Below are 60948 nucleotides of genomic sequence, written 5' to 3' on the forward strand. Positions count from 1 at the left end.
ATTTTTTAAGTAAGTGTTAGAATATTTAATAGATGAAAGAGAGCGTGAGATAAATAATTATAATTATTAGTTATAAGTCTTATTTTTATATTAATTTTAATTAGCCCATGCGGGAGCACGGGTTGATAGGAAACAAGAATCGGTCAAAGACTAGACCAACCTGTTTTGAACTCAACCACTTTCTTCTCAGGATTGAAAAGGACCTCATGAATTATATTAAATGGAGCGAATAATGCAGAAGGATGTGGCATGAATAGGACCCATAACCAAAGTTTGATGTTAAGCGACGGATGTGGGCATTTGTGGAATAGGCTTATCATGGTCATGGATAAGGGATGCGGAGGCACGTGTTGGCCTGTTGGATAGTGATTTTTGCGGCTTCATGGCAAGTGGTTCCTGTGCAGAAGCTATGGAACGACCTATAACATTATTGAAAATTCTACGCGATATAGTTCGGGTTAGCAGATATTACTGTTAATAATCATGCCCTTCGTTTTTGAATATACGAGATAGAATGTTTAGTACTCCCTCCGTTCTAAGATTATTTTGGTATTTCTAGATGTATAAGTTTTGTTATGTATCTAGTGTATATCTAGATGCATAGTGAAAAATATTTATCTAGAAATATTAAAATGATCTATAATTTGAAAAAAAGAGTATGTTATTGGGCAACTATGATTTTAAAAAAGTATATATTGTTAAATCCGTAAAGTACTAGATCAATAAAGAGCGGCATTTAGCTTATACAGCAGAAGATTGGCATGTTAATTTAAATTTGAGGTTCAAAAACTCAACGAAATTGTTGAACTTTTGGTGTCGATCATCAGATTAATCTATCTCGATCAAAAACTCTAAAGTCTTAGTGTAAACTATGTACTTAACCAGAAACACGAGTGGATACATTTTATATCCAGCAGCTTGATGGTTGGACCGGACTCTTTTTTTGTCATTTTCTTAAATTTTTTAATAAGATGTGATATAAGGGAGCTAGAGGTGGTAAACGGTTTGAAATTTTAGCCTAGATAATTTAAGAGCCAGTCCTAAAAAATCGGACTATAATATGTTAAAAATATATAAAGACTAAGTTGGATTGTGAAAAAAGCACTAGGATTATAATCTATTACCATCCCTAAAGTAAGCACTGCCTCTGATATATACTCGGTTCATAAAAAAATATAAAGAGCACCCCTAATAAATGATTCAATCGCGTTAGGAAATTACGATACTCTTGCAAGATGCAAGCTTTTCATCGATGTTCATATCCGTGACTGTTGACTGTCACCAAACATAGAGGCAAAGAGTGACCAGCGCAGCCATTGGCCACAACCACCACGGTGGTCATCGGTCAACAGACGACGGCTTTCTCCGGCCCGACCCGGCCCATCTTCAGCGGATCCACCCACCCACACTCCCCCGCTGGTCAAAAGCCCCCGCAGGCCATCGCCAGTTAGCCGCCACAAGGGTAAACCCCTCCTCCCCTCCCCGTCCTGCTTGCTACCCGCGCGGCCGCCACCCCCAGCCCGCCGCGTCCTCGAGCGCCCCTCCTCCGGCTCCCCGGCTCCCCTCCCTCCCCTCCCCTGCAATGGCGTCGGCGGGAGGGCCCTCCGGGATCGTAGGTAAGCCGCGGCTCTTATCCCCGCCCTCTCCGGTTTGCTGTAACATATCCCCGGCTTTTCGTCGCCGTCGCCTCGTTAGCGACCGAACTCCAATCGGGAGCTGATGCGGCGGACGCTCCAATCCCGTCGAGCTGGCCACGGGCTCGTTGTATTCCTTGCGCCGTGCTGATTTATTTGTTATGAGCGCAGTAGCAGCCTGTTCTCTCAAGCCCCAAATCTTCTCTTTCCAAAGGGTTCAGCTGAACTCCCAGTCCACAAGTCCGTACCCGTCTGCCTGCCGCGCTAGACGTTTATAGGCTTCGTTATGTATTTGCGCGGCTGCTCTAATGAAGATCTTGCTGCCCTGCAGGGATTAGTGTCCGTCCGAACTCCAGTGCGGCCTGCCTCGTTCAGAAGGTAAACGGTGCTCTTCCCTCCCCCTCTGTTTTTTTTTGCTTGTTAGAAGGAATAAGCAATCATGACTGTTTAACCCTTGATTTGGATGCTAGGGTGGAGCCCTGTCAAATTCCCTCCCTGCTGCAACCGCGGTTCAGGTTCGCCAGCGCCACAGCAAGGCCCGCAATGGCCAAGGTACTTCATGCTATATGCCAAGTCTTCTTGGAATTATGTCGATGAGGGTGGGGTTTGGTATCGTCCGTCTTTTCTTTGCGTTTACTTCTGGGAATCAGCATTCCATGTACCTGCAATGTAGCACATGCTATTGGCACCATCTGTTTTGTGCTAGATTTCCTACCAAATATTCTGAATTTGATCAATCATCAAATATCTGACATGTGCAAGTCATATCTTAGTTTGTTGAATATTCTACTGCTCCAGTCCACCTGCTTTAGGACTCCTATTGCACGGTGGGATTAACCACCTTAGGTAAAATGATCTTAACTGCATAAACACTATTGTTCAATCCAGTTTTCTTCACAATTCGGTGATTGATGATATGTTATGGTAAAAAGGTACTATGTTGCACGGTTGAAAAAAGTTTTCGTAAGTATGGACCTGTGGGCTTGGAGTAAGTCATGGACTTAGCTGTACAACTCACGAGCTTCTTACTGCTTGCAATAGGAAACTTGATGACTTAGTCTATTTCTTTTTCTTTAAAAGCTACATAGATAGCATAGTAGCCATTACTTTTATTACAATGATAACTCCTTTATATTTGTGAAAATATGCAGCTATCAGGTGTGCAATGGCAACTGGAAAAGAGCAGGGTGCAGGCATCCATGCTAGTAGTGGTGATCAAAACAAAGGTGGATTGCGTGGAAAATTAAATAAAGTTGTTTTAGCGTATAGTGGTGGCTTGGATACATCTGTTATTGTACCATGGCTCAGGTATAAATACTCCTTGCTTTATTATGCATTTTGTCAATCTTAAAGTCTAATATTGATCTCACTCGTGCCTACTATGCTTTTCTGGTTTATTAATTGAAGGGAGAACTATGGTTGTGAAGTCGTTTGTTTCACTGCTGATGTTGGCCAGGTATGTACTGATACATAACGACCTGACTAGCGCTCAAGCATACATAGTGAATTGGCTACACTGTCCTTTTTGAAATTGTGATCTGATTCCAACATCTCTCTGTTTCTTTCCCTCCCATGTTGATTTGTTATTGGTACTCCCTCTTTCTGGATAGTTTCCTATCTCAAAGTAATATGATGTTGATTTTTTTATCAATTATATCTTGTAAATAAAACAAAGGCAAAAGTCTACTTTTGAATGCAGATGTATCAGTTAGTAGTTTACAGTACTGCTGGTTGCAAAGGTCATGGGTTAAAAATTAATGATATTTTCACCTGTTGCTTTGAAATGTATATTCTCATGTTCCTTTTAGATTCTATTCTTATAGTGATATGTTTCATTTAGCTGTCAGTAAGTAAATGAGGTTGTGCCATACTTTGGATTTTCGACCCACTTATTTATCATTCTCTATCTGTTCAACTCATATACTAAACCATCCTTAGGGTGCCATTGAATTGGAAGGATTGGAGAAAAAGGCAAAAGCTAGTGGAGCATGCCAGCTTGTTGTAAAGGACTTGAGAGAAGAATTTGTTAGTGAATATATATACCCCTGCCTGCGAGCTGGTGCAGTTTATGAAAGAAAGTATCTGCTTGGGACTTCAATGGCTAGGCCTGTTATTGCTAAGGTAAAATTGATATGATAATCTCATCTTGTTTATGTACAATCACCAATATTCTAAACTATGGTGTTCAACTGTATTTCACATGCACTTCATTTTTTTTCCTTGTATGGTTCTGTTTTTGGTTAGGGTGTGCTATCTTTTATGTGAGATAACATTTGATCTGTAAGTTATTGAATGAATTAAATATCATCGATATACTTGCAGTTATAAATTGAGCATCGCTATATCCTTGAGGATCTTTAGGGTGTTGGCTGTATTTGTAGTATCAGTATGCTCTTAATCTTCAGAAGCACCTAGTGTTATGGCCTAATAGTCTTATACTGAGCAATTATATTTCCACCATAGGCAATGGTCGATGTTGCCAAGGAAGTTGGTGCAGATGCAGTTGCTCATGGATGCACCGGGAAAGGCAATGATCAGGTAGATATGCTTTTAGTGTGAATATTAATATGGCGAGTCATCTACATCTTCTGATGCTTACCTTTCCTGCAGGTTCGCTTTGAGCTTACGTTTTATGCTTTAAATCCTGAACTCAAAGTGGTGGCACCTTGGAGGGAGTGGGACATCACAGGGCGTGAAGATGCAATTGAGTATGCAAAGAAACACAATGTACCAGTTCCAGTTTCAAAGAAATCAATATACAGCCGAGATCGAAACTTGTGGCACCTTAGCCATGAGGTATTATCCATTTTCTTGTTTATAGTTTCTTTTTTTCTCAAAGCACTTTGCAACTCTTCCTTTTGTTGGTACATGTACACCGGAATTTTATAAGATGTATATGTTCCAAACTTTTAAATCAATATGTTCAAATCATATTAACTCATCCACTAATCTTCTGCATCTTTGTCTTGTTGATGCCTTGAACCAAAAATTACGATTCTTATCTTTGATGTTAGATGAAGTGAATTGTTCTCTATACATCACAGGGTGACATCTTGGAGGACCCAGCAAATGAGCCAAAGGAAGATATGTATATGATGTCTGTTGCTCCAGAGAATGCACCTTCGGAACCTGAGTGAGTGATAAATTGTTTATATTATTTTTGGGAGGAAAATCGTTTACCTTTTCACTGCTCTGGTTCTGAAGTACATAAGTATCCTTTAAGGTCCTTTACCTCCTTTGTTGCAGCATGTAGCTAAGTTTACATATTCCCAAGTGACAATTGCCCCATCTTTTATATAGCGGCTTAGGATATTTTTACATTGTGGCACCTGGTCCTCCATATGACCATCCAAGTAGGGTTGGTCTCGGATCTGGATAGGATTAGTCTGACTAGGAATTTACCTCTGACGAATTTTGGAATATTTAGCAATGTGAAATCATAAGTTATTAGGCGAAGCACAATTTATAATGTCATTCACTTTGGTAGCTTCATGTTGATGTTACAATGTGAAACTGAAATAATCATTTTTATATAAGAGAGAAGTGAAGGTGAGCCTCAACTACATTGCCTGGGTTTTGTGGTTTAGGAACCTAGGCACAAGCTCACAGTGGTTCTGCAATGTAGATGCAGCATAGTTTCGTGTAGTTATCATGCCAGACTGTAGATACATGTACTGTGATAAGGCTTTTTATCATACATGAAAAGTAAATCCTTGTTTAGTGGGTATGCACAGAAACAAAACCAGTTGTGCCATTGCTGCCTTTGTTGTTTTACATTTATTGTAACTGGTTTTGCCATTTTCCATCTTCCTGTAGGTATTTTGTTAATCCTTTTTTTCCTTTTCTGAGACAGGTTTTCATTAGCATACCGGATGCATAGACTAATATCTAAGCTTCATGCGTGCAGGTATCTGGAGATTGGCATCGTTGCAGGTGTTCCTGTTTCCATCAACGGACGGGACCTCTCGCCAGCATCCCTCCTTGCAGAGCTCAATGAAATTGGTGGGAAGCATGGGATCGGGCGCATTGACATGGTAGAGAACCGCCTTGTAGGCATGAAGTCCCGTGGTGTCTACGAAACCCCTGGTGGCACCATCATGGCAGCCGCGGTGCGTGAGCTGGAGGCCCTGACTCTGGACAGGGAGACCATGCAGTGGAAGGATATGGTGGCCCTCAAGTATGCCGAGCTGGTATATGCAGGCCGCTGGTTTGACCCTCTCCGGCAGTCCTTTGACGCCTTCATGGAGAAGATCACCGCGACGACCACTGGTTCAGTGACCCTGAAGCTGTACAAGGGGTCGGTGAATGTTGCATCCCGGAAGAGCCCCTACAGCCTCTACAGGGAGGACATCTCGTCGTTTGAGAACGGGGAGATCTACAACCAGGCTGATGCTGAGGGGTTCATCCGACTCTATGGTCTCCCAACACGGGTCCGGGCGATGCTGGAGAAGGGCATCTAAGTTCCTCTGTTTGTTTTAGAAATAAAAGCCATCATTCAGAAACTGTCAAATAGTTTCCAGTGATTGCAGACAGATTTGTACCCATCGTTTAAGTTTGTCCCAGTGAACTCTGAATGCATTCGGGTGACAGAATGGACATGAATCATATTAGTGATCTGCTGGCTGCCGATGTAGGACACAAGTTACAGACGTGAAATAAAAGGTGAACAAAATTTACATTGGAGCCTCTCAACATGACCCCAGTTATATGCATCACAACCGCAATTGATTTGAGTTGCACTGCCTCTAATTGAACTTACCCATGTGTAGTGAAAATTTGAAGGCCAATTTGAGATGAGCACCAGTCGAATTATTATTTTCCTTAAGGAGAGCGTGTAGCTAGTTGTAAGGTCATTTAAGGTTCAGATGATGAAATGGCATGATCATTGACTGTTTAGGAACTGCGCTTCGAATTTTAGTTGTTGAACATTTACGTTGGCGGCCTTAAACAACCTCTCTATTTAGGTAAAGACTATGCTATAACCGGCTGTAATTTTGTTGGTTGGAACGGCCAGCCCCATCCAGCGTACATTTAGAATCTCACAATCGTGACATACACCAATTTTTTTGCGGATCCCACAACAACTAACTTCATAGTAATTTATATGCTATATGAACACTCACGTGAGCCTGTCTTACTGCTCTCCAGTTCGTACATTTAAAAGAGCAATGCCAATATTTAAAAAGTCGTAGTTGTTGAACCATACATTAAAATTAAAATCTAATCGTATAATTATGTTTCTTTCGGCGAGAACTTTAGAATGAGATCTCACTTATATATATTTCGATAATATTTTTTTAAGTAGACACAAGTTGCTAGCAGACAAAAATGCCAAACAAAACAAGTTAAAATGTACAATTAGTTTTGCCAAAGTGATCTATCGTCGAATATGCATAAAACATCCACCTACCGCAAATACAGTAGTCCTGCCTTCTTCTCTGATCACACTGTCCAATCTATTTTCGCAATATGAACATCAATGTCTACTTAATTCAAATAAGGTGAGTGAAGCAAATTTTTTTAAAGTTGTGAGCAACTGTTTTAAAAGTCATAAGCAAATTAGAATATAATAAAAAGTATTTTCTTAGCAAAAAATATCACTAAAACATATTGATATGGGATCTAGTTTTGAAGCTCTTGTTGACACAAACGCTATGGCACAATCAGATTTTGATTTGGATGCTCGATTGTGAGACTATGGCTTTTTAAATTTTAAAATCGCATGCATGCGTTGATATCATCCTCCGTTCGTTTCTTCCTCTCCAAATGTTTAGCATTATTGCCCTTCATACTCTACAGTTGCAACTGGTCCTGCCTGCTCTTAAGAAACACACTGAGGCTATAAAATTTTGCGACAAAGACTTTATTTTCTAGACAAAAAAACTGCAAAGAGTATTGAACTAAGAAACGAACTATTAGGGAACCTGGAAATAACTCCAAATGTTGTGCATGCATTTGAACAATTGAACCCTTATATTTAGGCCATTCATTTGCTATTGATGTGTGTATATATGCCTTATATTGATTGTTACGCTATTGTGAATGCACCTGATTATCCAGCGCTATGAACATGCTATGTTATCTTAATACTAAAATTTGGAATGATTACATCAGAAACATGGTTTATGGTATATGTGTTTTAACCTTGCATGCTTTGACTTAGTACCCTGATATCCTCATATTTATCTTTACCTAGCTAGTACAGTTTTCCTGGATGAACAAGAACATGTACCAGATATTAAGTAGAAAGTTGCTTATTTACATCCTGAAAATAGCTACTAGGATGCTTCTTAGAATACCTTTGGATAATCATCCACTAAATTCTGTACCCTACTATTTGTTTACATGCGGTAAATTCATATATATGCACATGATATCAAATGTTCATATGCACAATATAATACACTGTCATTCTCATCGAATAAAGGAATATAAAATGACACGACTCACATTAGCTATATTTTAGATGCAATAATGAGATAAACTGTCTAAAGAGATAAGAGTAGTAAGATAAAATGGAGTCTACATATAATGCCAACGAAATCCCATCTCCGCCATGCTTCTTCGCTTCTTCTTCCCGCCAGCTGCTTCTTTATTGCCCTTGATTTATTGGCCTCCACTACACATCTAACCCTCTTTGGAGTTACCTTTATTTAGTACCAATGCTCGACGTCGATGTCACATAAAACTGTAGGACTAAACACTAGCTCCTCTCCTCTTTACCTCTACACAAATTGTAGGATCCACCCTCACATCGTTCTTTGCTCTGACCCCCGTACGTACCCCTCGCTTTAGCTCATGCCCCTTGTGCATACCGAGACCTCAAGCCCCCTACAATTGCTGTAGATGGATGAAGTTGAGAAAGAAGAAAAAAGGAGCTAGAGGGAGAAGAAGAGAAAGAAAGAAAGATAGGTAGATGAGTCCTCGAGAGGTAGCATAGCCGGGTGTTAATGAGTGGTGCCAGCGAGTAAAGGTTCACATTTTATGAATTTCTACACTGATATTTAGCAATTGGTTTGTTTTTTAAATAATTTATCTTCTGCTTCGAACCATTCTTTTTTTTTTCTGTTTTAGCATCGGCAGACAATTTTACGCGGAAAGGAGCGCCGACGGCGGGGGCGTCCGCGTTACGACCGCGGCAAACCAAAAATTTGAAGCAAGCGAACCCCTCGTTTTCCTCCTCCCTTCCGCTTTTGTCACCTCTCACGCCCCTCACATTTCCCCCGCGGAACCCTAGCACACACCGAACCCTCCCCCACCCCCGAACCCCCGATTCCCCACCCGCCGCAGCCGCCATGCCCGACCTCCCCTGCGACGGAGATGGCGTCTGCATGGTCTGCCGCGCCGCCGCCCCGCCCGAGGTCGATCTCCTCCGATGCTCCACCTGCGCGACGCCATGGCACTCCCCCTGCCTCTCCGAGGTCCCCGCGCTCTCGGACGCCGTGACCTGGAGCTGCCCCGACTGCTCCGGCTCCGCAGCCGCAGCCCCTGCCGCCGCCCCCGCGGCAGGAGGCGAGCTCGTCGCCGCCATCCGCGCCATCGAGGCCGACGCCACTCTCTCCGACCAAGAGAAGGCGCGGCGCCGCCAGGAGCTCCTCGCCGGATCTGCTGCAGCCGAGGACGAGGAAGACGGCGACGGCAAGGTTGACGACGTCCTCGACATAGTCGGCAGGAGCTTCAGTTGCTCCTTCTGCATGAAGCTCCCCGATCGCCCCGTGACTGTGAGTATACGTAGCTCCCTCCCTCCCTGCGCTACCATTCTCGAATCTGGTGCTCACCTGAACTGTTCTTCCAGTCCGAACCGATCCGTTTGCTTCTCCATCCGCAGATCAGTGCACGTTCCGCCTCTTTTCAATTACCGGAACGTGTTGCCAATCGATTGTCCGTTTCTCCTACGTTTTGCGCTAATATCTCGCTCTCTGCTTCAGTTTTACCTGTCGAGGTCATTAGCTTCATTTCATGCTCGTTCTGTGAATCTGTATATACGCATCCCTGTTCATTCGCGGTTTTCGGCGGTTTTTCTTACAGAACTCAAACCAAACCGTGCTGTTTTGGTGGTTTAGACGGTTTTGGTCTAGGCGAGTTGCATGCGCGGTTTGAACCCGTCAGCCTCCTTCCTCAACAGTTGGATCCCCTCCTCTCTGATTCCACCGTTTGGATGATCTGTAGTTCTGCACGCGTCCGCTCCCATGCACGCCATCACGCCCACCGTTTGGATCCATCATATCAGGGCGAATGGATGGTACTTTTACCACCCGCTGGGATTGGGGAAAACACATGAACGCCGAGGGCAACCTGGCCGCTGCCGCAGCATGGCACGGCCGACCATGGCCTAATAAGAGAGCCTTCCCCATCCTCACAGGGCGCTGATCTGGTGCTAGCTAGAAGCCAGAACGCTGTGATTTTACTCTCAGCTTGTATTAATTGCTCCACGTTGCTGTTGATTGGATGCTGTGCATGTATAATTCCTTGCCCTAGAGAAGCCAGCTGAGATACTCCCACCAGTGCAGTTATTCTCGCTTCAATGAAGCGGCGCGTATCTCCATTTCATTTTCTCATACCACCATGCATCTTTTATATGTTGGCTGGGGTCAATCTTGTTTTCCCTCCGATGCTCTAGAATTTGTATTTACAACAAAATAAGAAGCTACTTTGTGTTGAACTGTTTACATTTTGTAGTGCATGTAATTCGTTAATGAGCACAGTAGCCAGTTTTGTTAACATCATTGGTTTGATAATCTGTCGCTCTGATGCTACTATCAGCTTGCATTGTATTGCTCCACCTCCATGTTGCTTGATTGGATGTTGCGCATATATATATTCCTTGCCTATAGAAGCCAGCTGAGATACTGCCCCCAGTGGTTTTAATCTTGCTTCAATGAAGTGCCACGTATCTCCATTTCATTTTCTCATACAACCATGCATCTTTTATATGCTGGCTTGGGTGAGTCTTGTTCTCCCTCCGATATAATGCTTTAGATTTTGTATTACATCAGAGAATAAGAGCTACTTTGTGGTTGAACTGTTTACCTTCTGTGTAGTGCATGTAATTCGTTAATGAGCACACAGCGGTTTCTATTGCACATGAAGTCTCTATGAACAGAGCAGTTCTGGTATTTACTAATGTCATCCTTTGCCTCTTTTTAATTTTTTGATATCATAGGTAAATTAGGTAGTCTGGTGCGATGCCTTGGCCCACCGCCCATCTTATAAATGAGATCTAGCACGACATCAATCTAATAAATCTGCTTTCTATTCTTTTCATATCTCGCGTTACAGTTACATAATTATGCTTTTGAGTGCTTAATGACAGTGATCTAGCAGTTCGGCGACATATTGCTCAATTTGACCTTATAGGCTTGCCTATTTTGTTCCGTTCACTACGTACTGTGAGCAAGTGTGAACATTTTTAAATGGTTCGCTGTGAGTTGGGTCGAGCTTGATAAAATTCAGTTGCTAGATACTTCCGTATTTAGGGCCTGTTTAGTTCCATCCGCAAAAACGCAAAAAAGCTGTAAACGCAAAGATGCTAAAGGAATCTTACTAATTTGAAGTATTAAATGAAGTCTATTTACAAAACTTTTTGCATGGATGGGTTGTAAATCGCGAGACGAATCTAATGAGCCTACTTAATCCATGTTTTGCAACAGTGATGCTACAGTAACCATCCGCTAATTATTGCTTAATCATGGATTAATTAGCATCATTAGATTCGTCTCGTGATTTACAACCCATCCATGCAAAAATTTTTGCAAATAGACTTCATTTAGTACTTCAAATTAGCAAGATTCCTTTGCTACAGTGAAATTTTGCAAAAACGCAAAATGAACTAAACAGGCCCTTAAGTGTAGATGATCAATCAATGCTATAATGGCGTAAATAGGCCAGCTCTCCCCATACGTTTGTTTCATATTTCCATGTGACCATGTATTTTTTGTATTCTGGCTAGGTCCATCTTGTTCTATCATTGATTGATCATAGATATGAAAGTTGGCAGACAAATGTTGTCAAACAATAGCTATCCAAAATATGGAGGTCCGGCCTATATATTTATGCAATTAGCATTTTCTGCTTGTAACATGTAAACTTAGTTACGCAGGAACTTTATTTGGTTCTGTTCTGCTGGTTTGATGCTATTCCATGTGTTCTAAAATTGTTGCCACGCTTTTATGCTTTGATATTTATTTGACTCTTTGTTCATCTGGTTGTATATTCTTACTTTTGGTAGCTATAGTATCCCCGCTAACATTTATTTTTGTCCCATCTCTAACCAATACGTAATTCTTTCTTCTACAGACACCATGTGGCCATAACTTCTGCTTGAAATGCTTCCAGAAGTGGATACATAGTGGAAAGAAGACGTGTGGCAAGTGTCGTGCACAGATCCCGTCAAAAATGGCAGAGCAACCACGAATTAATTCCGCTTTAGTTGAAGCTATTCGCATGGCAAAAATTTCAAAGAAAGCTAGTCCTGATAGCTCAACAGTTCAATATCAATATATACGAAACGATGACAGGCCTGATAAGGCATATAGAACTGAGAGGGCTAAACGGGCTGGAAAAGCAAATGCTTCAAGTGGCCAGATCTTTGTGACAATTGCACCAGATCACTTTGGCCCCATTCTTGCAGAAAATGATCCCAAAAGGAACATTGGTGTTCGAGTTGGGGAAACATGGCCAGACCGACTTGAATGCAGGCAATGGGGTGCTCATTTTCCTCACATTGCTGGTATTGCTGGCCAGTCCACGCATGGTGCTCAGTCAGTAGCACTGTCAGGAGGCTACGAAGACGACGAAGACCACGGGGAGTGGTTCCTTTATACTGGAAGGTATGATAATTTGACCACTTGTTATACTTCTATTATTTTTCCTGACTTATCATATGAAATGTCTGTAAAATGAAATATATTAATGCAGTGGTGGGAGAGATCTAAGCGGGAACAAGAGAACAAACAAGGAACAATCTTTTGATCAAAAGTTCGAGAAGATGAATGCGGCTTTGCTAATCAGTTGCATGAAGGGTTACCCAGTCCGGGTTGTGCGGTATGCTTTTTATTTTTTCCATGCTTATACCTGAAACTGCAACGTTGTCCACCAAGTAGATGACGCTTAAGATCTACTGCTGCTGTATTTATTTACATATCATTGCTATTTCTTGACATGGGGATATATATGCTTTTCTCGGTATCATGAATTGTTCCCATATTGAGATCATTTTATATTACATCTGTTTATCTATACTAATATTCTCTTATATATAAACTTTGTCTTTCTACATTCTCTTAACAGGTCTCACAAAGAGAAGCGCTCTTCCTATGCTCCTGATTCTGGTGTGAGGTATGATGGAATTTATAGAATTGAGAAATGCTGGAGGAAGATTGGTATTCAGGTAATTTTATGCTCCTGTATACAGAATCCAGAAGAACTTCCCATACTTTTGCATTTTGCAGTTGCTTATAAGCTGACAAGCTAAACAAATTTGTGGAGAAGTTATTAAATTCACTCCGTCCTTTTGCCATAGGGTAAGTTCAAAGTCTGCAGGTATCTCTTTGTACGCTGTGAAAACGAACCAGCTCCTTGGACCAGGTTTGACAAAATACATACGTTTAATTTTATCTTGTGATTAATCTGTCTGTACACGATTTTATTTTAGACAAAAAATGGCACCATTCCACCTGACACCATCGCTATGGTTTTCAGTGATGATCATGGTGACCGTCCAAGACCATTGCCCAAGATCGCGGAGCTACAAGATGCAACTGATATAACTGAGAGAAAAGGACGTCCTTCATGGGACTATGATGTATGCGCATCTGTTTCTTCTGCTTTCAGTAGTACTGAACCATAGTTTGATGGGTTATTATTTATTGTTATAGGAGAAAGAAGGTTGGAAATGGATGGTTCCTCCTCCAATTAGCAGGAAGCCTGTTCTCACTGGGGTTTCTGAGACTGACAAGCAGGTCCGGAGAAGAGCAAGGCGTACTCAGATGTCTGTGGCTGAAAGACTGCTGAAAGGTTATCTTTCCTTCTGTTATGTTTATTTACGCATGCCTTTAGTTTGTGGTATTGAGTTTGTAGCTTGCTTGAATTCAAGGTACCGCGAGAGTTCTCTCAGAACTGTTTTCTGTTGACTTGTCCTGCAGAGTTTGCCTGTTCTATCTGCCAGGAAGTGATTAAAGAACCACTCACTACTCCCTGTGCCCACAACTTTTGCAAGACTTGTTTGCTTGGGACATATGATTCCCAGTCCTCTATGAGAGAGAGAAGCCGTGGCGGTCGGACTCTAAGGGCTCAAAAGATTGTGAAGAAGTGTCCTTCCTGCCCAACTGACATCTGTGACTTCCTAGTGAATCCACAGGTGGAATTAATTGAAATATAAGTTTGTCCAAGCGTGCTAGAGCTGGCAGAGTTTCTAACACGTTTGGTGATTTTTTTTCTTTCAGATCAACCGAGAGATGATGGCTCTGATCGAGTCTTTGCAACAGAAGGCTGTTGAAGAAGGCGCTGATGACGCTAACGAATGTGGTGATGGTGACTCGGAGGACAACGATGGTGAGCTGGCAAAGGAGGAGGACGATATCAGCTTGAACGAGGATGAGCAAGCTAGTGCTGAGGAAAAGAAGATGGAGTGCCAAATCGGAAACTCAGATGTCAACGCTGACGGTTCTGTCAAAACCGTGGCTGAAATCAAGGAGGGGGATCAGCAGCCTATGGAGCATAAAGGAGACCCTGAGGAAGGAAAAGATGCTACGATGAACAGGACGAGTGCGGCTCAAGTGGTGGACGGGTTAGTCGAAGAAGGCGCTGTGGAAGAGATGAGGAAGAGCTCCAAGGAGGTTGACAACAACGAAAGCCAGCAGCCTCAGAAGCGCAAGGGAGACGACGCTGACATTGGCGCAGATGGCACTAAAAGGATAAAGACCAGTGCTTCCATGGACGAGACTGCTGTGAGCGGCGGTACAGTCCAGCATATCAGGAAGAGTGGTGAGGAGTGAGGACGATGTGTAAGACTGGCGGCGGTAGTCCTGTCGCAAGCAAGGGCCAGAAGCTGATGATAGCCGTGACAGAAGGACCCAAAACCGTGCGCAAGTTGATGGTGGTTACTGAAGGTGTGGTACAAAGAAGCAAGCGCAAGTCGCATCTTGTTGAAGGCTTCTCTTTTTAATTATTAGCGGAATTGCTAGGTATTTGGGCATGGAAGTTGTATGTTGGTTGGTTGCGTACTCTTGCAGGAACTGGATTGCGAATACCTGTGTGATGGTTTATCGAAGATGTTTAGAGTATGGTTAAGTTACCGGAGCTACATCGCGGAGCTCGAGACAAGAACATATGTAGTGTCGTGATCTCAATGTTTCGCCGGCCGTTGCACACTATTGATCTATTGCCGAACAATTTGAGCCATTTTGAAGTGTTGAGATTTTGGTCCTGGGTGAAAATCAAGTCGATCTCAAAAAAAATCTAGAAAAGTATTAACTCCCTTTTCCGGATATTACATATCAGTAAGAACAAAAAATAGCTTCAAGTTTTCCCTCTCACACTGTTGTCAATTGAAATCGATATTGGAATCTCCAAATACTTTAGCTAGGTACATGTAGGCCATCGAGATCAGAACTACTATAGTAATATCGTTCCAATCAGCAACAACTAGCGGGATGGTCCGCGCAAATAGCGCGGGTGGTTAGATTTTTTATATTATTATATTCATTTTTACTTTAAAATAAATTATTGCAAATAGTTTTATTAAGTCATATCATTTATTTCTTTTGTTCTAGTGGCACAGATCAAAATATCATCTATGGATTTTCATCGTCATATTTTTCAGAACATATATATATAAAGGAAAAGGAAAAGCTTGTGCATAATATATTTAAATATTTTACATATTTAATAGGATTATATTTGATTTTTTTACCAGCAATGTAAATTTTTCACGGTGATAAAGTATTTTTTGTATCACCAGAAGTAAGGTATCACCAGAAGTAGTATTTATAATTTAATTTAAGTTTGCATTAGAATCTTAATGAGCAGTGAATGTATCCTATTTATTTTTCATCATATCCAAATCTTTTTTCTTTTCTGTATTCTCTAATCTAAACCTACCATGCCCCTATTACATATATGCTCCCATATTTTCTTATGTTTCTGTACCTTGTTTATGCACAACTCGTCTGTCCGGTTAAACAAATTTACTATTAGGATAGACTCTATAGCCTTCTCCTTTGTGCTCATCCTTTCTATCTTAATAACGTATACTCTCCATAAGTAACGTGTGTATATAATATATATATATATATATATATATATATATATATATATATATATATATATATATATGTGTGTGTGTGTGTGTGTGTGTGTGTGTGTATTCTGCTACCCTGCAGATTGTGTTTGGGATTGCTATGGAGGGACGTGCAAAACAAATACACCTGATCATTTTGTGGGCAAAGCCAGGCTTAGGTTGGGTCAATAAAAAGTTTGATTTATTTTAGACCTAAAATCAACTCTATCGGGCTTACAAATTTGGACCCAAAACTTGAGGAGAGCTCGGGTTCAGACCAAACCACCCACTATTCTTCAATGAGAAAGTAAATTAATGAATTGTTTTAGGCTGTGATACTATTATACCTCTAATCTACATATACTCGTTATTACTGCACTTTCCAAGTGAAGCAACCGTGCAAATAGCATGGCTATATTTATTCAATTATGTTTTTGAATTCTTTATTCAAGATAAATTTAGCTTTTTACTAATAAAGGTTTGATATTTATTTATATGTTGTTGATATAGACTAGTGTTTAGTTACTTTATATTCCAATGTGTATAAAAACAAACCGCTAACTTTCCTTAGTTCTATTGTTTTCCTAACCCACTGTGGATATACAATTATGGTTAATTTTATATATTTTTTATCCATTTAGTATTCATATACTTTTATAAAAAATCTCTTAATTATCAATTATTTGGAAAATAATAGGGGATATACCCTCGGGACCTACTCCAATCTCTTTATAGTTGGTCATCTTCTTCCTTCTAGAAAAAATAATATATTTATGTATTTCTCTATCTTCTAATCTCTTTCAATCTCATTGCCATTACAAATGCCTAGTGTGTCCACCCAAAATTGCGCAGCCTTTCTACCTTCCATCACGTGCTTCACATATACCTGCCCATTTCTCACACCTGCTCAACAAATCTTCCTTCGTACCGCCGTTAGGACGACAATCCATGGCATAGTGGAAATCATCGACTCCTTTCACTTTTCATACCCTGTTGGATTCTATGGGGCATTTATACATTGCACTCTTGAGGTAATAATAGTTGTAGGCGTGTTGTCTTTGAACACTTTGTTTGCAACTCCGGCGATACAATGTTGCAATGCAACCACTGGTGATTTTTATTTTTCACACTGATCGCTTCTCCTAGGAGCATCATTCAAACACATGAAGTATTCTTGTTGTCTTAGTTTTGTGTTCCAAAGATATCTGCAGCTTACGAAAGGTGACATCCTAGTCAATCGTCTGCACTTGACAAATAGGTGCTTTCAGCTGCACTATCTTTCCAGCATTGGAGCACCACTGGCTTGACATCGTGCTAATATCATGCCCAACCTATTTATTTTACCCTTTTCTAGAAAGCATGTATGCCACGTGCGGCTTTGCATCATGCCCACCATTGTGTAGATCTTGGGTCGTTGTTCCTTATTGATTGAGGTCTCACACTGCTCCTCATCTATTTATTCCAGGTCCTTGCCACGTTGTCTTCAAACATCGGTCTTTTGCTCTTCCGTTTCCTCATCATTATATTAAGCCCTCATCTCTAATATTTTCCTTCCGCTAAAGGTTATGTTTGTATTTGATATGAGGCTAAGATTTATTTTAAATTAGAGTTATACTCTTATACTTTACTCAGTATCAAATAATCCGAGTCGTTATAATATGGTCCCACTGGATCAATCGTGGAGATTTCTGTATTTATTTTTTACGGACTAACATGGTAATTTATATGCTCTATAAGCGAATATCATGACTTTGTATCACGCTTACGTATTAAAATGATTAATACATGCGGGATCTTTTTCAAAAAAATATTGGATGTTGATTTTCTAATAATTTAGCCTACACACAAATCTATGTAACAACATTGATCGCTCAGTTTCCTTTCATATTTTTAAATTCAAACATTTGACTGCATAGCTTACGAAGTTTTTAGTGTTGAACTGTTGATGTGATTAATAGTTTAATACGGTATTCTAACGTGGGTCTATAATAAATCAACAATCTTTCTTTTTTTTTCCTACAAAACAACATGGCTATTTCTAATCCTCGAGAATGAACGCCCTCAACATGGTGGAGAGCATTGCTATAACCACCTACAAAGCAAAAGGGCTTCAGAAGAAGTAGTGTATGTGAAAATTAATACTTCAAATTAAAAATGTCACCACGTTCATTCTAATGTGCCAGAAATTCTCATGTTACTTGGTGAAAGAAAAGAAAATTTTACACCATTTATTGTCATGGGACCAATGATAACCCTATTTGATTGGGTGAGGTGAAAATAATAAACATCTTGCAGCCATGGATATACTGCAACTTATCTGCACGAAAGTAAATGATGGTGCATAGCAAAGTGTGCATGGACATGTGTTACTATGGGAGATTGTGCCTGGCAAGCTTTTGAGTACACGTGAACATGCTTGCCAAATTAATTTAACATGATATATGGTAATTAATAGCTGAATATGGATGGCATGTACCAGTGATTGGCCCCAATCTGTATTGAAATCACTTTTAGCTTTCTTTTTTTGATATAGATATATTTAGTAGTCGTATGCGATATAGATTTTTTGATTAGTATAGACCGTTAGATCTTCATAAAATTCAACGGTCGAAATCCTTCTCTTTTCTCGATTAATGTGGGAATTTCTAGACTCTCTCGGTGAACGTGGAGATTTTTTTTACACTCCCATATTAATATAATAGATAGATTGCAATCCGGTCATTCACTAACGTAGGACAAATCGATTGATTCCGATTGATAACTAATTTAAGCTAGCAGGTTCAATAGCATGAGATGGCCTGTAGCATTGTAGCAAGATGTGATAACAACAGCATCACGACAATAAAATAGCACGCGTAGGAACAAACCAGCCAACCACTATAGTAGCAAAAAGGTGGAAACACACACACCAGGATGATGATCACATCATAGGTACCTAGATCTTGAGCAGGCGATGATGATTCGATGGATTAATCGATCGTGGTTTCTCAAAAAAAAAATAGAGAGAGACATGGCGCTAGATGAATAAAAAATTCAATAGTTTTGTCAAGAATGGGATTCGAACCCATGCCCTTTCGGACCAGTACCTGAAACTGGCGCCTTAGACCAACTCGGCCATCTTGACGAACCTATTAATCAATATTCGCAAAGATACAAGAGAATAATCAAGCTTATGCCTCTGCGGCGATCCTTTACTTAAAGCGGTGGAGACCATGCAATCTTTGTGTTTTTGAGAGTAGTCAAAATATTTTATAGTGTCGTCACATTGTACACACATCGGTAAAAATGTGAACAATCCGACTTGCTTCGCTCTGTTGTGCGATGGCTTTGGCCTCTGGCAGTCAAGTTCATGGCGACTATGAAAGACAAGACAGGGTTAATTGCTCCCTACTGAGTTCCACGAGGTACGGTAGTGATAACGTGGATCAAAATAGGGTTTGCTCATTTATTAGCAAAGGAAGCTTGTATGGAAATGCTCAGTACAAATGTGAACCTTTACATGCACGCATGCACACCCAAGAACATATACATACAACCTACCGCTATGAACGTCTCTGTAAGACGGGAGCTGGTAGATTTTAGGATGACTTACTATTGTTAATGGGCACGTCATCTTCCTATGAAGAATTGTGATGTTCAACAATTGTAGGCGGTTGTCTCCCACTCTTGATCTAATGGAATCATGCTCATATTTCAAGAAAAGAATGTGCAAAAAAAAACTACCAAAATGCCAAACCAAGTCTGATGTCAACAATGCAAAACCTGTACCGCATTGAATCAAGCTGAAAAATAAATTTGGTTTTTAACCATGTCAGGTTAAAATTTGGTAAAGAAAAAAAATTATGGAAAAAAGAGGGCTACTAGGGGGATATATAGGGCCCTAATCACTTACTTAGGAACCCACCAACCCTATCCTGGGAGGGCGGGGGGGGGCCACCCACCACGCAAGGCATCGTTGCTTTTGTTATCAAGGCCAAAGCACCGGCATAACAAGCCTTACACAAGTACCATGAATATGGACATGGAAATACCCTACAACTCAACCCAAAGGGGAGCTTGGTATGGTTTAGGGTTACAGCCACACTGACCGTGCGGTATGTTACATGGTGCCCCTCCCTTAGGTCATCACTTCACCCTCTGTCGGTGCCCCAACCTGTCCCCTCCTGCATATAAACTAGTGATACTAACCGGAGCATAGCGATGTGGGATTAAAGATTCTCACTGTGCCCCACCCACACCCACTCACTGTAGGGGAGAGTGGATGGAAATGGGCTGCATTGCCAGCGCGTTGGACAGGCTGCATTTAGTATTTGGGCCAGGGCTCCAGTTTACTACCCAATTTACAGGTACCAAGTACACCTGCACCCTTTGATGGATACAATAAAAGGTTCAGATCACATTTATTTTTTTCCTCTGAACAACCCAACAAATTCACACTGGAACACAGATAGAACAGTTATGCATTTAGACACACCGAATTTATTAGAGCTCAACCTTTGCGGTTTCTCCTCACTTCGTCTTGCGTGTGACAAAACATACATAGAATGAAATATCGCGCATTAACAAGAACCAAAGAGGAAATGGGAACTTATATATGTACAAAAGAGAAGCATAGAGGTGCTAGCCCTACTGGTCATCCAGCTTCCAAACCTCATGGAGGAGCCTGTACCTCGCGGTGCTCGAGTTGCTGATTCGCTTCAGCTTTGCAAGTGGGTTTGACGATGTGTTGGAGATGAAGGTCAGTGGGGAGCTCAGCTCATCGAGCTCGTCGTCGCTTGTGTTGGATTTGCGAAGGATGGCGGAACCGCTCTTCCTGGGATCGCCGATGACGCTTAGTATTGCTCCAGATGCAGGGGGGCTGTACAAGATCGGTGATGCGCCACATGGGATCGAGTGTATGCCCTTGTTGCCTTCCAGGTGGTCCTAGCAGCAGGGAAGATTGATGAACATGTCTGATGGTCAGATATTTTCCATAAACTGAAATCAGAATTTGGCTCAGACTGCATATTGTTACACAGACACCTATACTTCACTAATAAACCTATACTTCACTAAACAATTCTAAAAAACATGGATTATTATGAGTACACATTTACAAATATTAAGTTTACAATGATATCCGCATTCACTCCCCAAATTTAGCATCACATAACACCTAGTTTGGTTCCATTGCGGAAATAGAAGTAATAAAAAACAACTCTTTTGTGTTTCAATTATACTGACAATCTGACATATTGAAAGTGTAAGTGTATTAGGAAAACATAATAAGTACATATACAGTTTAAAAATTTCAAAGTAATCACTGTGTTTTAAAAAGGGATAATGATGGGTTTTATACCCCTTAACTACAATAAATCATGCAATTAGCCTCTGGGAGTTTAATGCATCAGAAAGTTAAATGAACTAACCTCCAATTCTAGTGCTTCAAGTAAAGAATCTTGAATCGGATCTGGGCAAAATTCATCTGGTGCAAAGCCCAGAAGGATATTCTTGATGATTGAGGAACTGAAGGTAGGACAAAGCTGTAAAACATGATATGATAGTATTAGGAACTATAGAAAAAAGATTCAAATTGACATGAAAAAAAGTTGAAATAGTTCATATCGGTAACGAGGAAGTTAAATAATTATAACAATTTTTAAGAAGATAGGTGTTCATGCCTCTTTTCTAGTACTGGTATCCATGAGCACATCCTTGGGGAGCATTAAGAGATCACTCAATGCATTCAGGAGATAGAATGGCTTTCTGGATTCAGCAAAGCCATTTTCACCATCTGCATTCTCAACTTCTGGATAGTCATCCATATCCATACCAAACAAGTCAGTAAGACTTCTGGACCAGCTGCCAATCTAGAAGAAAGATACATGTCGTTGGTCTCAACAGCAAGTGAAAATTGGGGGGTGGGGGGGGGGATGATTTATTGATTGCAACCTCACAGTAAGCACAGTTGAGATTCAACTTACCGCATTTTTTAGTTGGACTCCAGCACCAAAGCTAAATTTCCCAGATGGTATTGGAAGAACTTTAGGATCAGTTATTGGGTCAGACATGGGGTCCGTTGGAATTTCATCATCTGATTCACGTAAAATAGCGTTGAACATTGCTACATCCAATCTAGCTATGCATTGCTCCATCACCTGTTGAAGGGAGATAATGTTCAGAGTTATTATAAGTAAAGAATTTTACATAGTCCATAATATGTTTCATTCTCAGTGCCTCAAGCTTGAACAAAGACAGCATCGAGCAAGTCTTAAATGGACAGACACATCAAGATGAATTTAAGGATAAAAGTATGTCTTATCCAATGTGGCAACATAGATATCATGAGGCTTACAGTGAATCACATTGGACTAAAAAAAAGAACAGTGGTATTATGGCACAGTGCTGACCTACGATTTGCTTCTGCCTCTAGTAAAAAAACTCATGAAAAAAGGTTCATAATCATAATAGCTGCTTCAATAGTAATCTAACTCACAACATATTTTTTAGAAAAGAAAGAACATCACTAAAATTAATAGTATTTATTCATGCAAGAAATATCAAATATGTAACAAAACATTTCTATACCTACTTTCTTAAAACAGGAGCACACTCAAGATATTGCTCAATCATATGAACCTCACCAATTTGGCCAGCATAGGCAGGCATCCACACTCATGTCCAGCTGCCCTTACTGGGCAAAGCCTTTCTGACGCCTCCTTGAAAGCCTTCTTCCATATGTCCATGGATATGGTTGCTTGTTGCTGGTCTCCCACTACAGTAATCCTTCCATAGCTTCTCTTTGCATTCGAACTAGTTTTCAAGTCACTGGTTATATAAGCCGATTGCATATGTGGTGTGAATGTCTGCAAATTAAGGTTTGTGTTGCACTAGGTTTAATGAATCCCTACGAACAAAAGTACATGCAACAAAGGATACAAGAAACAAACCTGCCACCAAAGGGTTTCAACGATTCGTGAAAATATCCATGATTCAATCTTCTTTATTGCAGCTATAAATGTGTCAACATCTTCCCAGTTATCAAACTCTGGGGAAACTAATTTTCCTTTCTTCCTATTAAGTGACTCCCACATTGATGCAGAATTTTTCCTATATGTTGTTTTGGAACTATAACCAGCAGAATTGATACCATTTGCAGTTCCCGATTGCTTAGAAGTTTCAGTAACAATTCCTCGCAATACCACACAGTTTGATAACCAGAAACTCAACCTGATTAAAGAAAAACTCGTGTCAGCCTACAGATAAATCAAGATAATGGCAAAAGCCTACAAGTCAATAGTGTAAAGTCTAAACATTTGCTGAGTCATAGCCAAATTTTTCTACTATAAAAAAAGTTATAATTCTTGGAACAGTGAAGAGGAAATATCATGCACCTTGCAATATCATATCCACAAGCTTTTGCGGCCAAAACCAGCCCAGAGGTAGCACTCCTTGCTGCACTTCCCATCTTGTCTCTTGAAAAGTTTTTTAATGCATGCACAAAATGCCTGGAGAGCCTTCGCGCTGGTGTATGGACCTTGTTCACTGAGCTACCATGTTCTGCAATTATTGAATAAAGGCCTATCTCAGCAGCGGCGGCTTCTCTTAGCTCTGCTTCAAGCAACTCAACTTTAAGTTCTAGTTCTCGAACTTTGCTGTCATTTCGGTTATTTGAAATGCGTATTGGCTCCTGGACTTGCAATCCATCATCAGCACTAGCTGTATTCTCATGAGCAATTGCAACATCCTGGGAATCAACTTCCTTCACTTCCTCCTTTTGGGGATCAACTTTCTTATTTGTGACACTTCCATTAACATCTGGAACTCTCATACTGAACCTCATATTCCTTGCTCTATCAGTAGTTAAAGTGCTATATGTTCTATCTCCAAAGTGCCTTTGGTTGGATTCAGCCATACCATAGGCAAATGACATTTTACGACCGCTTCTGAATGCATTGTGTGGTGGAAGAGATGGGTTTTGTTCTCTGGGCAAATCTGATGAGAGAGACAGATTCCCTGGATGGCCATTTGCCTTTTGGACTTGAGTTGGATACTTTGCAACTTCTTCACTCCTCGCTTTCGTACTGGATGATGCCACTTCACGCAGAGAATCATACGATGAACTGGTGCCTTCATTACCAACTAAGTTGATATCCTTCCCCTAACAATTTCAAAGTAGACTCAGATATGGAAATTAGGGCAAGTGCCAAGAATGGTGATGGGATGGGATACATCAAACACAAGAACAGAATTGCCCTGTTACTATTTTTGTTGATGCTTGTAAGAATGAAGTTCCTACTTTATCAGCAGATAACATGTTAATTGCTTGACAAGATTAGAAAACATGAATAATAATAATAAAACGAAAAAATGAATAAATGGAGCATGAATTATTCTAGCAACCATACTGACAGTTGTGACTCGCCTTGAGACAAACAATGTGGAAGCTCAAAGAATGAATGAATACAGGATATATTAGCCCGCTTTGGTAATGTAATAGAGACAGCATAGTAATAACCTCTTGCCTAGTGTTATTATTACAATTCATACTTTCTAGAAAAAGAATGTCTCCTCGCTTTAGAGTGAGATAGACATGACAATAAGAGTGAATTACACATTTAGAATAGAATTCTTCTTTTACCTTGAGAGATTCCTGAGACCTATTACTACCTGTAGGAACAGTTCCACCCGAGCGGTGCGGGTATGGAACTTCCTCTTCATCATCATCAGTGAAGGAAGCAAACTCAGTATCTTCCGTATACTCCTCACTCATTGTTGCTGATACGAATTCCTTTGAATCCTTATCAACTGATGCCTCTTTTGATAAGGCATCTCTTGAGGAAACACTTGAGTTATCCCCATCCAACGGTTGGATTCGAAGGTAAACCATGGGCTGGGCATTGCTTTTGAAGCTCCTTCTGGAATTGAGAGGTACAGGAACACTCGAGTCCTCATGAAACATTGCATGCTCTGCCAAATCCAATGTTGCAGTTCCCAAATGTTGACCCTTCAGCTTATCCCTCCTTGGCTCATATAAGTTCAACTCAAGCAGGTTCTTCTGCCACTTTCCACTCTTGGATGACCCCTCCTTTTGGAAATCAGCCTGTAAGGTTATGAACTCATTGAATTCAATCTTCCCGGATGCAGAACCAGACCCAATAGAAGGAGCAACAGTGCTTGTCTTCCCTGAATTGCGCTCGCCATTTTCCCAGAACAGGACCACGGAGCGCAAAGACTTCAGGGACTCAGAAGGGGGCCAAGGGCTGATTTCTTGGATGAGGATATTGAAATCCACATGGAAGGCAGAATCCTTCCTCGTCTTAGTTCGGAGGCCTAGCACCATTGCTGCAGCACTGGATACACAATGAGCTTAATCAGCGGTTCCCCACAGTTTATTTAGCGAATGAAAATGAATCCTGTTCCTCTCTTTGATTCACTCTGAATTATGCAACAAATCAGACAATGGCATGGAGTACATTGGAAGCAAAGCTCCTGCATGCAGTTAGGCAGTGATTGTGTCACTAGCTAAAGGAGAAAAGCAGGTAGTATAACAACGAATTATGGCCATGTGCGACGAGCCCTACAAGATGCTAAACAGAAGTCCAGGTGAAAGGAAAAAAACACCTATCAACATTAAAGTCTGACACCAGGAAGCAAATTTATTTCAATAATGAAGGATGGGAGAAATATGTAAGTCAACAATTACATAAATGCAACTCATTGCATCACGTCGCTGCCATAAAGCTGAAGATTGAATCATAGTAAATGATACCACACAATTTCCCCTTTTTTTTCAAAAACTTTGGGAATAGCACGATGGGATCAGAATGGGGCTGCAGAATGTACAATAACTCTCTTGAAATGCATTTTTTTCCAGTAAAAAAAAGAAACAAGGTGGTCTTTGAACCCTAGAAAGAAGCATTAGCAGATGGATACAATAATTTGGAATCGACTAAACCAAGGGGAAAATAAATGGGAAACGGTAGGGGCAGTAAGAGATCTGAGAGAAAAGATGGCTTTGACCAGACTGTACCAACCAATAGAGCATCCAAAACATGGCAAACACTAGCACCCTAGCAGAGGAAAACAAAACAGAGAGCAACCTGGACAAGTTCGAACTCAGCCGGTCTGGAAGGAAAAAAAACCCAAAAAGTGAAGCATCAAACAAACAGAGACGCTGGAGAGAAAATGGTGGCTTTGTCGTAGAACAAGGGCAGGAACTTTACCAACACCCAAAATGCAATGTGAAGAAAACTGCCACGCAACAACCCAAGAGGACTCAGTACGAGAGTTATCAATACCGATTGAATGCTATATCAGCTCGAGCAAGTTAGGACAACCAAAATGCAGTACCAAAAACCAAGAGAAGGGGGGAAGGGAGGGGACTGGGTACAGGGCCCAAACCAATCCATCATATTAAGTCCAATATTCTGAAAAACAAAACCTCGTTCAAATCATTGCACTAGATGAGGAAGCACAGAAACGGAAGCATGAATTGAATCGAGGTCAAATGCGGAGAGAAGAAAGGATAAGAAAAAGGGAACTCGGGCAAACCAAAGTAAACGCGTCAAGAACCGCAGTTGCTGCAGGTACCTGAATCTAGCAGGGGCAGGGCAAGCCGGACGCAATGTGACGAACCGGGAAAGATTGATGGGGAGGAAGCATCGGCTGGAGACGATTGCTCAAGTTGGGAATGATTGGGCCGGTGGGCGAGTGCGTTCGTGGACGCGCAGTCTGGGGTGTCGGTGGGTGGGGAGAACAAGGCGCTGGATACAAGAAGCCGGCCGTCCTCCTCTGCCTCGAGGAGGAGAGGGAGGGAGGGAGGGAGGGATCGTGACCCGAAGCCAAAGCGAAGTAAACTATTCGGTAAAGAAAAGAATCTGAGCGAGTTTTTTTAAACCGAAATCTGGGCGGAGAGCTTGTGGAACCTGAGAATGTGAGATCTTTTGGGGAGTTGATTTGGAGGCTAGACTTGTGGAGCAGCACAGCAAGAAGCGGAACAAGTTACTCATTCATTACTTGGCCAATTATTACCTGTAAAGGAGAAAGGTTTTCACTTTGTTCTTTTCCATCGGTACACAAAGGGGTACTGGTTTTACGGCAAAGTTTGCTCTTATAGGTCCTTTTAGGACGCATGGGTACACATCATTTAGATTTCTTTTATCGTGTTATTACTTTTATGTCAGGGGTTTGGAAAACAAAGAAAAGGGCTCAATTTCCTAAAAAAAATTGTTTGGCTCAAGCTTGACGTCAGGACTATGCACGCATCGGGAGGTCGGGGCTTTTTTTTTTTTGAGTTGGATTAGGTTTCGCGTCGAATACTAGAGCCCAGTAGTGATTGTAACGGGCTAGGACTTGAGCCCACGGCCCTCTGGCCTCTTGGTAGATTGGATAAGGCCGGATTTTCTTTAGCTTTGTTGGATCATACGGCACTCGGCCCATGATCATATCTAAATCTAACTGCTTATTTATTCTGGGCTGTTATCTTGCGTCCTTTTTTTTAATGTCAAGAGATCGTTTGGATGCCATAGTTTTGAGAAATCGTGGCATCAAGTTCTTCCTTCAAAAAAAAAGGAAATTGCAGTTCTATGAGGTAATAAAGACGAAGCAAAATATTTTTGCGATTGCATTTTTGAAAATTTTAAAAATACTTTGCATCTAAAAACGTGCCTAAGTCGAAGCCCATCGATCTCAAGTTTAGAGACTGTCAGGCAAGAGAAAACAGCAGCATCTGATCCGTTTAGATTTAACGTTACGAGGGCGGCATCGATCATGGTATTGTACTGTAAGTATACTGCTGTGCTAAGAGACAGCAGCTGAAAGGAAGGTCGTGCTTTGCCTGGGTTCAGGAGTGAGCGCTGAGCTGTTGTGTTGGTGGAAAAGCGTCGATGTTTCTCTTGCCGCAAGCATTGATTAATGTACACGCGTCACATTTATTCTCTGTGTCTTTGGCTTCAGCTGCAAGACGTGGAAAACAGAGTGGCCGACGATTTTTGTTTTCTACATTGATTAATATTTAATAGGATTGAAGAATTTCAGCTCGATAAGCATATATTCTGTTAGATTATCATGTTGATTCACTATTTAGTTAGTTTCCGATGTAAATATGTTATATGCGAATGGAATATAGAAATCATATAGAATATTCTGAAAATGTTGTTTAGTCGGCTTGTAATTCACTAAAAATGTCATGTTACAAGTACAACTATACGTGTATCAATAGTTAAGATTGAGAAGGCTGGTCCACACGATAATAGTTAGAGGAGAGCACAATTTAATTAGTGTAGCATATTTTGTGTAGGGCTACCAGAAAAATTTCGAGTCTCACGAGCTCAGTTATCCCAGCTTGGCTAGGCTATACTAGGAATCAATCCGAGCTCGAGCCTAACCTAGATCTTGCGAGTTCCGACAATCCAAGATCAAACTATTTGATGACGCTATTATTTCTATTTACTTGGCGTGTGCTTGTACCTTTGCTATCTCCATTAATTTTCCAACCATTCAAAGTTGAAATAATATAGCTTGAGGTTGGAATCTATTAGCATGCATTACCTAGCGAGCTGCTATGTCTTATATATTAAGAAATATATAAAATGAAAAGGCTAAATGTTTCTAAATTTTTCTTTCCATCCGTTAAATTAAATCCGCATATTACATTTGCATCCTCTCGTCCCATCGTCGATGCCGTATATGACCTCTATCTGCTATTAAGCCGTTTCTGTCATGATCTTGAAAAAGATACTCTTCTAAAATACTGCAGTAGACGAGCTTATTTAAATCGAGCTCGAGCTTAACGCGAACCGAGCTGAGTTCGAGCTTGGCTGTAGGCTCGGCAGGATGCCAGGCTCAGCCGCTCAGATCGACTTCCGCTCGGGATGCTATCGAACTCCAGTTTGAGGTGTGGCAGGCTGGCTCGAGCTCGGCTCACTGACAGCCCTCTCCCTCAGGCTCATCTCTGTTTCTTCCCCCCTTTCCCTTTTCTCTGACTCTCCTCCAGCAGTCTTCCTTCCCTGGCGGCGACGACTGGGCGAGCGGCGGCGCCATTCGTCACGTCTTCGCCCAGCCCTTTGCCGGCGACGAGCATCCACCAGGTATGCCCGCCCCTTCTCTTTCCTTCTGCTGTGCGAGACGGAGCGCCCCAAACCCTAACAAAACTATTTATATTCGGATCTGATCCAGTTACAATACATTACCTACTAACTTCGTTTTCGTTTATCGGGTGTGTGCACCCATGTCCAATGCTGGGTCCGCCCCTGCTTCCCGCTTTGCGAGACCGAGCTTTCCAAACCCTAATGGCCTAATGTAAGCTTATTTTATCCGGATCAGACCCAATTGCAAGTATATGCGTGTGCTATATCCACTAACTTCGATTTTTGGGAATAAATATGTCCTATACTGGATCCGCCCCTGGTTGTGAAGTGAAAGATCTGTGCTCTGTGGAGATGTCCAAGTGTTTATTCTAACCTTTTCATCAGGATTTTTGGAGGTCAGAGTAATGAAATAAAATGCTGCTCAAAAGCAAGTTTAAGTTGGCCACAGCCATTGGCATCATGCTCTCGATGCTATCGCTGCTCGTGCACCTTTTTCTTGCAAATTATTCAGCTGGGGGCATTACAAAGTACAGCATGCATATGGATGATGTCCTTCCATTTGGACCGGTAATTCACAAGTCCTAACCAAGCTGCAGTACCAAATTCTCAATTTTCCTGAGTTTTTTAATGAAGGAATTTGTGTTTATTGAGGTTATGCTGGGCAAACATTTTCACTGCAATTGTTGGATATACGTCCTAACATCATTTTCCATTCTTCTCGAATTTTGGCAGAGGCCTCGCCCACGGAGATTGTGGGGTCCATTGCGCAAACTTGATCACTTGCATCCTTTTGCAAAACCTAGCAAAACATATGCTGGTAATTTGATTCTCAACTTGCACATACTTTATTAGTATTTTCATTGTCAAAAGTTTCTGTTGAGCATGTTTGGTTGCATTAGACATTGAGGGAAAATCTGTAGGTGAATTTGCATTCCTTTTCTCGATAAGCACACTTGTGCATACGGAATATCTCAAAATATACATACATATAGACTGACTATGCTAGAATTCGAACGCTTGCAAAGCAATATGCATTTTGTGATAAGCGCAGATGATCATTTTTCTACAAGTTTGCATATTCTATCATGATCTGTCTATGATTTTGTTCGATATATTTTTGGCATGTTTAGGTGTTAACTGCTCAGCCTAAAATATTCCTCTATTTTCCGAACATTGGAATCATCAGTGTTGGGTTGTTGACCTTAGAATGTTTCTTAATATGACTCCTGTGACATGCACAATAATGTGGATAAATCTGTTGCCATACTTCAACTATAATTACTACATGCTTATAGCATTTTTGAAGTGTTAGACTACCTGAAATGCTTAATTTGTATGCTCACTGTCAACCCATTTTAGGGTATTTTTGACCCTTTTGTTTTGATTGTAACAGATAAATATAAACATTGATAAAATCTGTTCGATTTTCCTTATTGCAGCTCCCAGTCAGCATAATGGTTTTATTTATGCAAAGATATATGGTGGCTTTGAGAAGATACAGTCTTCAGTAAGTTTTCTTGTGTAAATAATCCTTTTACTTGTTATCATTATAATAGGATCATGACATTGTTTCCTTTGTTAGATCTGTGACCTTGTTGCCGTTGCCAGGCTCTTAAATGCTACCCTGGTTATTCCTGAGATACAAGCAACAACTCGTGCAAAAGGCATCAGGTTGATGTGTCCTTCCTCATTCTGAAATTCATTATGGTAGTTTATCTATTCCTTTTACTCTGTTTTTCTGCTCGACCTCTAAATATAGCTTTCTCTCTATTCCGACCTTGCAGTCCAAAGTTCAAAAGCTTTTCTTACCTATATGATGAAGATCATTTCATAGATGCACTTTCCAATGATGTGGCTATTGTGCGTGGCTTGCCAAAGGATCTCAGAGAGGCTAGAAAAAAGATAAAATTTCCCACAGTATCTCCTAGGAATTCTGCCACTCCAGAGTACTACATGACAGAAGTATTACCCAGACTTGTAAAATCAAAAGTTATTGGGATAATTGTTAATGGAGGTAATTGTCTTAAGGTATCCTCCAAGCCCATGCTTACTCTGTTTTGTTTTTCGTTTTATTTTCAATGTGAACTTAGAGCCTTTCCATATGGTTTTCTGCAGTCAATTCTCCCTGCAAACCTGGAGGAATTTCAGAAGCTTAGATGCAGGGTAGCCTTCCATGCTCTAAGGTTGCGCCCTCAAATTCAGGCTCTTGGGAGCCAGATAGTAGGAAGGTGAGGCTTCCCACCTTTGCCATTGCTCCTCTCGCTCCTTTCTTTTTTTGTTCTTTCATCACTTATAGATTTATCAATTATGCTCCATGCGCTATGTATCATCAATGTATGGAATGAAACTTGAACTACTTTGATTGTGATGCCTCGATAAATAACTTACAGCCTTATTCCATGATTCAAGTTGGCTTCCCTTGTATACATAGTTACATACTAGGAAGAAAGATGGCACTTCACTCATTTTGCAATATTTCCTTGTTCTGGAAAGTTTTGGGTTGCTTTGTCTAGATTGAGAATGTTGCTGTTCAACTATGTAAACAATTAAAATCTTCCTTCCAGGGTAGACTTGTTATAAGAGCTGAAGCGGTTCTTCTTCGCTCATTGATAATTATGCTTCTCATTCTGACTTTCTGTTCTTATAAATCATAACTCAAGAGTGTTTTTTATAGGTTGCGAGCATCCGGCCATCCTTATCTGGCATATCACCCAGGATTGCTAAGAGATACTCTAGCTTTTCATGGTTGTGCTGAACTATTCCAGGTTTGTATGCTTAGAATTGCTGTGTTCCAGTATGGAATCTGTATGACCTCGCTTCCAGTATCTATATGTTGGACTTTCCTTTGACTGGTTGATAATTTTGATCGTTTCTAGGATATTCATACGGAGCTTATTCAGTCTAGAAGGAATCAGATGATTAAACGAGGAACGGTAAAGGAACAACTAACAGTTGATTCAGTGTCCAGGAAGATGGCTGGTTCGTGTCCACTCATGCCAGAAGAGGTGAGCTTGCTTATAACAGACTGTCTGTTTGCTCACTAAATTTGGTTGAAACGGTTCATCAATCAACTACTGTGCTGCAGACCCATGGATTCCAAGGATCAGGGTCTTTCTTTTTGGTTCTGCTATCAACATATAGAGGCTGACAAAATATAAGAAACAGAACAAGATAGTTCTAGATGATAATTTTCCTTACCTGTGTGGACCTTTACATTAGGGATATGAACTATATGTTTTGCTTTCAAGCATGTTGTTTGTACTAGTCTACTCATTATGAAAAAGCAGGCTCAAAATAAAGTAGTTAAAAGAAAGAAAAAGTACCTAGAAAGACTTAGACTTCATCTCTTCTTTCTATTCTTTGGTCATGTGGGGCACATTGAGCTGCAGCGATATAATACTGTGCCTGATTTACTGTACCAGCTTAGTAATTTATTTTGATTGCTAATGCTGTGATGTAACAATCTTGCGTTTCCAGGTTGGACTTCTACTTCAAGCATTAGGTTACCCACCTACAACAATAATATTCTTGGCTGGTTCTGAGACTTTTGGTGGACAGAGAATGCTTATTCCTCTACGAGCTATGTTTGCTAACCTAGTTGACCGCACTTCACTATGTAGTCAGAAGGAGCTGTCTGATTTAGTTGGGCCAGAAGAACCCCTAACCTCAGATTTGCCTCATCCCCCACCTCCCAAGAGTGAAAAACAACTCATTGAAGAATGGAAGAGAGCAGGGCCTCGTCCAAGACCACTGCCTCCACCTCCTGCAAGGCCATTCTATGCCCATGAGAAGGAAGGCTGGTATGGTTGGATTGGTGAGAATGACACAGAACCAGATGCTTCTCCAATTGAATTCAGGAGGCAAGCGCACCGGTTGCTCTGGGATGCGCTTGATTATTTTGTTTCTGTTGAAGCTGATGCCTTCTTCCCTGGGTTTCACAATGATGGGAGTGGTTGGCCGGACTGCTCAAGTTTGATCATGGGGCACAGGTTATACCAGTCACCTTCTGGTATTACCTACAGGCCTGACAGGTACAAAGCCATTATATTGATATAGTTACATACTATGTGTATAGCTTAAAAGATTTTTTTTCTCTCTCTCTTTCTTCAGCCATTAAAATTGCATTTCATATCTATTATATTGCAAATGAAAAAATTGTAACCGGCATTGGTGGTAGTTAAGTAGCCTCCAGGTTGCAAGAGGATAGCCGTTAATCTTGGAATAAACTCAAAAGCTATGCATGTTGTAAAATCATTAAGGTACTTGATTGTTCACTAGTATATTATGGTCAAGCATAATAACCTTTTGACAATTATAGTACCATTTGTTATGAAGTTTTGCATGATGATCATTCCCACCCCCTTTTAATCATCAGAAAGATTGTTGCCGCGCTGTTTGAAGATGTTAGTGATCATCGGTATCATCCACCACGGAATTGGACAATTGCTGCACGTGAGCACCTCAACAGAAGTGCAGGTGTGGAAGGCATCGTGTTATCAGCTACGTTGTCAAGACCTGTATCTTTTCTCGCGCACCCATTGCCAGAGTGCTCTTGCAGAACACCAAAATCACCTGCTGTTCAACCAGTGAAAAGCAGCAATGGCAGACTCCTATTTGGAGGTGAGGAAGAGTGTCCAGATTGGATGGTGCGCAGCCTGGCAATGGCTTCTGCCAAAAATAGTGAACCTCAAAATGAGGACTATGAAGATGAATTGCCTGAAGATGACTCTAGCCTGGACACGCAGCACGAATCTGACAGAAGCGACGTGAATAAATCTTCAGAGCAAGATGAAGAGATGGATCCAGATGATTAGAGAGATGTGGAGCATAGATGTATGGCGCGCCTTTTAACCGCTATCAGCTCCAGGTTGCAATACGAGCATCCACTCCAAGAATGTCCTCCTGGACCAGCGGGCATCATCTTGCATTGCAGCAACACATCAGCATCTGGAATACTCCCAGGATGACAAGATCGTCGATATAGGGAGCTTGCCTGGATTATGCTCTGTTTGCGACCAGGCTTCGATACAAAACTAACACTTTGTTCTCTTCTTCCTTCTTGTCTCACTCTTTTTTTTTGGGTTTACATTTTTGTGGGTACAGCCCAAAGAAATTGTTTCTGTAAAAATGTATGTCAACCGGGAATACACTATTTTTGGAGGTGAGTTTGATATCTAGCATTTAAAATGAGATTGGCTTCTTTTTTTTTTGTTTGTTTGTTATAGGAGAAGTCTAAATTACTCCCCTCAACTATAGCCAAAGTCCGAATAACCCTCTAAACTATTGTTTGATTCATTTACCCTCCAAACTATGCTCTTTGGTTTAAATTACCCCTTAATACAAATTGTTTTTTTCATTTCTCCATGCATAGGTGGAGTTTTAAGTTGAAATTTTACAAGATGATAGAACACATCATAACACATGTGAGAAAAAATACATCATAATTTATTATTATTATTTTGATAGGTTAGAATATTTAATAATAAATTAATCATTGGAGTTTAAAATTATATGAAAAATAATGATAAAAAATTATAACAACCTTTTTAATATTCATTGCGATGTCCATTACAACCCTGAAAATTTGAAATTAAAATCCAACTTGTGTATGGAGGAATAAATTGTATTATACGGTGAAATGAACTAAATGGCATAGTTTAGAGGGTAAATTGAACTAAGTTATAGTTTAGAGGTATCCGAACTCCAGCTATACTTGAATGGAGTAAATTGAACTTTTTCGTTTGTTAGTCAGAGCTTCTGGCCTGTTGATGTGCATCTTAGAATACAGGGCAGTTTTTCCCGTTTTGCCCCCTTAATTGCGTGCGTGTGAGAGTTAAGCAGATATGTGCCTTATTCATTGCCAAAGAGTTTGCTTAATGAATCGGCGCTTCTACATGGCTTGTGCTATGAATCTGGAAATGGTGTATATCTGTTGCATACTTGCTGGCTGCGTGACTGCGTCTATGCAAAAAGTAGACAAGTAGTTTGTGTTTCACATCAAATCTGCTCAATTTGGGAGCGAAAATTTTCAACAGTAAGTAGGAATAAATCCTATCTTATTCTCGCCTCTGCTCCGCCACCGCTGCCCTGGGTTCAACCCCGGCCGCCGCCGTGGAACCCTGCTGCCCTGTCATTGTGTACACATTTTTTAGAAAAAGGATTGTACATGACATACGAGTGCTACAGCCTATGCAATATAGTTACCTACTGTTGTATCTGATGGATTTTATCTAAATTTCTTTCAAATATTTGTTGAACTTGAATTTTGTTCCAATAATTCAGGCACTACCCTCAGCTGAAAATGGTGGGATATTTTTTATTTTCTTGAGACCATCTAATACCTTATATCTCAAGTTTTTTTTTCTGAGAATAAAAGCATCTGATCCATAGCTTACAAAATTTATTAATAGCAACCTGAAAATTCCGTGTTACTACAAATGCCAAGGATTATATAAGTCGCAAGAGAGAAAAGATTCCGAAAAGTGTTCAAAGGAAACTTTGGTACGAATGCTATATAGCTGCAGATGACAGCAATTGAATGAGCAGGACATGCGCCATTGAACTTCTCTTGTTGGAGACACCGAAGGAAAAAAAAATTGTTTGGTGCTGGCTTTGGCCAGCACATGCATGAAAATTTTAGGTTGATTAGGTGGCCACCAAACTTTGGGGTTGGTGGTAACAGCTGTTTGTTGATCTACAAGCAGGAGACGGATGCTCAAACTAGGATTAGAGCATGCGGCTGCCTAGACACGTCAAGTCCTCAAGCTATTCTCTAATACATGATATTCACAAAAAGAAAAAAAATGGCCACACTGTGTGATTTAGATACATCAGTATGGACCAGTCATCTAAAATGCTTCTGGGTTTTGGTTAAACTTAAATACAAATTCAAATTGACCAAGGGAATTATCATTTTGAAACATGATTCATGCCATTTTGCCACTATCACGGTTGGTAGCCACCTACGTACTAACAAGTCAAATTGACATCGCGATACCAATACATACCATAATCATTTTCAGCCAATCATTCGGATACAATAGCGTCCTCCTGCACCAACCTTATACCAACCATTGTTCCAACCAAATTATTGTGAGTTTAGTTTCCCGCACATAACATTTTGTTGAACAAATACTCACAAACATACAGTAGGTAAAAAGTCCCTTGCCTATTTTATTTTATTTTAAAATAAGGTTACTTCAATACATTTTTTATAACATTTATATATACACATATGCTGTATTGATCTAGCCCCATATCTTTATTTCTCTCTCTCAATTCTCAATCTAGGTAAAATCTCTTTCCCTCAACCCTTGACACTGTAGATGGCGCTACCACAAAAAAGGTTGGTTCAATTGAATAGCTCCCCTTCCCTCCCAACAATATGATGAATGGTTAGCTTGTGAGTAAAAAAAAAAGAAGTAAAAACAACATGTCGTGGTCTTGTGGGTGTCACCAAAACTATGGATCCGAGGACAAGATAAGAGTCCGAGAGGAGAGATGGAGAAACTGGAAGATACAAATATGGCATGATAATATAATTGATAAATGGTGTGATGTGTCATCTTATACTCAATACTGGTTCCAGTTTTGGTTAACGTGTGATTTTCAAACCACTTGACAGGCTGGCAAAGTGATGAGTAAGTAAGTTTGTATTTTATTTTTCATTTTCATAAATTTTCCTTTATCCTAGATTCCACCAGAAATCCAAATCTACCTGCTCATGGTAGAAGCGCCTTTTCTCTCTCTCCATATCCTAGATTACAAGTTTATGGACCAATGTGCACGCACATGTCTAGTTGTTGTATTTCGGAATTTACTCATAAATAAAAGCGAACAAAAAGAGAAACAGAAAGCGAATAGAGGAAAATTCGGCTGGTCCCACCTCACCAGAAAGGAAAACGAAGGAAAAGCCCAACAAAACCCCGGACCTGACCCAGACGAGAAATCCAGCTGCTGCACCTGCACTCCTGCGACGCCCCCAACGCACGCGAGTTGAGCTCTTCTCGTTTTGCGGCGGCGGCGGCGGCGATGGCGGCGAACCTGGAGGACGTGCCGTCGCTGGATCTGATGCACGAGCTGCTCCGCCGCATGAAGTGCAGCTCCAAGCCGGACAAGCGCCTCATCCTCATCGGTACGGCGTGGACAGCTCTTTCCCTATTCCCTATTCCCAACCTTCCTCCTCGCCGGCGCTCGGTGGATTCGCCGTTCTGGTGACACCGCGGGAGAAAGGCCGCCGCTTGGCGCCGTACTTATTCGGGATCCGCGGAAAGTTTTCTCCTTTCATGTGGAACCTTGGTTCTTTCCTTCTTTTTCTGCATGTGCGGCGAAGAAATATTGCTTCCTTTTGCGATTAGTGGATTGGTTCGGGATTTCTCAACAGACGGAAGGGAAATTGTGTGCTGATTGATTAGGTCTGGAAATTCAGGTGCCTGAGGATGGTAATGTTGGTTCGAGGCCTTGTGCTGTTCGGTATTGGTGGTTTGGTCATAGATGTAGAATTATAAGGATTAGCAAAAATAGAAAGGAAACATGAGAAGGATGCAACTTTGTGAAGACGAGTTAAGATGTAGATCTCGAAAAAAAAAATGCTATATTCAGTTATGCTGTCCTTTTATTTAATTATTTTACCTTTCACTGGCCCAGTGAATTTGCATTGTCGTCCAAGCTTTTATGACACTTTGAGGTACTGAGGTGAAGTCTCTTATGCAATTATGTTTTAGTATTTTGTTGGTAATGGCACGCATCTATTATTTACATTGCGAAAATTGATTTGTATTACGGAAATGGTAGAAACCTGCGACAGTATAGATGAGTAAATACAATGTAAATAGTGTTGTTCTTCCATGTCTAGCTTTACCTGGTGCCTGTTTTCCTTGCTAATGGTGTTGTGACACCCTTTGTTTTTGTCTCTGTAGCCATTATATGTTGTTTGATTTGATATGTTGTTCTGGCACTGGTAGTCAGGATTGTATAAGGTTGGGGAGAGATTGAGGGCCACAATGCCTTTTGTGGAGAACAATAAACACAACATAGTTTCATGCATCTTTGCTTTCTCATTCAGTTCTTGAATGACTAGTTCAAGTATTTATTTCTATTCTAGAATGCTCCTCAATTGGTGAATTTGACACCTCTTCTACACCTCTTGTAGGCCCACCCGGCTCTGGAAAGGGAACTCAGTCTCCCCTTATTAAGGATGAATATTGCCTGTGCCATTTAGCCACTGGTGATATGCTGAGGGCTGCTGTGGCTGCCAAGACTCCTCTAGGGATCAAAGCTAAAGAAGCTATGGACAAGGTAATGTTAGCACACCAAAACAACTAGTAAATTACTAGCCAGCAGAAAAGGTGCTTTCTGACTCCACTGTATGCTCACTTCCCCCTTTAGGGAGAGCTTGTTTCAGATGACTTGGTTGTGGGGATCATTGATGAAGCCATGAAGAAACCCTCATGCCAGAAAGGTTTCATCCTTGATGGCTTCCCTAGAACTGTCACTCAAGCACAGAAGGTCAGATATTCAACTCAATTCCTCAGCATGAAGAAACATTCTTATATCTTGTTATTATACTCCCTATGAACTAATTAGCTTGTCCTAAACATCATATATTAAAAATGAGGGAGTAACTTATAAAGGTTATCTATATTTGATGCAGTATAGTTTTCACCTCAATGATTTTAAACATTCTGTGCAGCTTGATGAGATGTTGGCAAAGCAAGGTGCTAATGTTGACAAGGTCCTGAACTTCGCAATTGATGATGCTATATTGGAAGAAAGGATTACTGGTCGCTGGATCCACCCAGCGAGTGGTAGGACTTACCATACAAAATTTGCACCTCCAAAGGCTCCGGGAATTGATGATGTAAGTCGGATACACAGCACTTAGTTTGGCTGCTTATGTTATGTTTTCATGATCTCATTTGTACAGTCTTGCCATTGTTTCTACTTTGTCGTTGTTTTAGTGTAGACAAGTTCAACATTTTGCTGCATATGTTCTTCAGCATGCTTTCCAATCAGCTGTGCTCATGTGGCATAACTTAGTGTGGCAGATGATTCCAGTCTATTAATAAGTTAGAGTAATTATAGCTTTGTAAATATTGCTATGGGTCAATTCTGCTTGTGAATGCTAGTATTTTTTATTGGATGGTGTATTGGTTCATTTAAATAGTGCAATGTGCCCTCATATTGTTTTAAATTCATGTGGTAGCATTTCTGTATGCGTAGCATCTCTTTTGCGTGCCCTGTACCCTGTTTCTCAAGGTTTGATGTTTTCATCACTCTTCTCCCACGAGGAAAGCTGTGCATAGGTGGATATGTCACCATAGACAACTTCAGCATATATTGATATGTATAGATAAAAATAGAAGCTGCATTATTGCAAGCACATCTGCTTTCTCTTGTATGGTTTGCCCACAAAATATTTATGCACTTGTGACTGTACTCTGATTGTTAACTATTTTCACTCAGGTCACTGGAGAACCATTGATTCAGAGGAGAGATGATACAGCTGAGGTCTTGAAGTCGAGGCTTGAAGCCTTCCACAGACAAACTGAGCCTGTATGTTATTCCTTAAATGAACAATGCCCCTGTAAATTTTTCTGGAGATATTTCTATTTCCTACTGCTAATATGTATTTCTTAAGTTATGTTACTTGTTTGTTTTTAAACATTGTTTTTTATTGTCTAGGTGTATAATTTGCCGATCTCCTATCTCTTACCTGACATTTTTCTCCTTTGATGTATTTGTATCATTAATTACAGTACTGCATAAAGTTCTTTAATGATTTGGTTAAACCGGCCCTTTTTTGTCCTGTATAGTTTTGATGCTTGGCTCACGTATTTATAGTCATCTTTGTTATAGGGGAACAATTAAGCAAATTCTGTGTTTTCCACTTTTTATTCATAGTTCTGGTTTTCCACTTGTTCTGAAAAATTTAGCAAGTTGTTTAACTAACAATCTTACTCCTAATATGGGAACAATTGGCCTCATCCAGGTGATTGACTACTACTCCAAGAAGGGCTTAGTGGCGAACCTGCCTGCGGAGAAACCACCAAAGGAAGTGACTGTTGAGGTGCAGAAAGCTCTCTCATGATGAAGTATCCGTTCTTGAGCTTAAGCATGATTGCATGTACCAAAGTCCCTTGTTGGGGTTCCTTCAAAGTTACTGATGTGGACATCCTGTGGTTTTCATTTTCAATTATTCATTTGTGCATCTGCACCATTTTATCACAGCTTTGACAAGCTCGGGAATTGTCTGAATAATTTCTGTTTCAAATGAGGGAAGCTGTTTTTTTGGAACTAATACTGAGATGATTACAGCAATTCATACTTGGCAAAATTTCCGTTGCTACCTTCTTCCAGTACGTACATCGATGCATATGTTACCAATGATGATAATCGAGAAGATCCCTAGCACCGCTTGGTTCTTGCTCCATTGTGTGTAGATGCTGATGTGCGCCAAGTTGAATAAACTTTTCAAGTTGTACGAGCACCCTAGATGATATGTGAAGTTGAAGTGATGTTTAGTCGTATTTGCATTATGGGGTAGCTTGTATTCTTAGCTTTCCACGCTAGTGCAGTAGTGTGCTTGCATCCATACTTGTGATTTTGTGAATACCTATACAACATGTAACTGCTGTTTTTTTCAAAATAAAAGTTTGCACAATGATGTGGATTAGAAAGCCGAAAGGAACAAGAGAATGGAACACAACCTGGATTTGAGAACTGCGAGGAACGTAAGAACATGAGAGGGCTTAAGAGACTGCAGCGCATAAACCCAATTTCTAGAGGTGTGTAGAAGGTTGGCATGTAGCCAGTAGCCATCCCTCTCAGATCAAGGTTAAAACTAGAAATGAGCTGACTATCCTAAACAAGGCTGCTACTGGTTGCATGGAAGTCCTGTTGCCATGGCTTCCCGCATGACAAGACCGTTTAGAACGTGTAAAAAAAAATAGTACGTTTGGTACATGAAAATACTGTATCCATACCAATTCTACAAATATTTCATCGAATGTGCAAGGTCTAGTTTCATTTTTCAAGCGTGCAATACATGATTTTTTTTGCACAGTGCAAACATGAAAAGCACTGCAACTTACAGATGAAATGGCATGGGATGTAGAAGTTCGCCTTCCATTTTTGTCTTTTTAGAGAGAATGAGAGATCCTCTGATAGTCTGATCAAACGAGTTTATTAACTACAATGGAGACCACAAAAGCATCGCATCATTCAACAAGTTCTCTACTGTGGCACAAAATCTACATCATAATTTTAAAGTTTTAAACATTCTTTATAAGATCAGAAACTATGTTAGAATTTTTGACTAATGTTTCTGAATTAAGTCATTTCTATGGTAGAGATTGGAACCTTGCATTGCGCCAATAAATAAGAGAGTTTTGTAACCATGTATTTTAAGCATGCAACCCCAAGCCATATGCTTCTTAAGAAATATCTTGCCAATGCTAAACTAAAATTTAGAACACAATAATACATCCTCCTGAATTTGTGTTTTTACTTATTCATTGATTTTGTAGTAAAATACCTTGCAACAAAGCTACCCTATTGTGTTCCACTACCTTAATAATCCACCTTGACCTTGCTATTCAACTCAGTGAATTCTTCAAAATATGCCTTGAAATGCTCATACGCGTGGTTAATATCGTCAGTGGCACACATTTCTCTGATGCTGTGCATTGATAATTGTGGTGCACCAATATCAACAGTACGAATACCAACACCACTGGCAAGTATTGGGCCAATTGTTGAACCACAACCCATGTCATTTCGAACAACAAAATCCTGCAAAAATAGTCAATGAATATGATTCTACCTTGCATTACATAAAATTTGTTTTTCCACGTCTATAAAGTTCAGGAATGCAGCTACTACTAATATTAGCTAAAAAAAGTAAAAATAGCAAAAAAGAAAAACACTGAAACTTGGAGCGCTGTTTGGTTCCACAATTACAAGACAATGTTGCGAAACAAAATTTAGATACATTATAAACCACAAAATTATTCAGTAGTGAATGTTCCTACAGGATACTAGTTGTCGTGGGCGAGAAGCATACAAACTCAGATAAACAAACATAAGAACAAATGTTCTAAAACCTAGTACATTGGATCTGCATAAGATAAGGTTGTATAAGGTCACCCTTAAAAAAGAAGAAGAATCTTAACAACAACAAAAAAGTAATAATACACTAGGAACAGGCATTAGAACCCTAGATGATATTTGATGCATTGGAGCACATTCAAATCTGTGACCACAAAACTAGCATATGAGGCTTATCAAATACATGTTAATCGGCCTTGTAACAGATAAAAATGTAACAGATAAAAACTGGCTTGCTTATTATAAATGTAAATTAATAGAAATTAGAACTATAAGGAAACATGCCAGATATATAAAGCATAAATTGGGAAATAATCATTACTAATTCACAATTATTATGTAGGGGGTCCTTTTTGTATCAACTAACCTGGACGGGTAGTTGGTGCCTCTCAGCAATATCTCGGAAAATAAATGCTGTCACAGCATTTGTAGCATAACGTTGATTGGCATTATGCTTGATCACAAGTCCTCCGTGCAATTTTGGTTGGTGGTTCTCCTCATGCTTGTCCTGGAAAATTAAATACAAATGATTAAGAGTTGTTTTTCTATCTTGATGCATATATGTAAAATGTTAGATAATTCTTACCATATAATTGGGGTGTAAAGCATGTGCCATGTCGGCAGACACCAGAAAGCTCCTCTGAATAGCTTTTTCTAGCAACTGAAAAGTAAAAACAGTTTGTCATTTTCTATCACCAATTTGGAAAAAAACTGATGTGAAAAACTGCGAATACTGTGGTAGGGTGAAAATAGTGAATGGGTGAGCACACATTAGTAAGTACCTTGGAATTTGAAGAGTTAAAAGACCCCGTGATTCTTGATAAAGTGTCCAACATGGCAGGGGAACCAGCTCCCTGAGCAGAATCAGACCCAACTTCCTCATGGTCAAAGAGAGCTACCATTCGCACGCCAGATTCATGATCAAGTGATTGCTCAGCAGAAGTTGAGTCGATTAGGGCCTGAATAGTACAACAACAACAACAACAACAACTTAGCCTTTTGTCCCAAGCAAGTTGGGGTAGGCTAGAGATGAAACCCACAGAAACAAGAATAAGAAACACAAAAAGTGCACAAGCCAAAGGAAGAGTTAGGGGTTAAACAAAAAGTAACAAAGGTCACGGTTCAGGTACATTAATTGCTAATCTCCAAGCGCTCCTATCCATAGCTAATTCCTTAGCGATATTCCACTCCTTAAGGTCTCTCTTAACCGTCTCGTCCCAAGTTAGTCTAGGTCTACCTCTATCTCTCTTTACATTATCGCCCCGCTTTAAAACTCCACTACGCACCGGCGCCTCGGGAGGCCTCCGTTGTACATGTCCAAACCATCTCAACCGATGTTGAATCAACTTCTCATCGATAGGTGCCACCCCGACCCTATCTCGAATCTCTTCGTTCCGGATTCTATCCCTTCTTGTATGCCCGCAGAACCAACGCAGCATACGCATCTCTGCTACACTCAGTTGTTGGACATGTCGCCTTTTTGTAGGCCAACATTCAGCACTGTATAGCATCGCTGGGCGAATCGCCGTCCTATAGAACTTACCTTTTAGCCTCTGTGGCACCTTCTTGTCACAGAGGACGCCCGAAGCCTGCCGCCACTTCAACCACCCGGCTGAAATTCTATGTCTAACATCTTCATCAATGTCTCCATCTTTCTGAAGCATTGATCCTAGATACCGGAAAGTATCCTTCTTGGCCACCACTTGACCTTCGAGGCTAATGTCCCCATCCTCATGCCTAGTCGGGCTAAAGTCGCACATCATATACTCGGTCTTGGTTCTACTCAGTCTGAACCCCCTCGACTCTAACGTGTGTCTCCACAGCTCTAACTTCATATTAACCCCTACCCTACTCTCATCAACTAGCACCACATCATCAGCAAAGAGCATACACCAAGGGATATCACCCTGTATGTCCCTTGTGACCTCATCCATCACCAAAGCAAATAGATAGGGCCTGAATAGTATCGGAGAAATAATTATATGATGATTTTATTTAAAAATGGAAATAAATAGTAATTTATTAAAAAAGAGAAAGCTCTCAGCATTATAGAATTGGAAGTAAATGCAATGATAGAATCCTTGGAATCATACAAGTATCAATGAACAACTATAATATTATAGAGAAGTTATTATCCAAAGAGAGTATAATGCTTAATAGATAAAAGGTATTCTAGCCTTAAACCATGCTAACTCATTTGATAACACTCAACAGTTACTTTTCTTTAAACAGAAGGGAATTGTTTACTTGAACCGGTTACATACGAAAGGTGAAAACTTCCTTTGGAAAGGGAAAAGGAAGGAAAAGAAGGTGACAACATAAGTCAATGTTAAAGCATAGATTACAACTTAAAAAAATATCCATGCTCAACAATATCAAAGGTTTCATTCTCCTCCAAAAGTTACTTTGATATATTTCACTAACTGTTATTTGTAGTGTTTTTCTCCTTCCATCTTAGATAGGAAAACCTCAAATTTCTGCTTTATGAAAAAAGATTAAAAGACAAAACTGTCTTAAATTGCATAATGCTATAAGATGCATCTGAAACTTCTTATAAATAACTACTTCCTCTTATCACAAATAAGTACTCCTAGGTTTGTGTTAAGTCAAACCTTTCAACTTTGGCCACCAATATCTAAATTTTTATATAGATTTACAGCATAAGATTGGCATTATTATATTTATATGAACAATATTTAATAATGTACAACTCTTTTCATTTACAAGGATAGTATATTTTTATATATATACTGCCAGTCAAAGTTAAAACTTTTTGACTTAGGATAATCCTAGATGGACTTATATTTGTGATCAGAGGAAATATTTAGGGCTAGCAAGAAACCAACATCAAACAATGAAACCACGAAAAATCATGAGATGTGGTAGCTAAAACAGTAACATGGTAGCTGTAGGTAAACAGAATACTGAGGCAGACCTTCAATGAACAAAATGACATGCAAAGGTTGTCAAGCCGTCCTGAAAAGATGAACTCTTTCATGGCACCTGCTACAGCGCTTGGTTGAGTATCACAAAGTTGCAGTTCAAAGTCGCATATTTCATCAGGCTCACAGTTAGCCTCTTTAGCAATCAACTGCAACAAAAAATGTCATCTTCAGATCCCAAGACTCTTAATATGTATTTCTTATATGAGTTAGTTGAACTGTAAGTCTGTAACAGCAAAAAGGAAGATACCTGCAATAGTAATGGATGGTGTTTTGTGTTCTTATTCTCCAATGACTCCTTTGGGCCATTTTCTCCAACTATTTTCTGCATTTCATTCTGCAAAAAAGAAAATGATAATATGAGTCAGTACTTACATTCAGCACCAAAAGATTTACTCTAAATTGATTTATTGTAAGTCAAATATTCAGGATTAATTGCAGATGTTATACAACAGTTTGTATTTTCAACCAACAGACGGCATAATCAAGCATTAATATTCACTATTGAATCAGATGATATAGTGCCTTCCTCTGAACTAACCCAACAGCACAACCTGATGTTGGTAACATATGTGCAGATAATAAGGAGAAAATATCAGATTCTGGTCAGTGCATTCAAATCACCTTGATAGATGTAGCCAGCACTGGAACAAGATGACTCTGATTGTTAATTTTGAGACCTTCTGATGAGATAGTCCTGTGCATAATGTAAACAGGTGGATATAAATTACTTAGTGTTACTGTAACAGACCACACCTTCAAAAGGAAAAGAGCCTTCATCCTGTAGGATCTGCATGATTACAAATAGTAACACGGATGAGATACTTAGCAAACAGAAAAATTCTTTACCAACCTGTCAAGGTGAATAGCCAAAGTAGGAATCCTCAGGATCGGCTCTTGAACCCGTACAAGCTTATGTGCATAAGAGACCCCGCCGTCCGTCTTCTCCCGTATAATCACCCTACCAGCTATAGTAAGATCGCGGTCGAACCATGTGTACCACAATCCACCACCATATGTTTGCACCCCAACCTCAAGATAACCTCCTTTGGTTACCTGCAAAACAAGAAGTAAGATACTGTCACTAATTGATCATAATGTGTACCATCAGGTACCACCAAATACACAGCAAAAAAACTTTTATTCCTGAATAATACATGTACCACTGGTTAAACAGACACGTGCTGTCATATCAAAACAGGATGTAAGGTACTCTGGAATCACTAAGCAAGAGTTCAGGCTTGATACCTTGGAGACGGGCTTGAGCTTGAGGCAAGGGCTGTCAGTGTGCGCACCGATGACGTGGAACCCATTGCCAGCAACGTATCTGTGGAGCATCAACACATGAGCCAAGTAATCCACACAACAAACAATCCAAGAAGGCAAGACGTACAGATTATTTCATTTCCTTCTAACGACTGTATAAAATATGAATTTAAGAACCCGCAAGAACCAGAGGCTGGTAAGAACAAGGGGGCCGGCGAGCGGATCTAGCTGACTCACTTGCCACCGATGGCGAAGGCAACGATGGTGGAGTGGTTGCGGGTGAAGAAGTACTTGCGGCCGGGCTCGAGCCCCGACCACTCCTCCCGCTCCGAGAGCTGCGCGAACCCCGCCGCCTTCAGCCGCCGCTTCGCCTCGTCTGGTCCCGACGGAAACAACAACCAAACGGAGTCAGCTGAGACAGTCCGCGAGGAAAAAAACAAGAGAAAAAGGAAAGGGAAACAGGAGTCATACCGACGGCGTGGAAGGCGGTGGGCGACGCGTTGAGGAAGTCGACGAGGTCGGAGACGACGGGAGCGACGGCGGCCATGGGCGGCGGCGGCGATGCGGCAGGCGGAGAGATTGTTCGATCCGGTGTTGTGTTCGAGTGTTCGGCCGTGCCTTTGTATACCTTGTTTACTTTATTTATTAAGACTATTCGGTAACTGATAGTAGCTCGAATCGGTGCCGATTTGAATCTGATTTGGATTTAATTTAGGACGGTCCTCCACCAACTAATCACTCTCCATCCGTGATCCGACAGGCGACAGCCGCATCCATTCGGATGTTCGGATCCGGCGATTGAATATTTGACGTTAATTTGAGAATTAAATATAAACTAATTATAAAATTAATTGAATAAGCTATTGCTAATTTACTAGATGAATCTATTGAAACTAATTAATCCACTATATTTGCTGTAGCACAATATAATCAAATTATGAACAATTAGACTTAATAGATTCATGAATTAGTCTTTATTTATATAATTAAATTTTTAATTGAACTATATTTAATACTTATAATTGGTGTTCAAATATCCGATAGGAGTTTTAGTGTTCAAATGCCCTTAGTTTGAGAATTCTTGGTGTTCCTTTGTCAGATTTGTGTTCGCAATTGAAGATGTGCGTTGATTCATCTCGATATCTGAAAAGGCTAACGACCATGTCGTTTCGTCTTCAATGATATAGCATGACAGAGATATAATATATTTGTAGATCAAACTCAAGCCAGATAGGATTGAAAGACAATGAATAATATGTTTAGAACTTCCATGTAAATAGTAGCAGCCTATTGTATGAGCACGTAATAAGGTAGCACTGTATTTCGTTTAATTCATAACAATTTGTAATTTGTCTCTTGTGTTTTTGGTAGAAAAAAACATATGTGCAAATGGTCATTTTTACTATTTATTACTTTGGGTTATGTTCATCGTCGTCTCACCTAAATTTTAGAGCATGATCAGCCACTAGCCTCATCCGATCATCCAAGCAAAATAGGTCTAGTATGAAGTGAAAACTTGGCAAATCACTCAAATTGTATCAAAATCAAAGCCCAGATACAAACATTTTTCAAGAGAAACAGACGTAGAACCTACGGCAAAATATCTGTCCACCTGGCCCAATCGTCGCCCTCCCCTCATCCACACCACCAACAAACCTCCTCCGCCGCTGCAGCTCCACCGCCGCCGCCCCTCCCAACCGTCGCCTCGCCATTCCCCGCCTGAATCCCTAAAGCCCATGGCCTCCGTCTCCCCCGCCGCTGCCGCCGCGGCCGTCTCCGGCCCCCACCACGCCCGCCTCCTCCCCCCCTCCTCGCCGCGCCGCCTCCCGCGGCCCCGCCCGCGCCCTCGCCCGCGCCTCCGCCTCGCCGCCTGCCACGCGGACACGCTGCTCCCCTCTTCCTCATCGGAGGCACGGGCGCCGCCGGCCCCCGCGGTGGGGCCCTCCGCTGAATCTGCCACCGACTGTTTCGTCGACTGGCTGCGCGCGCGGGGGCTGCCCCCGGGCAAAGTGGATATCCGGGAGCGGCCGGTGCCCTGCCTGCGCGAGGGCAAGGACCGCCCGCTGCGCTACGTCGCCGCCGGCGACGCCCTCCAGGTTAGTGCGGTAGGGCGTGGGTTTTGGATTCCGGCAGTAGTAATGACGCGATCATGACCTGGTTTTGGTTGGCTGCGTCGTTTGTTGCGCAGGCGGGGGATGTGGCGTTCGAGGTGCCCATGTCGCTCGTTGTAACTCTGGAGCGGGTGCTCGGGGACGAATCAGTAGGTGAGATGGCCTCTGGCTCTGATACTCTCAATCTGGTTGTATTGAGCTCTATGACGCCTAGGAATTGGGGAATTCCGTTTCTTGAATGTACATACATTCGGCTATAATAATCGATTTAGCATCTCAGGAAATCAATAGCTGCGCTGTTCCTGTCTCGCTTTTCGTTAAGATTGTATGCCCCACTAGTTCCTGCCTTGACTCTTGAGTAGATGTCCTGAACACGGATCTTTTGCATTTCTCAACATTTTGAGGCATCTTTAGAAGAATCAAAATATAAGAGGGACTGGTTTAGACTTTAGGGCTTTCCCCAAAATTTAGGCTGCTCTCCCATTTTTATGTTTTGCACTACTATGAGCTTTTGGTTATGCCCTTGTCATATTTAACATCCTAGTTTGCAGCCACAGGCACACTTTTAGGTCAGATTCAAGTGTTAATTAGGATTTCTCACACTTTCATTAGGATGTTTTATTATTTAACCAGGATTGCAGAAAATTGATGTGATAATTCTGCTTCATCTGTATTAATGCATTGATTTGTATATGTTTGTGCGTGTGATGTTCGCAATCCCTACTGATTCTGGCTTGGCAATTCTTTGTGGCACTTTATGTTCATGATGTTTCACTTTTTAACCTGGGCATGCCTAAAAGGGAGCAATTTACCTAAAAGGGTAACAATTACTCACCCACACACTACATCATAGTGTTGTTCGCACAGAAACGAGGATATAAGTAATTGATTTATATGTTATGGATATGCCTGTCAGTTTGTTGATATTTCTGCACCATGCAGCTGAGTTGTTGACAAACAACAAGTTGTCTGAGTTGGCATGCTTAGCTTTGTATCTCATGTATGAGAAAAAGCAAGGAAAGGATTCATATTGGTACCCCTACATTAAGGAGCTCGACCGACACCGAGGAAGGGGACAACTAGCTGTTGAATCACCACTTTTATGGACTGAAAGTGAACTTGATTACCTGACTGGAAGCCCATTAAAGGAAAGTGATTTGACTATGTTTTATCTCAATGTATAATGATCACTTTTTGATGCGGAAGGATTAATCAATATTCTGTAAGAAAAATGAATATCCTAACATAAGTGATAATTTCAGGATGAAGTTGTTGCTAGAGATGAGGCGATAAGGAGAGAGTATAATGAGCTTGACACAGTGTGGTTCATGGCAGGTTCACTGTTTCAGGTATTCCTTGATCTTCCAAACATATTTCTTTCCAGGACAGCCTAACTGGTAAACTGATCCTCTTTCTCACTGATTCTTGTTGTGCAGCAATACCCTTTTGATATACCTACTGAGGCTTTTCCGTTTGAGATATTCAAGCAAGCTTTTGTTGCAGTACAGTCTTGTGTGGTTCATCTGCAGGTAATGTATTGTGGGATGGATTTAGGCTATATTACCTATAGAAGTATTGTTCTGGAACCTGTTTCCTGTACATTTCTTTTATTTCTTCCTTGTTAAACTAAATGCTTATAATTTGTTCTGCAATTAGTATAAAGTGTAGGAAAATTTAGTGCTGAACTTCTGAACATCCTGACCACATTGATACTGTCGGTTCTAAAAATCTGACAATGTTTTCTTATACCACTCACTACTTTCTGAATGTGCTTCTCTGAATTCTGTAGATTTGTTCTTTGCACATATTTTATTTAATATCCATACCCCCCAGATTCTATAGACTGCAAATATAGATCATCTAGCTTTGGACCCAGAAGTTATGGTCTAACATACAATGACCTTGGTGCCCATATAATTTCAAATTTTAGCCTCTATAAGTTGGAAGGAGGAAGACTTGGAAAGATGCCTAACTGTTGTTAGTGTGGTATAAATATCACGTAACAAGCGCCTGATAGGAAGAAGTAAGATGATGCACACAAAGTTTAGAGAACAATTCATAGGGCGTAAACAATGTATAACATGAGAAAGTAGTATTATATTGTATATTGAACATTTTTGTTATGAGACAAGCAGTGCTCAGTCTGCTGGGAGTTCTATGTTACAGAATTACTGAAATACTCTCATTGACTTATTTATACTTATTATTCATGAACAGAAAGTTAGTTTAGCTCGAAGATTCGCGCTAGTTCCTTTGGGGCCACCACTATTGACCTACAAGAGCAACTGCAAAGCGATGTTGACAGCTGATGGTGATTCTGTTCGGTTGGTGGTGGATCGGCCATATAAAGCCGGAGAACCAATAATCGTCTGGTATTATGTTTTTCTTCAGTTGCATAATTGCATTAACATTCATGTTCTTCCTCATGATATTTTGCAATCTGAGTGTTCACAGTTAGTGCGGATTTTGTGCATTGTTTTTGGTACATGTGTTCAAGACCTCAAATTATGTAGATTATGCAGGTGTGGACCACAAACAAACTCCAGGCTGGTTCTGAACTATGGTTTTGTTGATGAAGACAATCCCTTTGATCGCATAGCAATTGAGGTAAACAATCTTTATTATGCGCATTCTTCTTTATTGTCTAGTTGTGTAACTCTGACTGAATCACGGTTACAGGCATCCTTAAATACAGAAGATCCTCAATTCCAAGAAAAGAGAATGGTTGCTCAGAGGAATGGAAAGCTTGCTTTCCAAAATTTTAATGTGAGTTTTCTTCCCCCTTTTGTAGTGAAACTATAAGTTTTGAATATTAATATGCTTCGTTGAATCAGGTCTATGTAGGTAAAGAGAAAGAAACTGTTGCAGAAATGCTGCCTTACCTGAGATTAGGATACATTTCAGATCCGGATGAAATGCAGTCCATACTCTCTTCTGAAGGAGATACATGTCCAGTAAGTCTGCCTACCCATCCTTGATGTTGTTTCCTAATTCTTCACTGATTTGCTTGGGTGCTTCCAAAATATGATGTATACATACACGAGATCACTTGCCCTGATACTTATTCAACATATTTGCCCTTTTTAGTCCATTGTAATTAGGAACCTATTTGTCCTAGTTTTGTGCTTCTCTATGGTCCACTTTTGTGGTTTCTGGGCATATAGACCTAAAGCAATTTCACACTAGATTCAATTGTTATGGTGCTTCTATCTGACAGGATGATCTTCAGCATATTGATTGAACTAAAGCTAAACACGTGCCACCTGTATGTCCCCAATCATTGCTAGGTTGAAACCAGCTCTGAACAAGTCATATATCTTGAGATTCTCTAGCTACACCGAAATGCTAATTTACCCTTGCACGAACTTGTAACGAAAGGCAGAAAACACCATTTTGCATGTAATTTTGAAAATTTTGTTGGCATTAAAGATTTTCTTGAGGCATTACATTGGTAGTTTTCTATGCTTTGGATCATAGCCAAATATCCTAATATATATTGTTGTAGTTTCTTATGTTTATGATAGGTTCATGCTACTTAACATTAGGGTTTGTACTTGGTTGTATATGAATGTGCGTTCTTAGGTAACATATTGGAAACTGGCCTCTGATCCAACTGAAACGGCTCATGGTTGAGTACCTGTGTGCCATTACTTGCTGTAGACACTAGCTTGGGTAAAACTGTTGATAACCTAGGTATCCTTTATGATTTGATGCCAAATGAAAATTTCTGGGTAGTAGTCTTACTGTGTGATATGTTTGTACAGAATTTAACATTTTTTTTACATATACTGTATGTATTCTCTAGGTTAGTCCATGTACTGAGCGAGCTGTTCTTGATCAACTTGTTGGTTACCTGGAATCTCGATTGGCTGGTTATCCAACAACTTTGGATGAGGATGAAACTACGGTAATGAGTTTGGTGGATTTTTCTGAAGTATTCCTTGACTGACTCTATACTTGCTGAATCGTATGTCGTTGCTTTGGTCATCTCCAGTTGGCAGATGGCAGTTTGGAACCAAAGAAGGAAGTTGCTACAAGGCTTGTAAGGTTGGAGAAGAAGATGCTCCATGCCTGTCTCCAGGCTGCTAATGAGTTTATAAATGACTTGCCTGATCACACAGTATCACCTTGCCCTGCTCCATATGCCCCTGAACTGAAATGAGGTAACCACTGGCAATGCTCTACATGCTATCAGTTTTTGATGTGTAGTTTCTCAATTACGCTAGCATGTAATTTCTTTATTTATCTTATAGATTGCATATTGTTTTCTTTTCCCAGATGGTCATATCATCAAGAATGTCAAAAGTTGGTCAATGCGCAGAGAAGCATGCTCTATATGAGACCATTATATGTTGCAAGGTGGGGAATGGCATTTGAAAGAATCTGCTACATGTTTTCTGTAGAGATCAAATATATGTTAATTGCATCACTAGAAGGTAAATGAGATCTAATTTGGCAAATCAAAGTTGTACTTCATTGTCTGTGGCATGCCATAAGCACGCTACCTTGTACAGATTTATTTGGTCATTAATATGTTACACCAGAAAATCGGTCAAATTTACGCTCTGCTAATGGTTACAACTTTCGTATTGCAGGGATTCACAAATCTGGCCGTTCAGGTGCAATAATGATATCGTGCAGGCCTCGAGCAGATGTGGTAGTTAGTTGCAATGCACAGAAGTGTGCATGAATGTCCTCTTTTTGTTAATCTAGCAGGTTTTGTATTCACAAAGTAGATTCTGTATCTCAATTTTCTGATGAGCATGGGTTAGAGTGCTAATCATGAATCATTGACATGACTGCTGACATACTTCGTTCTGTAGTTGTGTTCTGAGACATGGCTGTCTGTCTTCAGGATTACTGAAAATAGCGCCTGGTTTAGTAACGTAACCGCAGGGCCCGTTTAGATTCCCCCCCTCATCTGGGCTGAATTGGCCCGGCCTGGACTGGGCTGTTTTGCTTCAGCGTGGATGACATCCGGCACTTTCTAAAGCCAAGTAGCCCCCCAGTCCGCTGGATCAGTGCCTGCCTCCTCTTGCTCCTCCAGATGGCTCTTCGGTCTGAGGAATTGCATCCACGCTAGCTTAACTTTTGCTTTGGACGACACCAGCCTTGTGACAGGATTGGTGCAGTGTCTTGCGGCATTGCTTTGCTTTCCAACATTTGTACCTGCCATCCAACTCGGTGAAGCACAAGCACAAATGGATGGATCCACTACCAGGATTCTTTCTCCTTTCATCAGGGAGGAACGACATGGGAACCAGCCGGTTAATGCTAGCTCTCCTGATGGCTTCTCGCAGCGGCTGATGATCCCAACGATGAATAGCAGGATCGCTGGCAGCAACAGCTTCATGTCGCTGTCGCTGGTCCACGACCCGTATGATTCTCAGGTCCCTGTTGCCCAGTACAAGTCGTGGACCAGGTCACGTTTTTGGTGCTGTCACAGGAAAACAATAGAGTATGGTTAGTTCCATTGTAGATCATTGCTCCTTAAAGGTGAAGATTGTCCATCACGTAGTAGAGATGGCAACAATGATTTTTCAGGCAGCAGAAGTAGGTAATTTAGAATCATATAGCGGTGTATTCTGTATATTCCTTTTATAATGACAAATGTAGGCAATTTAGATGCAGATTTATCTTTTTTCCCCCTCCTAGCACGTCTTACGATGATTAACATGGAGGTTTAAAAAAAGCCTCCAAATAGTAATAGCAAGATAGTGTTTTTCTCCCCTGACCCATCACTGAGAGCTAGCGGCCGGTTCAACATCAGAGATGACAACTAACTGAAATTTTAAAAATAGAAGACAAATCTTGCCCAGTGCACTACCTATGCACACAACACTCAAGAAACAAGTAAATTAAATGTTGCTCTATATAGACGTGTATAACGTGGAGGAGACACGGAAGGAACCAAACTGGGGACCCAACGGACTGTACACTGAATCCGGCAGAGGTGTACAGTCTATGGGCGGGCTAACAAACTTGTTTTGCTGTTCTCGGGAGCTGAGTTCAGATCATTTTCAGTGCCCCGTCCGTCCAATGAAAAGTCAGACAGTGTCCCATTCATGATGCTACGCACGCTGTGACGAGACAGTTATTAATAGGTTGGCAGCGACTCCTGATCAGATCAGATAGATCGAACGGCGGCACATTTCATGTTGTCTCACATGGATGAACATTAATCCTGCACGGAATAAACCTAGCTATGTATGTATCTTGCGTGCTACGTTGACTCTGCATGCAGCTAGTAGTCGCCGTCTCTGCTGACAGCACCCATCAGCGCTGGCACGTACGCATCTTAATCATATAAGTGACGGCGGCCTCCTCTCATCGTTACTCAGATACTCATCATCACCTGCCAAACCAACAAAAACTAACCACGTGTAAATAAAAGCATGTGCAGATCAGCAGATGGCATGTACTGCTAGGCTAGCTACCACTATGCACTGCCAATCGATATTTGATTTGCCGCTGGTCATCTATTTTTGTTTTAGAAAAATGCGTGGTCTCATCAGTGTCGTCGTCTGTCAGACTGTCACAGGAAAACGATCAGAAATCGTGCTGTGATTTGTCATCGGAGGGAAAATATAATTATAATACCACCGGCCGGCGGCAATGCAAGCTCGTTGCATGCTGCTCATCGCCGATGCACGCATGGTTCAGAGACGTACAGACCCAGCTCAGGAACGTAGCCGCTGACCAGCACAGTGATGATCGCCTCAGCTAGTTCGTACCTGGCAGCACACAACTACAGTAGTCAGCAGACTCTCCTATATAACGTACCAGTTACCACTACACGCCTTGACCCTCGCAACAAGTTCAGATAGTGTGTGGTCAAGCAAACAGTGTGTGCAAAGCACTATCTGAATGGGTGAGGAGGCGCCCCCGACGCCACCGGCGCTGTACGTCGACGGCTGCCCTGGATGCGCCATAGAGCGGAAGAAGGAGGCCAACAAGGGCATCCCCTACAAAGAGTTCTTCTTTGTCGCCGTCACCACCGTTGCCTCCGGTATATATAGGACCAACTACTACAAGAGTAGCGTTCTTACCTATAGCTAATAGCTATGTGGATGGTAACCCTACCGGCTTTTTTCCAAACCTCATGCGCACAGGGTCATAGACGGCAATTAGATACGCCCTCTCTTTTGTTTGCTTCATTCATCATGCATTCTTACAAGTAATTTGACGATGCATGTACACATTTGCTTTGTTCTGACATATATATATATATATATATATATATATATATATATATATATACAGCACCCTATTAGGACTACGTACCCTCTCTGAGGAATATGCAATATGTGTATGTTTCCTGACATTGACAATATGTTGTTTTATTTCAGCTTTACCAATATCATCCTTGTTTCCCTTCTTATACTACATGGTAGGTTCACCTCACTTTAATTTAAACATGTTTTTTTTTGTTTATTAGCATCTTTGATTTATTCGTAATTTTATCGTGAGATCTATGTTATATATATACCTGTCCGCACAGTATTTAGTTGAGCTATTAGTTATATACTTGGTGCACGTGACAGTTCACACAATAATCGAGTGATTAATTACTGTTAAGTTACAATCACGACCATAGAGTCAGTTTCTTTTAGGGAATATGCACGAAAAAGAGCAAATAAACTAATAAACATAATTCATCTTAATTACACAAACAAATTAAACTGAAACAACCAGCCCCAGAAAACACCATGAAGCCCTGATGGCGCCTAATAAATAGTAGACAAACAGTCAAGACGCAGCTCTCATCTGTCACTCTTCCAGGACCAGTTATTTCTAGCAGAGTTGACACTAGGAACACTTGCAGTCATCACTAGAATACATAGAATTCACGTAAACTGGATCTCAACTATTCTTCACACTTGAAAAATATATATGGAACCGAGCAGTGTAAATCCACATGCATAAATGGATTTATATGTGGAAAACCTCATAAACCAGCAAAGGAAACATGCATGACGTGACTAAAACACCACAAGGTGTTGTCAAGTGCACATGTTCAGCTCCCAAACAGAAAGAATAGGAACAAGCACAAACAAAAGAAATGCTAGTTACACTTCTGGTATCTTCTGCATACTGGGCAGATAGTCCCATATATGTATTAGTTCAAATTTGGCTTCTCTTGATGACAGATCGAAGATCTGCATGTTGCAAAAACGGAGCAAGATATTGGATTATACGCTGGTTTCCTTGGTAAGAGTATTACTGGCCATTAAGTAGTAATTTAAATGTTGTTACCCTTCTTTCAGCAAATATATTTACACACAATTTGAAGCACATCTGATAATTCTGTTTATGTTGCATAGGTGCATCATACTTTGTTGGCCGATTTTTGGCCTCGCTCTTCTGGGGTGTAGTGGCTGATCGTATTGGGCGAAAACCAATCATTATATTTTCTGTCTTCTCAGTGTGAGCAAAATGTTCTTGTTCTAGAAACTATACTAATGCACTCCTATATATGGTAACTTTCATCTTAAGCCTCGTATAAATACTATTCCAGGGTTATATTTAACACTTTATTTGGACTAAGTATGAAGTACTGGATGGCAATTACCACAAGATTGATTCTAGGTGCTCTCAATGGCATGCTTGCGCCAATAAAGGTATTTGAGGATGCATATATAATCTGGCACCATTTATGCAGGTGACTGCTACCTTATTATAGAAGTATCTGTGCATTGTGGCTCACTGTTTGCAGGCTTACTCAATCGAGATTTGCCGTCCTGAACACCACGCTCTAGGGCTATCAATCGTAAATACTTCCATTATACATTTTGTGTATACGAAAAATTAGTTCCGTCCATGGATGCTTGATTTAACATTAGTAATTGAACACAGGTAAGCACTGCTTGGGGCATAGGTCTTGTTGTGGGCCCATCCATTGGAGGCTACTTGGCACGGGTAGTATATTTGATTTCCCTTTTCTAGACGTAGAATTTGATTCTTTTTTTATATAATGCAACAATGTTTTGTAGAATGCAACAATATTTAAATTTTTTTCTTCTCTCTTGTGTGTCAGCCTGCACAGCAGTATCCAAACATGTTCTCTGACGAATCAATTTTTGGGAGGTATACCTTTTGAGTAACTCAAATTCGAGTTATATAAATAATGAAACTAACTACATTGTCATTTTTTTAGGTTCCCATATCTCTTGCCATGCCTTTGTATTTCACTTTTTGCTGCTGTGGTTCTAGTAAGCTGCATATGGTTACCGGTATGTGCACATGCTTATTCATATGAAAGTTTAAAGAAAAATTGACCCTTCTTGGTCGCTCCATAATTTGTTGACATCAATTTTTATCTCCAAAATCCAAATCATTCAGTGTCTTTTATAATCCATTAACTTTTAGGTTGTTTCTAAACCAAGTCTTTCATTAAGACCCAGACATAAGTCAACAATAGTAGGAGTATGTGAGCTAATAATCCTGTTGTTGATATAGTTGGATCTTAGAAGGCTTAGTATGCATTTGGATCCAAAATTCAAACTTAAATGTGCAAAATAATTTCCTAAAAAGTTTGAGGCTTATACAAAGAGCCTATCCTAAAATATGAAAGGAACAGATAAAAGAAGTTTTGCTTAAACGAGTCAGGTAGTGGCATGTCCTAATTGATTTGTACATTCTCATAAGGAAACACAAAAGGAAGATGAAATAATGAGAGATGACAATATAATATCCTTTCCTAGTTGAGCTTAGGTTTTATATAGTTAAATGACCAATAGGATTAATGTGACTGATGCATTATTTCAGTTTAATTACTTTAGTGGAATCAATCATTAATATTTGAATGAAGAAACCGTGCATTTTGTTACTGATTGCTAGGAGACACTTCATAAGCACAAAAACATAGACAACGAGATAGAAATGTCCAGCGATTCAAGAAATCCACAGACAGAAGAGGTACATGGGGACAAAAGTTTATATAAGAATTGGCCATTGATGTCCTCTATCATTGCATATTGTGTTTTCACACTTCATGACACGGCATACAGTGAGGTAATATTTAAATATGGCACATTTCTCCTTAAACCTATCGATGAATCAACATAATATTATGAAATCACCTTTTTTATTCTTATTACATTTACTATCAGATACTCTCATTGTGGACCATAAGTGACAGAAAGTATGGTGGGCTAAGCTTTTCATCTAAAGAAGTTGGCCAACTTCTTGCAGTTGCTGGTATATATAACAACACCAATCTATACAGCATGTTACTAGGACCAGTTCCAAAAGGCTGAAAAAACATTCCAATTAATGTTAAGAAAAATATTTCTTTGTTAACTATGCTACTCCACTAGATAGTACACAACCACCCAAGCCACATGGCCATCAACACATCACAATATATACATTGCCTCTAATATGTACATAATTATGTACTACTATATGGCTATCCTACATTATACCTGTTGCCAGAAGTTGGTTACTATTATTTGGTAAAGTCTTGAATAATAATTTCACATTCAATTGTAGGTGGTGGACTTATTGTGTATCAACTATTCATCTATAGACCAGTCCACAAATTTCTGGGATGTGTCAATTCATGTCGTGCTTCATCTGTGAGTAAACTACCTGCAATAAAACAAAAATGTATAATTCATATCCATTAACTATTTACTTCCTTTCACTGTAGGCCCTAACAATACCAATTCTTGCTGCTTATCCCTTCATGACGCACCTGTATGGGTATAGACTTGGACTAGCTCTTTATTTTGCTGCCATTGTGAAAGGTGCTCTTGGTGTAAGTATTGATACCTATCTTTCTATTCAATATTATGTAATGATCTTGAATACAAATAAACAAAGAAGGAAAGACTTGCATGTTGTCTTACAGCCCCCATACAATGGATTATATACAACATGAAAACCCCTAGGATATGATATAATGTCTCGTAAAAAAATTATTTTTTCAATATTGTGCCTGTATGCACGAAACATTTGAACTAATAACCTGGTCCTTGTACAATCACATATATAGCATCACTTTCATTTTTAATTTTATATATGCCCCTAATGCATCATATCATCCATTGGTCCTCGAATAATTGCCTCAAAGTTATCTAGGGAATTATCATGAAAAAAAACTAGGATCAAATAGTTATATTTTACTCTTTTGTTAGTATATCATCTTCCACTCTAACTTTATACATTTGACAAACGTGATCAGATTACTGCCCTGACCGGCACTTCGCTTCTGCAGAACTATGCCGTGGCAAGTATCAAATTATTTAGCTGAGTTATTTTGAAATGCTACACATTCAGCTAATTCAATTATGTCCAAAAACAGCCACAGAGTCAAAGAGGCGCTGCTAATGGTATAGCTGCAACTGCAATGTCGTTCTTCAAGGCTATTGGTCCTGCTGGAGCAGGTGCTTTGTGAGTATCTGTCATCATTAGCATATCAAAATTCCTTCGAACAACAATTAATGAGTAAAAAATATTAATTCCACAAGATGTTAGGCCTCATAGTCACACAGTATATTATAAAAAATTATAAACATGTCAATTAATAAGAATGCTTAGTTGACAGATATAACTACAAGATAAAGCATATATTATGAATAGTCAAAATGCCAAAATGGTACACATCATCTTTAAGCGTGCCATTACCTTTTCTTCCTAATATCACAAGAGTTTGTATTAGGTTCAGATGCATGTGGTTTGTGCATTTGAACGCAAATCTTATACCTGGACTTTCTGAATGCAGATTCTCGTGGGCCCAAAAGCGCCAACATGCTGCCTTCTTTCCAGGTATGTATGTAAATTTGTGCGCGGTATGGTTTCTTCTTTTAGCCACCACCACCACCTCCTTTTCCTTAACGTTGTATCCTTGGTGTAGCACATGTGTATTACAGGTTTTTTGTGTATCAAACCTTAACATAATTTCATTTCATTTATCGTGTAGGGGATCAAATGGTGTTTTTTATTCTGAACATTGTCCAATGTATTGGGCTCGTGCTGACCTTTAAGCCATTCCTAGCAGTACCAGACCACTATGATCTGAAGTAGCTGGTAGATCCCTAAGCAACGGAATAACGGTGAATTTGCAGAAGAAAAATATGCTTCAGCTCCCAAAAATGAGCATAAGTGCTGTACAAGATAATTATGTAACACCAAAAGCTATCTGTTGTGCCAAACAAAAAATAGCTGTATACCTATGATCTATGTATCTTTTGTTATTCCAATTCTAAGTTGGCGGTCATAGTCTGTGCTCAAGTTAGAACTGGAATAATATTTGATCTTTAATTTCCTGGAACATGAGATGCTTTGTGCAAAATTTCACTCCAATTCTTACATCGTCAATTATCATATGAATAGCAATTGTGAGCTGGCATCTCCTTTTCTTTGACTCTCAACTTCCAATGCTTGCCCCTGGTATGTGAATATATGAAAAATAGCAGGAATACTGAAAGGGATTATGCAAATACCAATTCTCATAAAAAAAGGACTTCATTTGACACCAACTCTTTGTGGAAGTCATTTGATGCTGCAACTCTTCGCATCATTCTGGTGCTTCAA

The 60948-nt window shown here is 40.4% G+C and overlaps 8 protein-coding genes and 1 non-coding gene across 15 annotated transcripts; 6 read left to right on the forward strand and 3 right to left on the reverse strand.

Moving 5' to 3' along the window:
- Positions 1–1451: 1451 nt before the first annotated feature.
- LOC112886592 (argininosuccinate synthase, chloroplastic) lies at positions 1452–6326 on the forward strand. Of its 2 annotated transcripts, XM_025952539.1 has the most exons (11): positions 1452–1616; positions 1806–1874; positions 1966–2012; positions 2105–2186; positions 2786–2942; positions 3042–3090; positions 3573–3755; positions 4098–4172; positions 4245–4430; positions 4679–4767; positions 5542–6326. In XM_025952539.1, exons 1-11 carry the CDS (start codon positions 1583–1585, stop codon positions 6092–6094), a joined length of 1524 nt encoding a protein of 507 aa, XP_025808324.1. In that variant the 5' UTR covers positions 1452–1582; the 3' UTR covers positions 6095–6326. The 2 variants fall into 2 exon arrangements, with proteins under 2 accessions (XP_025808324.1, XP_025808325.1); XM_025952540.1 differs by lacking the exon at positions 1806–1874 and having other exon boundaries at positions 1453–1616.
- A 2597-nt stretch (positions 6327–8923) lies between these two features.
- Positions 8924–14629, forward strand: LOC112884531 (E3 ubiquitin-protein ligase ORTHRUS 2-like). The gene is made up of 9 exons (XM_025949933.1): positions 8924–9355; positions 11931–12463; positions 12552–12677; positions 12924–13023; positions 13156–13220; positions 13335–13437; positions 13511–13649; positions 13778–13992; positions 14078–14629. The coding sequence occupies exons 1-9, from the start codon at positions 8930–8932 to the stop codon at positions 14627–14629; spliced, it is 2259 nt and encodes a 752-aa protein (XP_025805718.1). The 5' UTR covers positions 8924–8929.
- Positions 14630–18955: 4326 nt separating this feature from the next.
- TRNAL-CAG lies at positions 18956–19036 on the reverse strand. The gene has a single exon. It is a non-coding gene; the product is annotated as a tRNA-Leu (tRNA).
- A 1323-nt stretch (positions 19037–20359) lies between these two features.
- On the reverse strand, positions 20360–26740 carry LOC112888140. 2 transcript variants are annotated; one of them, XM_025954498.1, is made up of 9 exons: positions 26485–26740; positions 24533–25244; positions 23286–24052; positions 22842–23121; positions 22536–22757; positions 21876–22049; positions 21573–21761; positions 21321–21434; positions 20360–20835 (listed from the first exon to the last, which is right to left on the reverse strand). In XM_025954498.1, exons 2-9 carry the CDS (start codon positions 25232–25234, stop codon positions 20539–20541), a joined length of 2745 nt encoding a protein of 914 aa, XP_025810283.1. In that variant the 5' UTR covers positions 25235–25244; positions 26485–26740; the 3' UTR covers positions 20360–20538. The 2 variants fall into 2 exon arrangements, with proteins under 2 accessions (XP_025810283.1, XP_025810284.1); XM_025954499.1 differs by having other exon boundaries at positions 24533–25383; positions 26485–26724.
- Positions 26741–28820: 2080 nt separating this feature from the next.
- On the forward strand, positions 28821–34172 carry LOC112886837 (protein EMBRYO SAC DEVELOPMENT ARREST 30). 4 transcript variants are annotated; one of them, XM_025952844.1, is made up of 11 exons: positions 28821–28982; positions 29367–29549; positions 29715–29799; positions 30422–30489; positions 30565–30653; positions 30767–31010; positions 31098–31210; positions 31657–31747; positions 31859–31987; positions 32460–33013; positions 33358–33796. In XM_025952844.1, the coding sequence occupies exons 2-11, from the start codon at positions 29397–29399 to the stop codon at positions 33794–33796; spliced, it is 1965 nt and encodes a 654-aa protein (XP_025808629.1). In that variant the 5' UTR covers positions 28821–28982; positions 29367–29396. The 4 variants fall into 4 exon arrangements, with proteins under 4 accessions (XP_025808629.1, XP_025808633.1, XP_025808632.1 ...); XM_025952848.1 differs by lacking the exon at positions 29367–29549 and having other exon boundaries at positions 28829–28982; positions 30591–30653; XM_025952847.1 differs by lacking the exon at positions 28821–28982 and having other exon boundaries at positions 30591–30653.
- Positions 34173–36916: 2744 nt separating this feature from the next.
- On the forward strand, positions 36917–40329 carry LOC112885848 (adenylate kinase 4-like). The gene is made up of 6 exons (XM_025951524.1): positions 36917–37116; positions 38134–38279; positions 38370–38489; positions 38674–38841; positions 39447–39536; positions 39973–40329. Exons 1-6 carry the CDS (start codon positions 37014–37016, stop codon positions 40069–40071), a joined length of 726 nt encoding a protein of 241 aa, XP_025807309.1. The 5' UTR covers positions 36917–37013; the 3' UTR covers positions 40072–40329.
- Positions 40330–41331: 1002 nt separating this feature from the next.
- LOC112885847 (probable aspartyl aminopeptidase) lies at positions 41332–46929 on the reverse strand. Its single transcript, XM_025951523.1, has 11 exons — positions 46769–46929; positions 46535–46673; positions 46280–46358; positions 45885–46087; positions 45656–45728; positions 45282–45368; positions 45025–45180; positions 42872–43048; positions 42676–42750; positions 42457–42597; positions 41332–41774 (listed from the first exon to the last, which is right to left on the reverse strand). The coding sequence occupies exons 1-11, from the start codon at positions 46842–46844 to the stop codon at positions 41553–41555; spliced, it is 1428 nt and encodes a 475-aa protein (XP_025807308.1). The 5' UTR covers positions 46845–46929; the 3' UTR covers positions 41332–41552.
- Positions 46930–47921: 992 nt separating this feature from the next.
- On the forward strand, positions 47922–53246 carry LOC112887352 (ribulose-1,5 bisphosphate carboxylase/oxygenase large subunit N-methyltransferase, chloroplastic). The gene is made up of 13 exons (XM_025953497.1): positions 47922–48393; positions 48486–48561; positions 49351–49556; positions 49671–49757; positions 49845–49937; positions 50626–50780; positions 50931–51015; positions 51088–51174; positions 51243–51362; positions 52214–52315; positions 52403–52571; positions 52687–52767; positions 53004–53246. The coding sequence occupies exons 1-11, from the start codon at positions 48034–48036 to the stop codon at positions 52568–52570; spliced, it is 1539 nt and encodes a 512-aa protein (XP_025809282.1). The 5' UTR covers positions 47922–48033; the 3' UTR covers position 52571; positions 52687–52767; positions 53004–53246.
- A 1903-nt stretch (positions 53247–55149) lies between these two features.
- On the forward strand, positions 55150–60687 carry LOC112886160 (protein ZINC INDUCED FACILITATOR-LIKE 1-like). 2 transcript variants are annotated; one of them, XM_025951961.1, is made up of 17 exons: positions 55150–55417; positions 55758–55798; positions 56559–56619; positions 56733–56835; positions 56927–57029; positions 57125–57178; positions 57265–57327; positions 57446–57495; positions 57566–57641; positions 58249–58422; positions 58521–58608; positions 58903–58988; positions 59063–59170; positions 59597–59641; positions 59717–59805; positions 60137–60180; positions 60335–60687. In XM_025951961.1, the coding sequence occupies exons 1-17, from the start codon at positions 55276–55278 to the stop codon at positions 60436–60438; spliced, it is 1431 nt and encodes a 476-aa protein (XP_025807746.1). In that variant the 5' UTR covers positions 55150–55275; the 3' UTR covers positions 60439–60687. The 2 variants fall into 2 exon arrangements, with proteins under 2 accessions (XP_025807746.1, XP_025807747.1); XM_025951962.1 differs by having other exon boundaries at positions 59717–59798.
- The last annotated feature ends 261 nt before the right edge of the window (positions 60688–60948 follow it).

This window comes from Panicum hallii, chromosome 3, assembly GCF_002211085.1.
Source record: "Panicum hallii strain FIL2 chromosome 3, PHallii_v3.1, whole genome shotgun sequence".
In the NCBI taxonomy this organism is placed as follows: domain Eukaryota; kingdom Viridiplantae; phylum Streptophyta; class Magnoliopsida; order Poales; family Poaceae; genus Panicum; species Panicum hallii.

Bases quoted from the DNA above. Each gene is read 5' to 3' on its own strand.
- LOC112885847 (XM_025951523.1), bottom strand. From the start codon at position 46,844: ATGGCCGCCGTCGCTCCCGTCGTCTCCGACCTCGTCGACTTCCTCAAC. The intron at 43,049-45,024 runs GTCTGCCTCAGT...TGTACTATTCAG, and splicing joins TGTCATTTTGTTCATTGAAG to GCCCTAATCGACTCAACTTC. The intron at 42,598-42,675 runs GTAAGAATTATC...TTAATTTTCCAG, and splicing joins CTTTACACCCCAATTATATG to GACAAGCATGAGGAGAACCA.
- LOC112886160 (XM_025951961.1), top strand. From the start codon at position 55,276: ATGGGTGAGGAGGCGCCCCCGACGCCACCGGCGCTGTACGTCGACGGC. The intron at 57,030-57,124 runs GTATTTGAGGAT...CACTGTTTGCAG, and splicing joins GCATGCTTGCGCCAATAAAG to GCTTACTCAATCGAGATTTG. The intron at 57,328-57,445 runs GTAGTATATTTG...CTTGTGTGTCAG, and splicing joins TTGGAGGCTACTTGGCACGG to CCTGCACAGCAGTATCCAAA.
- LOC112886837 (XM_025952844.1), top strand. From the start codon at position 29,397: ATGCTGCTCAAAAGCAAGTTTAAGTTGGCCACAGCCATTGGCATCATG. The intron at 30,490-30,564 runs GTAAGTTTTCTT...TTCCTTTGTTAG, and splicing joins TTGAGAAGATACAGTCTTCA to ATCTGTGACCTTGTTGCCGT. The intron at 31,988-32,459 runs GTGAGCTTGCTT...TTGCGTTTCCAG, and splicing joins GTCCACTCATGCCAGAAGAG to GTTGGACTTCTACTTCAAGC.
- LOC112885848 (XM_025951524.1), top strand. From the start codon at position 37,014: ATGGCGGCGAACCTGGAGGACGTGCCGTCGCTGGATCTGATGCACGAG. The intron at 38,280-38,369 runs GTAATGTTAGCA...TTCCCCCTTTAG, and splicing joins CTAAAGAAGCTATGGACAAG to GGAGAGCTTGTTTCAGATGA. The intron at 38,490-38,673 runs GTCAGATATTCA...CATTCTGTGCAG, and splicing joins CTGTCACTCAAGCACAGAAG to CTTGATGAGATGTTGGCAAA.
- LOC112884531 (XM_025949933.1), top strand. From the start codon at position 8,930: ATGCCCGACCTCCCCTGCGACGGAGATGGCGTCTGCATGGTCTGCCGC. The intron at 12,464-12,551 runs GTATGATAATTT...ATATTAATGCAG, and splicing joins TGGTTCCTTTATACTGGAAG to TGGTGGGAGAGATCTAAGCG. The intron at 13,650-13,777 runs GTTATCTTTCCT...CTTGTCCTGCAG, and splicing joins GGCTGAAAGACTGCTGAAAG to AGTTTGCCTGTTCTATCTGC.
- LOC112887352 (XM_025953497.1), top strand. From the start codon at position 48,034: ATGGCCTCCGTCTCCCCCGCCGCTGCCGCCGCGGCCGTCTCCGGCCCC. The intron at 48,394-48,485 runs GTTAGTGCGGTA...TTTGTTGCGCAG, and splicing joins CCGCCGGCGACGCCCTCCAG to GCGGGGGATGTGGCGTTCGA. The intron at 51,175-51,242 runs GTGAGTTTTCTT...TCGTTGAATCAG, and splicing joins TTGCTTTCCAAAATTTTAAT to GTCTATGTAGGTAAAGAGAA.
- LOC112886592 (XM_025952539.1), top strand. From the start codon at position 1,583: ATGGCGTCGGCGGGAGGGCCCTCCGGGATCGTAG. The intron at 4,173-4,244 runs GTAGATATGCTT...CCTTTCCTGCAG, and splicing joins CCGGGAAAGGCAATGATCAG to GTTCGCTTTGAGCTTACGTT. The intron at 4,431-4,678 runs GTATTATCCATT...TATACATCACAG, and splicing joins TGTGGCACCTTAGCCATGAG to GGTGACATCTTGGAGGACCC.
- LOC112888140 (XM_025954498.1), bottom strand. From the start codon at position 25,234: ATGGTGCTAGGCCTCCGAACTAAGACGAGGAAGGATTCTGCCTTCCAT. The intron at 24,053-24,532 runs GTAAAAGAAGAA...TGAAATTGTTAG, and splicing joins GGTCTCAGGAATCTCTCAAG to GGGAAGGATATCAACTTAGT. The intron at 23,122-23,285 runs GTGCATGATATT...TTCTTTAATCAG, and splicing joins TGTGGATATGATATTGCAAG to GTTGAGTTTCTGGTTATCAA.